The following is a 72,089-nucleotide window of genomic DNA, read 5'->3' as shown; positions in this document are numbered from 1 at the left end:
TTGCAAAAATTAATTTTAGGCTAACTGTCTGTTGAAAATTTTCTAGGTTCCATTCAAATTCTTCTAAATTATCTAATTCATAATTTTCTATGTCTAAATTTTTTAAAGAAGTATTTGCTATCTCATCAGGTATATATTTTTGGGCTGACTCGGGGAAAATATTTCTACTAGGAAATAAAAAACTTGCGGGAACTGAATCTACTCCTATGGTACCACCACGTTTCCCACGCAACTCTTATGAATGGGCTATGGTGCTAAGGGCATATGTTGTGGGTGCATGTACAGTTCGTTTGAAGAAACTAATGTTGTTCTGGCTGATAAATATGCCGCCTTGTAAACTAAGTATGAAATTAAGTCCTAAGATGAAAGGATGATTTTGTCGAGTATTTCCAATCCAAACTTGAGGTAATAGGAACCATTCTATGTGTTAAGTTTGAGAACCTAGGTAATGAAAACTAATCTGTGCTCCATTAATGCAATGTGTATATGTCTGTTTAAGGCCATCGGCTATACTGACTAAAGCTGGGGTTGTTAAAGCTGTGTTCCATCCTGGTGGAACTATGTGTTATTCAATATATGACTTACTAGCTCCGGTATTTATCATGGCATCTATATTAAGGGTTTTTCTACAAATTTAATTACACAAGAGATCTCAACTAAATTTGACTTGGGTATAACAGGGTAATTAAATGGTAAATAAGTATTATCTGACTTTGCTTGAGAGTATTGACTAAAGGGTTGAGAATCAACTAGGTTGACTAATTCTAAAGAGTTCATATGTTCTTCAACAAGTTTATCTTTTAAAGGGTATTTATTGTGAAATTGTTCTAACTACTGTTTAAGCTGTCTATTTTCTAGTTCTAAACATTCAAATAGCTAAACAAATAGAACAAATCAACCAAATTCAAGATAATTTAAAACAGAAATTAGAAATTTTAGAACAACTTGTAAGATCTTAGTTTATGAGTAGCGATAAAAAAAAGCTAATAGAGACTATCAGGTTATTTTAAAACAAGTAGAAGATTTTCATAATAACCCAGAAGGAATCAGTAGCTATCAAGGTATAAATCAATCAGATAAAATATCAGTAAGACAAAATAATATAGAAATTTTATTTCTAATCAGATTGTGTGAAAAATTTGAAGAATTATCAGAACAACTACACAGTGTAGAAAATCGTTTAGCTTCTTTAGAAAGAATAATACTTCAAAAAAGAAAAGAATTAGAAGGACAAGTAAACAAACTCCAATCTCAGGTAAACGAAGAAAATATAGCTAGATATTTTGAAAAGCTTAAATTAACAAAGAAACATGTTTGTAGAACTTACAGAAAATAAAGATGTTTAAACAGCTAGTAAAAGGAAGTAGCAGTAAAAAGCGTAATAAAGATGAAGATATTAAAATGGAATAATTTATAGATGTAGAACAACAAATAGAAAAATTTAAGAAAGAAAAGTTAGAATTAATTCCAGCTAAATATGTATATAAGCTAGGTAAGGTTCATAAAAAACAATATCTATTTAAACACTACGGTGAACAAATGATTAGTGTAACTCATGAAGATAAAAAAATAGAGCTAAATTTAATAGACAGAGAAAGCTATAAATATGCAGTAAATGAACACCTTAAAATGACCCACTTAGGATTAATTGTAGTAAGAGTTAAGGCTTCAACTAGAGAAAATTAAGGAACTAAAGTTTTTGTATGTCTTTATGATGATAGGTTTAATGATGTAGGACAAAGTATTTTAGGCAGCTATGAATTAGATATGAATTCAAAAGGAGGAATAGTTTATTTTACACCAGATTTCTTACTACCAACCTCTACCTTTCATAAAAAGATAAAAATAGGAATAAAAAGTAAGGGGATACAAAATGAAAAAGGGAGAAAATAATTTATTAGTTTGCACAGGATTTTTAGGCTTAGCAGTCTCAGAAAGTAATGCTCATTATAGACTTACAAATGATCAGATAGTTAAGTTATTAGGCGCAAAAGGAATAAAGGCACTACCAGCTACAAAATTTAATTTCGAAGATAATGCAGCACTAGATTGGAACTTAGGAGACTTTCTAAGATAAAAAAGGTTAGCCCCTCAAGATAACTTATTATACCAAAGAGAAGATGGAAATTATGTAGTAAGATTTACTCAATATACGTATGTAGCACCAGAAAAATCTGAAGATAATGAATTTAGTAGTATAGATAGAGAAGAAAATCAAGATAATCGTAGTGACATAAATCAGCTTTATGTAATGACTGAGGAAAAAACAATATCACAAAATAAGATATATAATATTGATGAGATAGATTTAAAAATTTTCACCCTAACTGATATGAATAAAATATTAGATACTAGATATTATGAATACTTAGCTAGAGGAGATACCCATGATGAAGCAGTGTCATTTTTAGACCAAGAATTTTATACTGAATATGTAGATGATATCATAGAAGATAAAATACATCCTAGCAAAATATTTAAAATACCAAAACAATCTAATTTAGAAGATACTTTTTACATGAACACAGAAAGCACAGGAACCAGTAACCCACAACCAACGGTAGAAGATCCTGTAGAACCAATGCATTATGCAGTAGGAGGAAGAAGACCATTAGCTAGTTCAAGACGCAGTAAAGCAGATCCAAATAAAAGCTATAGATTTCATGAAAAGCGTAGACAACCAGATATGAGTATACAATTACAACCAGTTAATAATCAAGGTATCCTTTTAGATTTAGCCAGATTCGACCCTCAGATATGGCAGGAAGTAATAGAAAAATGGGAAAAAGATGCGGTAAAGGCATGGATAAGTAATCCTTTTGAATCAACGGATATGTGGGAATATATGGAGACACTTTTAGGAGATTCAGCTTATAATATTTATTTAACTTTTAAAGGAAAATATGAGGAGATAATTAAACAGCTTAAAAAACTAGGAGATAACCCTTGGAATTTTACCAGTTTTATAAAAGAAATACTCATAGGATATGACCCTTCTAGAAGAAATGATCACACTCAAAGCATAACATTAACTGAGTTAGATCAGATAACATTAGGAAGTTGGAAATATATTGTACCCTTTAATAAAGAATACTTAGCCATAGCAGCTAGAACTGGAAAAAGTTTTGATGAAGAAATATGAAATAAATATTTTAGAAAATTACCTGGAGAACTAGGAAGAGAAATAGAAAATAAATGGTCAGTTATCATGCAAATTTACCAGCTAAAAAAGCCGCAGGAGAAGTAAAAATAAGAGGGACTTTAGGAATAGGACCTAGGATAGTTTATACATTTCTTAAGCTTAGAGAAACATGTATAGAAGTCAAAATACAGAAAGATTTGAAAAAACAAAATTATGATTTTTGTAGCAGTGTAATATATACTCCTCAGCAATATGAAGATAAATATTAGAGGAAAATATAGAAAAGAAAAATATTAGAAGAAAAAATATAGAAAACCATGGAAAAAACAAAAATTCATAAGAAAGAGTAGAACTTTTAATAGGATAAATTATAAGCAACTACTCGAAGAAGAAAAAGATAAAAGAAAACAAAGATATGTTGGAAAACCCAACAGTAAAAAATGCAATTGTTTTATATGTGGAGAACCCAATCATTTTGCAAAAGCTTGCCCAAAAAAACAAAGGCCTAATACTAATAAACAGATAGAAAGACTCCATATAATAGAAGACTTAGAAGAAGATATAGTTAGTATAAATAGTGATGATTTAGAAGTGTATAGCATAGTTAGTGATTATGAATATCAAATAGAAGCCATAAGTTCATATAGTAATTCAGAAAGTAATACAGATATAGATAATCTATTAGGATAACTCAACCAAGAAATAGGAATGACTCCTTCTCATGATACTTTCTTTATGATGGAATACAATGCAGATACTGAATGTCAGCATACTTTTCAAATAGGACTAGGATTTGATACCACTAGATGCAGTTATTGTAATTGGTTTCCAGCTAACGATAAGAGAGCTTAGTGTTTATTATGCAGTATAACCTATTGTATGTCTCGAAAAATTAAACATGACACATAAGATAACATTAGAAAATAACAGCGAAGATCAAAGTATAGAAAGCAGAGAATTACATCTAACAATTAGAGAATTAGAAGTACAAGTAAGAGAACTCAAGTTACAAATACAAGAGATAGAGGCTAAGACTAGTTTTGACATAGAATGTTTAGAACTAGAAAATAGACAGCTTAAATAGCAGCTAGAACAATTTCACAATAAATACCCTTTAAAACATAAACTTGTTGAAGAACATATGAACTCTTTAGAATTAGTCAACCTAGTTGATTCTCAACCCTTTAGTCAATACTCTCAAGCAAAGTCAGATAATACTTATTTACCATTTAATTACCCTGTTATACCCAAGCCAAATTTAGTTAAGATCTCTTATGTAATTAAATTTGTAGAAAAAACCCTTAGTATAGATGCCATGATAGATACCGGAACCAGTAAGTCATATATTGAACAACACATAGTTCCACCAGGATGGAGCACAGCTTTAATAACCCCAGCTTTAGTCAGTATAGCCGATGGCACTAAACAGACATATACACATTGCATTAATGGAGCATAGATTAGTTTTCATCACCTAGGTTCTCAAACTCAACACATAGAATGGTTCCCATTACCTCAAGCTTGGATTGGAAATACTCGACAAATCATCCTTTCATCTTAGGACTTAATTTCATACTTAGTTCACAAGGCAGCATGTTTATCAGCCAGAACAACATTAGTTTCTTCAAACGAACTGTACATACACCCACAGCATATGCCCTTAGCACCATAGCCCATTCATAAGAGTTGCGTGGGAAGCATGGTGGTACCATAGGAGTAGATTCATTTCCCGCTAGTTTTTTATTTCCTAGTAGAAATATTTTTCTCGAGTCAGCCCAAAAATATATACCTGATGAGATAGCAAATACTTCTTTAGAAAATTTAGACATAGAAAATTATGAATTAGATAATTTAGAAGAATTTGAATGGAACCTAGAAAATTTTCAACAGATAGTTAGCCTAGAATTAATTTTTGCAAAAATAAGAAAATTAAAGAAAAAATCAGTATACAGAAGAACATAAAATAATTTAGATGAAATAATAAGACTAGCTGAAACAACAGAGATTTTAGGTGAACAACCCATGAAATACTGGGAAAGAAATAAAGTTTTAGCCAGTTTAGATAAAAGAAATAAATATTATAGGATTACATCAGCACAAATAGATCATACGCCAACAAATATAGAAAGATTTAGAACACAGATTAAAGAGTTACTAGATTTAGGAGTAATTAGACCTAGTAATAGTCCGAATAGGAGTGTTGCATTCATGATTAGAAATCATGCAGAGATAAAAAGAGGAAAATCTAGAATGGTTATAAATTATAAAAGATTAAATGATAATACAGAAGACGATAAATATAATATACCAGATAAAGATCAGCTCATAAACAGAATACAGACAACAAAAATATTTAGTAAATTTGATTGCAAGTCGGGATTTTGGCAGATAAAAATGGAAAAAGAAAGTGTACCTTGGACATCCTTTCGTTGCCCACAAGGACATTACGAATGGCTAGTTATGCCTTTTAGATTAAAAAATGCACCTTCCATATTTCAACGTAAGATGGATAACATATTTAATAAATATATTTTTATACTGGTATATATAGATGACGTATTAGTATTTAGCCCAGATAGAAATAGTCACATAGATCATTTATATATAGAATTAGAAGAATTCATAAATGATGGAATAATAATTAGCAAGAAAAAGATGGTTCTAAATAAGCCTCATATAGAATTTTTAGGAATGGAGTTAGGAGATGAAAAAATAGGTTATAACCTCACATAGTCAAGAAAATTTTAGATTATCCAGATAAATTAGAAGATACAAAACAACTTCAATCATTTTTAGGAATTTTAAATTATACACGAATGTATATTCCCAATCTTAGTAAAATAATAGGACCTCTATATAGTAAGACCACACCCACATGATAAAAATATTTCAATCAACAGGATATAGCTCTAGTTAGAAAAATTAAAGACATTTGTAAAAATTTACCAGACCTACAACTTCCCTTGGAATCAGAATATATAATCGTAGAAACAGACGCAAGTCAATCAGGATGGGGAACAATATTATTAGCTAAACCTAGTAAGTATGATAGTAAAAATAAAGAACGCATTTGTAGATATAGTTCTGGAAAATTTAAAGAAAAAGACACGACCCATGGCCAGCCTAGATTTTAAAATACGAAGAGTAATATATGTAATAAACAAATTTAGATTATTTTTGCACAAACCTTTTACAATTAGAACAGACTGTGAAGCTATAGTTAGCTTTCATAATAAACTTAATGAGCACAAATTAAGTACCAGAAAATCGCAAAATTTTTAGACTGTGTAGTAGGACAAGGATATAAAGTAGAATTTGAACATATTAAGGGGAGTAATAATAGGTTAACAGATTGGCTAAGTAGAAAAATTTATTTAGAAAAAGAAAATAACCAGCTTCATTTTTTTTTGCAGATAATGAAGAACAGCAAAACCATGAATTTTGGGGGATTCGCTCTTCCCATTCATGAAGGCAGAAACAAGTTCAGACCATTAACAGGAATTGAGCTAGACCCAGTTCAACAGTGTCTCTTAGATAACCTTTGGAACAACCATAACCACCCAGCTAAACATCTGTCAGTCTTAAACTCTCTTAGTGTATATTTTTCAATAATCCAAAATAAACCTTTGTCTAAAAGTTTTTCTTTTTATGTAGTAGCTAAAGGAACCAAGCCTGGTATTTACCATGACTGGATAGAAGTTGAACCCATAGTTAAAAATTTTCCCACACCTCAGTATAAAGGATTTTATGACTTCGAGTTAGCCACTACCTATGCCCGAAGACAAATAAGAACTAGTTACTTTATCAGCCAGATAGCTAAAGATTACCTGGACACATTGGGTAAGATGCGGTCAACTATTCTTGCTACTAGTGGAGTTCCAGTTAGCCAGATAATTGGAAGCATTAGTACTGGAAGCAGTAGTTCTAATCCTCAGATGGATTCTCAAAATCCTTTCCAAATGTGCAGACATTGTGAAGGCCTTACCAGAAATTTCAAGAAAATTATGGATAAGGGCAAAAAGGTCAGTGAAGAGCTAGACCAGTTCCGAGACGAAGAAAAACAATTGAGAGCCACCATTCGAACCCTAACCAATCAGCTTAAAAAATTAGCTCTAGGAAAAACAACTGCCCCCTTTTCTAACCAAGAAATTAGACAACTCACCAGTGAGGAATTTGAACAATTGAGTGCTAGAATGTATTTCTTCAAGCATTCTATCATTCGATCTTTTGTGAGAAAAACCAAGTAATAGAGGACCTCAAACCCCATATATACACCTTAGCCGAAGAAAGCAGAAATAGTGAGTTAGTCACCATACAACAGTTCTTCAGGACCTCTCCATAGTAGGAGCTCACTGCCCCGGCATAGCCTATCAATGGACTTATCTTTACGAAGATGAAGAGCAGCCCTGCTTAGAAGAAGAAAAATGTAATAAAAGGTCAGAACATTTTGGCTGATGCTAGTGTAATTTAGATTTCAGCATCTGCCTTTGCCAGATAAATCTAGCAACATTCGAACCATTGGAGATAGAGCTTAGGGGCAAAACGCGTTATCTAACAGCCTCACAATTGTTAGATTACGGCTTTGTCTCTAGAATAATTTTCTCAGATCCTGATTAGACAGATAGCTTTGGGAATAAACTTGCTCATTCAGTACTTTGTGTAATGGAAGAACATCATCCATATGTAGAAGCATTAATTGATAGCAGACCACCAGAGTGGAAAGGAATATGGGGCAATCCAGCTAAACATAAAATGTACCTCAGAGGAACCTCGACATTTCCAGGATTCCCAGGACTTCTCAATCGGAGACCCTGGCCATGCAGAAAATTTTCACTCAGAGACTAGCTTAATAAATGGAGGAAGTTTGCTAATAATCCTCTATTAGTGTATAATGGAAATTATGGACGTCTAGTTTGCGAAGATAGAAATCAGAAGATATATTGTAACCTAGCTATCCCAGGATATCCCTTCAGCAAAGAGACATTTGTCGATGAAAGTCAGTATCCTAACTATCAACATAGCGTCTCTCATGAGTCACCAGTAATGGGAGAAGATGACCAAGATAATCAATGGGAAGATGAACTAGCCATGGGGATGATTTTTATGACCAACTCTCGGCGGCAGCCTTAGACGATCTCTCAGACAGAATGTATGGGTGAAAAAAAAAAAAAAAAAAAGCTAGCACACCATAAATAGACTATTGGAATATTTTGGAAGTATCCTAACAAGCCCCTGATTCAGAAATTTTCCTTGACTCTTTGCAAATCCACTTTGAAGATTCAATAACCAAGAGTCGACATCAATAATTGGTATTTCAGTAGAAGAAGACAAAATCTGTAGAAGATAAATACTCTCTTCAAATATCAGAGAAATGCACGTTAAGAAAGGACAAAAGATTTTGTAAATATTTGTGTCTGTAATTATTTGAGTCTATCAGTGATAAGGTTTTCCCTTCACTCACTACTTTAATAAAGCAGATGACCCCTACCCTGCTTTATTAAAGAAATGCTGTGAAAATCCTTACACGTGTTTTGTAATAAATTATAGTGTCAAAATTTTATCAAAAAAGAGAATTGAATGATATGCAATAGGGCCTAAAACAGTACCCGATATCATTATCCTAATCTTTTATTGATAAAATTTTATCTAGAATAGTAAGTCAAAATCCATGCATTTATGACATGGAAAATTTTGTAAAAGTCTATGACCTAGACTTTAGTAGCTTTATACTTTTGAGACCAAAACTTTTGACGTTTGGATTGTTTGCAATCTTCAGACTTCTATGTATCTATCAACCGTGTGTATAAATTGGCATTCATGCCAATGAAAGAAGCAGAATGAAAAATTCCCTTTCACTCTGCTTTGTAAAAATTTCCAACCCCTCTCAAAAAACCTCTAAGTGTACTAAGTCTTTCAGAATTTCAAAGTCTGTAATATAATTTTTGTAAGTATATTTCTTATTAATATGAAATGTGAGTAGTTTCTCTTTTTCCTTAAATATTTCAAAATGGTAACTCTTTTATTCTGAAAGTTTATTTTCTTTTTGGAAAAACTAAGTTTATGGAATGCTTGTTTGCTCATTAATATTACATGCTTTGCACCTTCGTAGTACTGTTGTTTTCTATTTTATTACTGAGTGACCTTAGCTGAAGAGCTCATGTGAGCCTTGGTTAGGCGTTGGAGGGCAAATTGTAAGCAGAAAGAGAAAGGTAAGGAATAGAAAATAAAAATATACTATGTTGAACGAGGCTTAGCTTCAAGGTGAGAGTACATGTAATGAAAACAAACATTGCCAAAAAATAATTTTGCCAAAGAAAAGAATTTTAGAATATAAAGAGAGCAACCCGAGAAGAAATATTAAGGAAATATTGTTCATAAAGAAGTTTAAAAATAAAAAATTTTATGCCTTTAGAAGAAAAAACTTTGGATTAAAATCAAAACCAATACTGAACTTATACAAGAATTAGAAGATCAAAAATTAAGATATCAATTTCTCTTATCATTAGCTTCTGGCAGATCCCTAAAAAATTACAATTTAAAAATTTCTCGAATAAATAGACTTATAACTGTAAAAATTTAGATCAATAGTTATTGATTTAAATTATTAAGACCATCTCCAACGGTTCAGCAAACCTGGCATCAGATTTGAAATTTGGTGAAAAAGACACTTTTTGGAGCTCCAACGATTTTACCAAAACTAGTATTATAATGAGAATTGAACAAAAAAATCATCAAACTGAGAACAGAATACAAGTTTCACCAAATTACTGTGCGTGACCGTTGGAGGAGACCAACCGGTCAACTAGCCGATCGACCGGTTCCCTCTCAAATAGGTAGGTTCAAACCGGTCAAAAAAATTCAAACATGTAAAAAAAAAAAATTTTGCTTTACTAGTCAACCAACCAATCGATCACTTCTCTTTTAATGCACAGTTAAAACAAATAGTATCAAATTGAAAAAATTAATTTTTTTTATTAAAATTTAATAAAAAATTCGATTCAGCTCTAACTGAATTTGGCAGGGAGTTCTCGTCCCCCGCGTCCGCATTCACACTTCATTCGCCTAGTTGCCAGCAACGTATCTCTCTCTCTCTCTCACACACGCTCACTCACTCACACAAGAGAGGGAGAGAGAGAGAGAGTCCCACTCGCCACACTCCCAGTACGAGAGCAGAGACTCTGGAAAAATGGTGAACACAACGCTTCGAAGCTCTCGCGGATCACTCTCTGATCGAAATAATGGCCTTTCCGGTGGATTCATTCGCTCCCCTGCTTCTTTCACCTTCAAGCTTTTCACCTCCGCCATAGCCTTTGCCGTCTTCCTCTTCTTCACTCTCTCTCTCCTTTTCACTTCCTCCACAAATCCTTCCGATCTTAATCTTGTAACTCCTCCTCCTGTCTCTCTCTCTCTGTCTCTATTATTATTATTTTTTCGAATTCGCATGTGTTGACTGAGACTGACTCTGTTTTGTTTTCGATTTAGGGTTTCAATTCTGGTTCTTATGGCGTTGGATCGATACGGAGATCGGTTCTCGCTCTCAAATCTGATCCTTTGAAGCCGCGATTGTATCAGATCACGAAACAAGCGAACGATCACCGTTCTCTTGTTCTCGCTTATGCTTCCTATGCTCGGAAGCTGAAGCTGGAGAATTCGAAGCTCGTTAGGGTTTTTGCTGATCTCTCACGGAACTACACGACTCTGATCTCCAAACCTGCGTATCGGACTCTGTTTGACTCCGATGCGAGTTCGATTGATGAATCATTGCTTCGGCAGTTCGAGAAGGAGGTGAAGGAACGGATCAAGGTTACTCGTCAATTGATTTCTGATGCCAAGGAATCTTTCGATAACCAGCTCAAGATTCAGAAGCTCAAGGACACGATTTTTGCAGTAAATGAGCAGTTAACGAAGGCCAAGAAGCAAGGTGCGTTCTCGAGCTTGATTGCTGCGAAATCGATCCCAAAGAGCTTGCACTGCCTCGCTATGAGATTGATGGAAGAGCGTATTGCGCATCCAGAAAAGTACTCGGACGAAGGGAAGCCGACGCCTCCTGAGTTAGAGGATCCAAGCCTTTTCCACTATGCAATTTTCTCTGACAATGTTATTGCAGCGTCGGTTGTGGTGAATTCTGCGGTGAAGAACCAGAAGGAGCCATGGAAGCACGTGTTTCATGTTGTGACTGATAAGATGAATCTTGGAGCAATGCAGGTTATGTTCAAGATGAGGGATTATAATGGAGCTCACATTGAGGTGAAGGCTGTGGAGGATTACACGTTTTTGAATTCTTCTTACGTTCCCGTGCTTCGACAACTTGAATCTGCAAACTTGCAGAAGTTTTACTTTGAGAATAAGCTTGAGAACGCAACGAAAGACACAAACAACTTGAAATTTAGGAACCCCAAGTATTTGTCGATGCTGAATCATCTGAGGTTTTATTTACCTGAAATGTACCCGAAATTGCACAGAATCTTGTTTTTGGATGATGATGTGGTTGTTCAGAGGGACCTGACAGGGTTGTGGAAGATAGATATGGAAGGAAAGGTGAATGGGGCTGTTGAGACTTGTTTCGGGTCATTCCATCGGTATGCACAGTACATGAATTTCTCACACCCTTTGATCAAAGAGAAGTTTAGTCCAAAAGCTTGTGGATGGGCTTATGGGATGAACTTCTTTGATTTGGATGCTTGGAGAAAGGAGAAGTGCACAGAACAGTATCACTACTGGCAGAATCTGGTGAGATTGGATTACTCTGGAAGCTAGTTTTTCATTTTTTGAATAATAGCTGACTTAAGCAGCAATAAGTAATAACCCTTCATTTGTTATACCATACGATTAGTCGACTCCGTTTGATGGGATTAAGGGTTGGTTTGGTTAGGTTAGGTTATACCATGCGATTCTTGGCTCCCTTGCTAGTTGTTAAGAATCTTTAATTCCTTGGGTTGATTCCAAGGCATCTGATTTTTTTTTGGCTGGTTACACAATTTTTTGATACTGTCATGAACCAATGAACTATTTGGTTATATTTTGCTCCTTCACAAGCACAAAACCCTTGCTCATCTCATGAGAAATTTTCATAAAATGGTATTTTAGTATGGTACTAGCTATGTATTGAAATTATGTTTCCACTGTGTGTCAGTTCTATTATGCATTATCTATAGGAATTTTAGTTGTTTCATTCCTAAATCAATTTTATGTTATCACTGACTAGAGATGCTGTGTTTGATGCAGAATGAGAACAGAACCTTGTGGAAATTGGGGACATTGCCCCCTGGCCTGATCACATATTACTCCACAACAAAGCCACTAGACAAATCTTGGCATGTTCTGGGGCTTGGCTATAATCCAAGCATAGGCATGGAAGAGATTCTCAATGCTGCAGTTGTGCACTTCAATGGGAATATGAAACCATGGCTTGATATTGCCATGAACCAATTTCGGCCACTTTGGACGAAGTATGTTGACTACGATAATGAGTACATCCAGGCCTGCAATTTCGGTCTTTAGACAGATGCTCTGAGCTGAAGCCTATGCTTGGAGGATCTGCCAATGCTAGTCCTGTTGCAAGCATCTTTTTCGTGAGGCTTATCTTTTTCCTTACACGTAATTTAGTGTTCTTATTTAGTGTCCTAGTAATTTTATGTCTACAAACGTATAGCTTTCTTCTTTTTCTATATTAGTTTGTAATTCTGCTTCAGTTCATGTGTTTACAATTAAATTATCTTGGCTAAATGTTAATAATTTTTTGGAAAATTATTGGATCATTACACTTTCTATTAAAAACACTTCTATACTGGTAATGAAAGGAGCTGATGATTCCAATATATTTCAATTTTGTGATTGCAGCAACTTTGATTGCTCCTCATATTGGTAGGCACCTTATTTTCTATTTTTTCATCTTGTGCACTTTTAGCATGTGGTAATTAGATTATTTACCCTTTGAATCTGTTTATATAGGGAAGTATTAATAATGCCAATTTAATGCTTTACAGTTTTCCACTACCCACCAGTCCATTGTGTAATCTGTGGAAGGAGATTCAGGCATTCATCCATATAAAAGCAGAACACATGTTATTATATGTTGTTGAGAACTCTCATGTCTGCCTAGAGATTGATTTGAACTATTTCAAATGAGCAAAGATCTCTGTTGGATGTGATATGTAAAGTGGCAAAATAAGAGAAACATTATCCTTTTAATGATGTACTTTAGTCAATCTACAGTAACCAGTTAGTCTGCTGACCATAAAATATCATATGTGACATGACCGTCTGTGTCAAGCTAATTCAATAATCAATTTTGTAGGTATTATTGACAATTTTGGCCATTGTTTAGATATCATTTTGAATAAATAGTTTCACTCAATTAAAGAAATATTTAAATCCCTTGAACGTAGTGCAGAAGTAGTTGATAATAGGGGTAATTTTACATTAGTGCATGTTTGAAAATTTAATTTTAAATTAATGGTAAACTTTATAAATATTAAAAAGTAAAATCATAAACTTTATCATGTTTGCACAAAAATGTGATTTTGGCTAACATAGAAGGATTTAGTGGATTGCGGGTGTGCTAAGGCAAAGTATGCGTACGTGAATGAAAATGTTTGCAAAAAAATCTAACTTTTAAAATAGGGGATTGTGTGAGGTCCAAGGGGATAAAAACCTCCTAATTCTTGTTTTGTCTCAATGAAGAGGACTTAAAATCTCCTAAGAGTTTGAAAAGTCAAGAAGACAGATAGGCATAAGGAAATAAACATGAAAAATACCAATTTTATATATTCAAGCGGATTGAACATACAAAAGTGCAAGAACAAGTTTGAAAAACATAAAATTGAGTTACAAATGGAATGTGAACACGATTTAAGCCTCAAAACAATGCCAATGATGGCCAAAAAACACTAACATGACACTGATGTCAAAAACTAGGGTTCAATTATGGCAAAGATGCTTTTCAAGAGCTAAACTACGCTAGACTAGGGCTAAAAAGCACTAATGTTGTTTAATGTAGTTGATTGATTGATTGGTTGGGTGGAGTTTGCTTCATCTTCAAATGGACTATTTATAGAGGCTTAGTTCTCCTGAAAATCGTGAGCTGCCTCTTGGAAATCAGCAACTTCCTCCTAGATGATCTCCACTAACTCTAGATAGTGAGCTGCTAGAGTGCCTCTTGTTCTGCCATCTGTCCCACCAGCCTCCTTCTCAGCAAGTTGTTGGAGTGATCCGCAATAATAGGGCTGACTAAATCCTCTTTCAATTTGGACCGATGGGTGGAGGATAGGGCTTTTGGATGAGTGACACTTGTCCCTTGCTTAGCCAAAGAGGCACCTTAAATGTAGGAGTCGTTGGGTGCCTTTGAATTCTAGGACACTTGCCAATTAGTCATATTAACTGGACTTATTTACTTACAAGCCCTGATTGATAAATTTATTATTGTAAATTTATTCATAAAAATAAGGGAGACTAATAAATTTATCACTATCAATAAGACTTAATGCGTAATAAGTTCCAAAAGTAGGACCTATTGGTAATTTACCCTTGAATTCTAGCTATTGGATCATTAAATAGTGGATGCCTCCTTTGGATTAATGCTATGTGGCTACTATCAGAAGCAATTAATTCAAGAATATATATATATATTGATGCTCCACGTAATCTTGTCCCTATTAACTAGGGATTTGATCAAATCAAATCATCACTATGATTGCAACCTATTTCCCAAATCTGCCACCATTTGGACTTTGCTATTATTATCCACTTTTAGTCACCAAAAGGACATGTGGCAGCCTCTCATTGGGCTATCATTTTCGGTACAAACACTGTCCCCCTTAAGCTTCCCTAAGTCTTTGGATAGTGGGAGCCATCATACCAAAACGAGAGTGGAAGAGTTCGTGGAGACTGACCAAAACTGACTCGCAGCAAGGAGGTGGCCTTTGTCTAGCTTCTATATGGAACGACTTAGCATAACCAGATCGTAAGTACCAGTTTTCTTCTAGAGATTGCCTTTGGCAGTGGCTAGGGATGGCAATTTGAACCCGTCCCGACAGAGACCCGATCCCTTGACCTCGATTAGAACGATTTTTTCCTGAAAAATACCCCCGTAGGGATGGGGATGGTATTCGAAATTAAATTCCCAATCAGTTTCGGGGCGGGGACGGTGATTAGTGTTCAAGCCCCGGCCTGTCTCCCTCCCCGTCCCCAAATTTCCCGAAGTAAAATTACCATTTTACCCCTCTATATATATATGTATAAATCAACCCTTTCACTCACAAGCACTGTGCACCTCACACTCACTCATCACCGCCTTTCATCTCTCTCTCTCTCTCTAAAACCCTCCGCTGATCTCCATCCTCCCATCACTGCCGATCTCCCTCCTCCCATCACCGCTGAGATCTGAGTTCACTTTCCTCGACCTCCATCACTATCTCCGACCGCCGATTGAGCCACCACAACTCCACTATCTCTTTTTCTTCTCCAACGGTGGTGAGGCCAAGCTTGTCGAATCACCGCCACCATCACCACTGTTTACGGCAGTTGCAGTGACACCATCTGACCAAGCTTCGTTGATTCGGCAGTGACACCATCCGATGGTGAGGCCAAGCTTCGCCGATCTCTGCCACAGCCTTCACCCTAGATTTGGAATTTTCCCTCTCTCTCGATTTATTATATATATATATATATTAGATTTGAGCATTAGATCTCTCTCTCTCTCTATGTTGTTGATGATGATGATGATGAACAGATCTCTCTTTCTATGTTGTTGATGATGAACAGATTTGTTAGATCTGATTTTTTTTTACTTCTTTTTTTTACATTTGAGCTCAACAAATCTGTTAATGGTGATGATGATGATGATGATGATGAACAAATTTGTATGATAATGATGAACATATCTCTCTCTCTACGCTGCTGTTGTTGTTGTCGATGATGAACAGATTTGTTGGATCTAATTTTTTTTTTGGCCGGGGAATTTTTGGAGTCGGGGAAACCTGATCCCCGTTAGGGGGCGAGGGTGGGGGCGGGGGCGGATATAGGTTCCTCGTCGGGGATCGGGACAGGGGCAGGGGACGGGGGAATTTCCACCGTCGGGGATTGGAGACGGGGAGTGTGATCCCTAGCCTGTCTTGCCCCGTTGCCATTCCTAGCAGTGGCACTACAGTTAAGCCATTCAACATATGGCAGCGTAACAAAAGGCCAGAGCAGCGTAACAGGCCAGAGCCTAATAGGGGTGTTGCTATGATATTTCTTCCACTCAGGCCTTTTGTTACGCTGCTCTGTCGGGGGCGGGGGCGGATATAGGTTCCTCGTCGGGGATCGGGGCAGGGGACGGGGGAATTTCCACCGTCGGGGATTGGAGACGGGGAGTGTGATCCCTGGCCTGTCCTGCCCCGTTGCCATTCCTAGCAGTGGCACTACAGTTAAGCCATTCAACATATGGCAGCGTAACAAAAGGCCAGAGCAGCGTAACAGGCCAGAGCCTAATAGGGGTGTTGCTATGATATTTCTCCCACTCAGGCACGATCTCAGAAGCAAAGGGAAGGTGTCTTTCAAGAGAAGGATAGTATACTTTCAGAAAAGGAGGATATGGAGCTTGGAGGGATGGCCCAAGGCCATGTTGTTGTTGGGCTAACGATGTGAGAAAAGAAGGAATTGAGATAGGGTAACCTAAGAATGAAGAAGATTTGTTGTCGGCAATGAGCTTTGTGATGGTGTTGCCCACACTGTTGGAGTCTTTGGAGGCGGAAGAGAACCTTTTTGTTGCCATGGATTCACAAGTCTTGGAATTTCAGAAACTTTAGAGAGGGAGAAGAGGACTGTGTAGAAAAAGAAAGTAGAAAAAATGGCAAGCCTTTGCGTACTTATAAGGGGTTGATAGGTTCAAGGAATTGAAGAATCAATTTTGAATTTTAAATTGTTCAGAATCTGCCACCAGAAATGATGAAGGATCCTAATTAATTAGTACAAATAAGGAGGAGATTTTGGCGGTAGGAAGATAGGCACAAATCCAATCAAGCCCCATCCTTTGTTCAAGAATAAAGCTTGAAGGGGGGGGGGGAATGTTTGTATCGAAAATGACAGCCCAATGACTGCCACGTGTCCTTTTGGTGACTAAAAGTGGGTACCATTAGCAAAATTCAAATGGTGGCAGATTTGGGGAGTAGGTTGCAATATGGTGATGATTTGATTTGATCAAATCCGTAGTTAATAGGGACAAGATCACGTGGATCATCAATATATATATTAATTATATATATTTTTTTGAGTTACTTGTTTCAGATAGTGGCAACAAGGTATTAATCCAAAGGAGGAGGCATTCACTATTTAATGACCTAACAGCTAGAATTCAAAGGCACCCAAAAGGGGATAAACTAGAAATATTTAAGAATACAATGGATGAAGAATGTACTTGGGACTTGGAAGATAATGCTAACATTGCGTGCAAATCAATGGCCAATTGTAAGAGGAAAATCTCAAGGGAAGTCCTTGGAGAGTTGAAAATAAAGGGCCCTAACTCTAAAGATACTTGGTGGTGGATGGATGAGGTTCAAGCTGTAGTAAAGATTAAAAAAAAGTGTTTTAAAAAGTGGCAGAAGGAGAGAACTGAGACAAACCTTGAGCTACAGATTGGTGAATAAGGAGATCAAAAAAGTAGTAAGAGAGGCTAAGTTGAAGCCTATGATGACCTATACACTAGATTAGATAATAAGGAGGGAGAGAAGAGTATATACAAACTTGCTAAGATAAGAGAGGAAAATAAGAGATTTTAATCAGATTAAGTGCATCAAGAGTGAGAACTTTAAGGTGTTGATGAAGGATGAAGAGATTAAAGAGAGGTCGAAGAACTATTTTGAGAAGTAGTGAATGAGAAACGTGGAGGAATGTCAAAAGGAAAGGAAGTAGCCAGTAATAAGGACAACTAAGACTACATATTCTATCGCAGGATTAGAAACTTTGAAGTGGAGATTACATTTAAGAAGATAAAATCGAATAAGGCTTTAGGATCCGATAATATCCCTATTGAAGCTTAGAAATGTTCGGGTGAGAAGGGGGTTACTTGGTTGATTAGGTTATTTAACAAGAAATTATTGACTAGAAAAATGCCAGAGAAGTGGAGGAAGAGTATTTTAGTGTCAATCTATAAGAATAAAGGAGATGTCCAGAATTGCTACAACTATAGAGGAATCAAGCTGATGTGTCATATAATGACAGCGTGGGAGAGAGTGATGGAACGTCAATTGCGAGATGTAACAAAGCTATCAAAGAATTAATTTAGATTTATGCTTGGTAAGTCAACAATAGAAGCGATTTATCTTTTGAAGAGAGCAATAGAAAAATATAGGGAGAAGAAAAGAGACATTCTTATGGTTTTTATTGATTTTGAGAAAACATATGATAGAGTATCTCGGGATATAATCAGGTAGGTGTTAGAGAAGAAAGGGGTGTCAAAAAGTTACATTGATGTGATAAAGGATATGTATGAAGGTGTAGTGACTACTATTAAATCACCGGCTAGAGAGACAATTGAATTTCTAATTATTGTGGGGTTATACTAAGGATCAACCTTAAATCCTTATCTTTCTGGTTTAGTTATGGATGAGTTAACGAGAAATATTCAGAATGATGTGCCGTGGTGTATCCTTTTTGTAGATGATATCATGTTAGTGGATGAGAATAGAGAAGGACTTGACACTAAGTTGGAGATTTAGAGAGAAGCACTTGAATTTAAAGGATTCAAGATAAACAGAATTAAGACAGAGTACATGGAGTGTAATTTTAGTAACAGTAACAATGGAGTGTAATTTTAGTAACAATAACAATGGAAACAGAGGAGAAGTGAAAATTGAGAACCAAGAATTACCTAAGAGTAAACATTTTTCGTTATTTAGGATCGATTATCATAATGGTTGGGGAGATTGGAGCAGATGTGGTCCATAGAATTAAGGTGGGGTGGCTTAAGTGGAGGAGGGCTTTTGAGGTACTGTACGATAAATGAGTACCTATTAGACTAAAATGAAATTTCTATAAAATGGCTATTAAATTAGCGATGTTGTATGGGACGGAATGTCGGGCAACTAAGAAACATGTAAATAAGATGAGTGTTGTTGAGATGAGGATGCTAATATGGATATGTGGCAAGATTAGAAAAAATAGAGTTATGAATAAGTATATTCGTGAATGGATGAGAGTAACACCAATAGAAGATAAGTTGAGAAAGAATTGATTGAGATGGTTTAGTCATATACAACGGAGACCAACAGAGGCGGTAGTGAAGAGACGCGATATAGTGACAACAGATGGAAATGTTAGGGGAAGGGGCAGACCTAGATTGACGTGGGCTAGTGTAGTAAATAGAGATACTCTTTAATTTGACTAACCAAATGAGATTTGATAGAGTCGAGTAGAGAAGAAGGATTCATGTATCCGAACTCATTTTGGGACTTAAGGCTTGGTTTGGTTAGTTGGTTGGTATTCTCTCAATTATACCCTTCAAAACCTTGTTGGTAGATTCTGTGTGGCCATTGCCTTGGGCACAATAAGGTGTAGAATGTTGGAGATAAGATTATATTGTCAAAAATATCAGAAGATATGGAAGATATTAAAATATATGGAGTGTCAACTTTCTAAATAAAACTGTATATTCAATTGTGTTTTAATACAATGTGTACATCTGATATATATAGCAATTCTAGACCTAATCCTAAATAGGAAACAAGAATAAACCTAAATTAATCCTAAATAGGAAACAAGAATAAACCTAAATTAATCCTAAATAGGAAATAAGAATAAACCTAAACCAATCCTAAATAGGAAACAAATAAACCTAAACCAATCATAAATAGGAAACAATATTCACATAATATAAACTATACTAATATTATTCTCACACCCCTGCTCAAACTCAAGGTGTTTTGACAGAAAACACTGAGAGTTTGCCAAGAAGAAATTGAACCGAGCAGTGGTGTGAGTCCTGCTAAAGAAGTCAGCAAGCTGCAGAGCCGAAGAGACGAAATGAAGCGAGATAGAGCTAGACTGCAAATGTTGACGAATAAGTGACAATCAATCTCAATGTGCTTGGTCCGCTCATGGAAGACAATGTTATGTGCAATCTGAATAGCACTGCGGTTGTCACAATAGAGGGAGGTCGGAGAAGACTGAGGGACACCCAAATCAGAGAGAAGACAACGAAGCCAGACAACTTTAGCAGTAGCATGAGCCATAGCACGATACTCGGCTTCGGCAGTAGAGCGAGCAACAACAGTTTGTTTCTTGCTTTTTCAAGAGATCAAGGAATCGCCAAGAAACATACAGAAACCAGACGTGGACTTGCGATTAGTAACATCACCAACCCAATCAGAATCAGCATAGGCCACCAAATCTAGAGAGGAAGTAGAGGACAATAGTAGGCTTCGTTTGGCAAGGAGGTTTGGGGCTATTTTAGCCACAAAAGATAAAATAGGCTATTTTAGCCACAACAAATAAAACATCACATCCAACCCATAATCATTACACTATTCTCTCACAAAAAAAGCAAAAAAGCCAAAAAATTCTTCCCAAACCAAGCTTTTTAGCCCAGGCTAAAATAGCTAAAAAAGTCAAAAAGCCAAAAAGCCAACCCACTTCCCAAACGGAGGCTAAATCCTGAAATATAGTATCTCAGAGATAGCGAAGAATCCGAACCAAGGCAGCCCAATGTGTGGAGCGAGGAGCAGAGACAAACTAGCTAACCACATGAACAACATAGGCAAGATCAGGATGAGTAACTGTTAGATAGACTAATCAACCCACGAGCTCTCGATATAGAGTAGGATCATCTAGAAGAACCATATCAGTAGTGTTGAGCTTTACATTAAGCTTAATAGGGGTATTAGAAATCTTAGTGTCAGTAAGACAGGCACGATGAATAACCTCATTGGCATACTTGGCCTGAGAGAGAAAGTAGCCATTGGGAGAAGAAACTACCTCAATACCAAGAAAATACCGCAGTGGGCCCAAATCCTTCATCTCAAAGGTGCGGAAAAGATGCTGCTTGACGTTAGATATAGCAGAAGAGTCAGAATCAGTCATGATCATATCATCCACATACAGTAATAACGCAACAAATCCAGTAGAGGTGTGCAGAAGAAATAAAGCAGAGTCTTGGACACAAGGATGAAACCCAAGCTCAGTAATAGCAGTTGAAAGCGATCATACCAAGCACGAGAAGATTGCTTCAAACGATACAGAGCACGCCGAAGGCAACAAACTTGTCTAGAGGAATGGTGAAGGCCAGAGGGAGGACGCATGTAAACCTCCTTAGTGAGATGGTCATTAAGAAAAGCATTTTTAACATCCATCTGATAAAGAGGTGAAAACCGAACAACAGTGGCAGGGATCAAAGTACAGACATTAGTCATCTTGGCAACAGGAGCAGAGGTCTGCTCATAATCGATACCATACTCCTGTAAGAAACCTTTGGCGACCAGACGAGCTTTGTAGTGCTCAAGAGAACCATCAGAATGAGTCTTGACTTTGTAGACTTATTTGCAACCAATCAAATTCTTATCAGTAGGCAAAGAAACCAACTCTCAAGTGCTAGTTTTATATGAAGTAGACAACTCATCTTTCATAGCTTGAACCTAATGAGGATCCTGACAGGCCTCCTTGTAAGATTGAGGTTCTAAAAAAGAGTGAATAACAGATAAAAAAGTACGATAAGAAGCAGGAAAATATGTATTAGATCAACCCAACTTGTTTGGAGGATGGCGCGCTCGAGTAAGATATCGGTGTGCAGTAGGATCAGAGTTGTCAGAAGCAGGAGGATCAGCAGCAGGGGTAGAGACAACCGGTGGAGTAGGAGCCTTGTGACGAAAATAAACTAACAACGGAGGAGAAGAAATTGAAGGAGGAGAAGCAACTGGAGAAGAAGATGGAACAAGCTCAGGAGGAACTGTGGAGATGTATTCATCAGATAGAACCTCAGAAGAAAACGGATCAATAGGAACCAAATCCTTTTTGGAAATTGGGGTGGTGAGAGGAGGAAGCTAAAAGTAAGGTAGACGTTCGAGAAAAGAAACATGACGGGAGACATAAAGACGACGGGAAACAGGATCGTAACATCAATAGTTATAACCCAAAAAGACACAGAGGACAGATCGGGCACTAAGTTTGGTCCTATCTTTGTGGGAAAAAAGGACAAATAGGCAGGCCCAAACACACGAAGGAGAGAATAGTTAGGAATTTGGGAAAACAAAGTCTCATAAGGAGACCGGTCAAAAAGAAAGGGAGTAGGCATGCGCTTGAGAAGAAAAACAGTAGTAAGAACTGCCTCCCCCCAAAATGGAGCCGAAACTGAGGCAGAGAGACTTAGCTATCTCAAGGAGATAACGGTGGTTACGCTAGGCTCGACCATTTTGGATAGGTGTATTTGTACAGGAAGTTTGGTGAATGGTACCGAAATTGGTCAAATACTCACAGAACTCATTTTTAAAATATTCCCCACCCAAGTCAGACCTTAACACTTTAAATGTAGACCCAAACTGAGTAGTAATCGTAGACTGAAAAGTACGGTATATTTGATAGAAATCAGACTTATGAGTTATAAGATAAACCCAAGTGTAACGGGTACAGTCATCAACAAATTACACATAGTATGCATAATCTCCTTTGGTGAGAACAGGAGAAAGGCTCCAAACATCAGTATGAATTAAAGAAAACGGTGTATCAGATATAGAAGTACTTTTACGAAAAGGTAAGGCTGTCATTTTGGCAAGTTTACACCCCCGACATTCAGTAAGTTCACTAGGAGAAACTTTGTCCAATATACCTGATTGAGCTAAAGATCGTAAGCGGTTAGCAGACAAATGCCTTAATCTAGAATGTCACAAGTAGAAAGGAGTGGACAGAGAATCTAACTGAAAAGAGGAAAAAATAGTTGGAGAAGTTGTTATAGGCCGATGCAAGCTCTTCACCACATAAAGGTCTCCAACTCTACTGCTTGTCCCAATCTGCTGCTTGGACATTCGATTCTGCGCAGAATAGATAGAAGAAGAAAAGATAACATCAAAACCGAAAGTATCAAACTGACTGATAGATAATAAACTGACAGATAACTGAGGAACATAAAGGATAGATGTAATAGAGACAGCAGACCTAGCAGATGGTAAGACAGACCCAACAGATATAGCAGACATACTAGACCTATTAGCAGTATTAATAGTAATAGGAAAGGGAGGGAGAGTACAATTTTGAAATAAGAAGAGATGGGGAGTCATATAATGAGAGGCACTAGAGTCAAAAATCTAGACAGACGAAGAGATACCTGAAGAAGACCCAAGCAAACATGAATGAAGAGAGGAAACAATGAAGGCAGACGGGGATTGCTAGGAGGTTAACAGTGTATAGCCCTGTTTGGTAGAGCTGTGAGAAAGTGCTTATAGCTTATGCCTTAACAGCTTATAGCTTATAACTATGAACATAAGTTGATTTCTGACTTATAAATTAAGCATCTCCCGCCCCACTCAAAGAATAAGTTGATTTCTGACTTACAAAAAACTATAAGCTGCATTGTTAAGTTAAACCAAACACATCAAAATAGCTTAAATTAAGCTGAAAGCTGAAATAAGCAGCTTTTAAGCTGCACCAAACAGGCACTATGTTGAAACTGTTTAATCTGAGCACTCAAGGAAGTCAAGTCAGGATTAGGAGCTAGAGCAGATGTAGTAGAACCAGCGGAAGCCTGAAAATTACTCTGAGAAGAAGGACAAAATTGGGTCTGAGACTGCTGAGAATACGAGCCAGATAGACTTCCCTTCTTGAAACAGTGATACTTCCAATGGCCCGTCTGATGGCAGAAGGCACACTTATCTGGAGCTAGAGACATCATAATAACCAGAAAGCTAAGGGGTTCAAGTGTAATAAACCCTAAATAGCCAAACCAGGGGTCAAAGGATAATAAACGAAAGTCTGATGGGGTAAAATTTAATAAACCAATGCTAGATGGGTCAAATATGACCTAACAGATATAGAAAAGGAGTTGCGTAATTCCCCAAAACAGATGTAGCGAACCAGAGAAGAGATGGGTCAACCAATCTAACCTAGAACTAGCGAGAGAGAGTAAGCAGACCGTCGCAAGAACTAGACGAAACGACCAGACGAAGTACCCAACTGAGATGGGTCGACTTCGTGAGACCAGAGATCAGAATCAAAGATGGCTGCTAGGGTTTCGAGTCTTTTAGGTTTTGAACCAAGCTCTGATCCCATGTTAGCTTTCTGAATAAAACTGTATATTCAATTGTTTTTTAATACAATGTGTACATCTGATATATATAGCAATTCTAGACCTAATCCTAAATAGGAAATAAGAATAAATCTAAACTAATCCTAAATAGGAAACAAGAATAAACCTAAACCAATCCTAAATAGGAAGCAAACAAACCTAATCCAATCCTAATAGGAAACAATATTCACATAATACATACTATACTAATATTATTCTCACATGGAGATCCCATAATTTGTGCTTATTATGATTTTTTGCTTATTATGGGATCTCCATATATTAGAATATTTTCCATATCTTCTGATATCTTTGACAATATAATTTTATCTCCAACATAGAATAGGACAACTCGAATCCAAACTCACTAGCAAATGCTTGTACTTGTTGTCGGCCACAATGTGTTGTGGCAAAGATGCATTTCAAGTGCTAAACTAAGCTAAACTAGGGCTAAAAAGCACTGATGCTGCTTAATGTAGTTGATTGATTGATTGGTTGAGTGGGGTTTGCCTCATCTTCAAATGGACTATTTATAGAGGCTGCCTCTGGGAAATCCGCAACTTCCTCCTGGATGATCTCCACTAACTCTAGATAGCGGGCTGCTAGAGTGCCTCCTGTTTTGCCATCTGTCCCACCAGCCACCTTCTTCGCAGCAAGCTGCTGGAGTGATCCTGAAGAATAGGGCTGCCTGAATCCTCTTTCAATCTAGACCATTGGATGAATGGTAGGGCTTCTAGATGAGTGACACTTGTCCCTTGCTTAGTCAAAGACGTGCCTTAAATGTAGGAGCCGTTGGGTACCTTTGATTTCTAGCTGTTGGATCATTAAATAGTGGATACCTCCTCCTTTGGATAGATGTTACATGGCCACTGTCTGAAACAATTTACTCAAGAAAACATACACACACACATATATATATAATTAATATATTTTTATTGATACCCCACGTGATCTTGTCCCTATTAACCAGGATTTGATCAAATTAAATCATCACCATGATTGCAACTTATTTCCCAAATCTGCCACCATTTGGACTTTGCTAATGTTATCCACTTTTAGTCACCAAAAGGACACGTGGCAACCCCTCATTGGGCTGTTATTTTCGATACAAACACGTGTTTGTAATTAATTTTTGAGGCTAACTCTGACAAGTAATTTCTACTTGATAATAAGATTACAAGACTACCTAGTGGTTGTCAAAATTTTTTGGTGCTAGTGGAAGAACTGCTCCACATTGGATAAAATCAGACCTTCAGCTCTTTCATGTAGATTTTCATGAGTAACGCTTCGTTTCTCATTTGGAGTCTAGCTCTTTCCAGGATTGAACTTTTATTCCATTTATATGATTTGTCTTTGTTTTGTGTATACTTTAGATAGAATATCCTTGAATCCATGGCCCACAAGTTGGTTTGGGATTAGTTGAGCGAACATTTTTCTTATGCGCGTTTAGAAGTTTGCATTTGATGTTATGCATCTTTTGGTTAATTGTAGCTCTAGCTATGTGAGAAAGGTTACTCTAAACCAGCTTCTGCCTTCTAATGCAGCAAGAAGATTTTTGGGTTTTTTTTTAGTTGAAGAGAGAAGGGGGGATCAGAATTGATTTGTTTGAGTAGACAATGAGTACCAACCCAAGTGGAAGAATACAACCACAAGAAAGAGAAAAATAATCCATGGTCTCAGTTCATATGGTCCTTTTATTTAAAAATATATGATGTATGGATTGCGAATAATGACAGTGCCTATACTTCATATATTTTTGAATGAAAGGCCCATGTGTGCTGCAACCATAGAATTTTTTCTCCCAAATATGTTGCATTGCCAATAAATGGAATGATGCCTTGGTTGAATTGTGAATATTCACCCTAACATGTCATTGATCAGCTGTAAGATAGATCTCCCTTCAAACTACAAATTTTGGTAAAGCACAATGAGTGTGACGTCTCCTTCATGACATTGTGCCGTGTCCAAATTTGTGGTTGGAATGGGCTTAGATGACAATAATATATTTATTAAGATATCAAGTTTCCCTACTTATTAAGAAAATTAAAAATTAAAAACCAAGTATCTCAATTCTGCTATAGATTGTATGGAAGGTCCTTGAATCAGCTATTATTGTATCTAGAGTGGGAGGAAGTTCTAAACTATATATTGAGTATTTGTGGGAGAAAAGAAAAATAAAGTAGCTTTTCTTCTAAGCAAAATTCTCTCCTACTTTTTTTTTTAATAAAAAAAAGGTGTCGATGAGATAAAAAATCTAAACTTGAAGCACCTTTCTCTTGAAAATGAAGAAAGAAAGAAAAAAAGAGGAGAATTTACCCAACTAGAAATTGGAGGCAAGTATATTTCCGCAAACGAAGGGCTGAAGAGAAGAAAAAGTAACCAAAGAATAAAGGATGGATTTTTTGGGTTTCGAAGAAAAATATGATGGACTTCGTTTGAGAGGCCCATCACACTGCAACCACCCTTAAGGGGAAGGTGGTATAGCTTGTTTCATGGATGTTTGGATTGCATGCTGAGATATTCCATGGGGAAGGTCATGGTTGTTACTGACCGGTTTACCTAGACAAGCTGAAGATCTTGTCTTTGGCTTCGTTATTTGTCACACTCTCAAAGGGGGGGGGGGGGGGAAGCCTTACTGAGCTCATTGCTATGATTTACAGAACTTATCAAAATTAGAAAAATAAAAAATTCCATGATTTGAAGAGTTTTCCCTGTAGAAAGATATATTGTAATAATAACTTGAATATTTTTCTTCCTTATTGCCTTGTAACAAAAAACTGTAGTGCAGTACTTGTTAGTTATGCTCATATGAAGGTTTATGTATGAGAAATGTAACATTGCAACCTAGGACTAATGAAAAGCAGTTATTTGGCATAATAGTTATTGAATTCTTTTTAGCACATTACGAAAAATTTGATGCGCACTTGGACTTGGGAAATATGGCTGCACAGGGAGAGATGTTACTGTCTCTAATGAATCTTCTCTCAGGATTCATTGTTGAAGTTATCCTATTGATCTAATAGTTCCTCATTCACTCTTAATGAGAATTGACAGGGTAGGGTCGATCATCAGTTTAGACATTTTTGGGGTTTTCATCCTAAAATGGAGAACAGTTGAAAATAGGGAAACTTCAGCAGCAGAATTGATCTGATGTGATTGAGACTCCCCTTCATCCCTAAAGGAAAAAGCAGGCCAACACTGTTGGGATGAGAGGCTTACAATTAGGATGTGAATGGTAGAACCCTTTTGTGTGAATGGTAGTACCTAGCATGAAACCGTTTTGAGTTTTCATGCTTCACAAGAAAAATGGATGGGCATGACCATTTACATCATCAACACTGCCACTATCTCATAACTTTGATGTACCTCGTATTCATCTCCAGGACCTATCAAGATTTTATTATCAGGAATTTTCCATTTATTGAGAAGCTCAGGCGTACATCACCACAAGGTATGTATTGTTGGATAGCTTTAGGTTTTTCAGTCAATTTATGTCATGTTTGATTCACAAAACTAATAGTGAAGTATTAATAATCCTATTAAATTAGTGTGGTGTTCACTATCCAATTGGATTAATATCCATTGGATTAATAATCCCACCCCACCCCTACCCCATTACTAATAATCCTACAAATTTGTTGGATTAATTATTCATTGGATTAATTATCCTAAACCAAAATGTTAAAACAAACATAGGATAATTGGTCCCACGGATAAATAATCCTAATCCCATGCTCTAATCCACCCAATCAAACATGCCCTTAGTATTTTAACATGATATTGGGGCTTTCAGCTTTGGTTTTAACCTTTTTGTTCCCTCATCATGTTCCCTGTTTTTGTTATCTATTATGTTTTTTATTGTGCACTTTATTGTGTTTGTGTATATTATTGTACACTCAGTTCTGTCTTTATGTTTGTTATTGCACACACTATTTTGATTGAGTAGAGATCCTTTCATTGCCTCCCTACTTGCGACAATAGAGATGCACCTCAAGATGATCCAACGGTCCAGATCTGATTATTTTAATTTTTTTTTGTTTTTGTTTTGAAATAGCCAGATCTGGACCATTGGATCATTTTGAAATGCATCTCCACCGTTGTAAGTAGGGAGACAAGGAGAGAGACCAAGGAGAGGATCTAAACTCATTGGGATTGTGCTTGTTCACCTCTCCATACAAGATGGGGAGTATTAATAAACATAATATACATTGTGGTCCTCATTTACTAACAGTTTCTTGGAACAATTGGTGTTCTAATGCATATAACCGACACTTGTTGCAAAACTTTGAATGCAGCACAGCAGCAATTAGGCTTTTGAAGAACTATATCTCAATGACATCTCAACCCGTGCCCAGAATATTATGTCTCAACAACTTCAAATTAAACCCATAAAATCATATAGACCACTTCAACTCCTCTGAATCTAGTTCAACTAAAAACCTTGAACTCAAGACTAGAGAATCTTTGGCATGCACTCTGTTAAAAAAAAATAAAAAAATTTTTGTTTTAATGTTTGTGACATATAATTGAACCTCAAGTAGAAATGTTGTTCGTGAACATGTTACCTTAGTAATTTCACCATAACTTTTAGGTTCTGTTTGAATGTATGGATTTCAATGATGGGATTTGTGATTAAATTTTACAGTAGTAAATGGGAGTTGGCTATTATGTTTTTAGGATCTTTGTATTCCTTAAGCATGCAGGATTTTTAAATTACTACTATTACATTGTTATTTCAATCCGTTATCGTAAAGCTTTCAAATTCAATATTGAACTCTAATCTAAATTTGAACTATCAAATGTTAATTTGAACTATTCTGTTAGTGTAAATCCTTTCATTTTAAATTCATAAATTTAAACACGACCTTGAAGTTATTTTATGTGAATTCTAAAGTTCGAAGAAGAGTCTTTTAGTGCATCTATTTTAATGCTTCTTCTGCCTTGTTTATTAATGCTTCCCTGATACATGGGGCTTAATTTGTTCATTCTTTTACTACTTATGTCAATTAGACAAATATTATACTATAAAGATTATTGTTATTATTTGTATATATTGTTAATTTACAGCATTAAGGTTGTGGTAAGGTTGCTCTTTTGGGCGTCATGGGTTCAATCACAAAAACAGTCTCTCCACGTGTGGTGAGGTTGCATACGTCTAATCCTCTCGAAATCCTGCAATGAGAGCTTGGGACTGCCCTCTTATAGTCAACTCTCGGCATAGGACTTGATTCTATATTTTTATTTACCATGATACTGGATGGTGGTTTACTTAAAGGTTTTAATTCCTATATGTTTCATATATTAGCAGAAAGTGATCAAATTGCTAGTGTTCTCATTAACCATGATTATGGGGTGGGGCAACTTTTTTTTTTTGCGTCTGGAGTAGGGTAATTTTCCAAGAAGTTTTAGATCTTTCATGATGAGTTAGAAAATGATCCACAAACAAAATTCTTATGCATAACACTCCCATTCTTCATTTAGAATGATGTGGTAAGTTATTTTTCAAATTATGTACAAAATAAAAGGAGTGGGTGGTGCATATTTTGTCTCTTAGTTTGAAATAAAAGGAGTTTTGTACAAAAGTTTCCGTCTATAAATTATTTTTGAGGCTAAATGTGGTGGTGCATATGTCTGGTGGGTGGTGCACCCAACTGGTAAAATACCATTGTAAGACAGCCCAATTTTCGTAGATACTGATACCCTCTTTTACCCAAATAACCTGCCCCCTTTCTTCCCCCCATCTCTCTGCATATTCCATCAACAGTCTCCTCACATTTTCTATAGAGGAAACTGTTACCCTCTGTTACCTAAACCATGTCCATTTGATATACTCGACTAGTCCTCATCATTTCTGTCTTTATTATTGTATTATACTCTATTGGGGGATTAAAAGAATAATCATTTCATTCATTTTGTTCCACCTCATGCTAATGGGAAGGCGCTTTTTTGGTTTTTTGGGTTAAGATAGCGCTTAAAGACAAAATATGTTAAAATAGTTAATAAAACAAAATATTATATCAAATTTATAATTATTTTGCTTTTTTTTTTACAAAAATCACATCTAACTATAAAAAAAATTCAAACCTCTTTCTAAATATAGTTATTTTAGTCAGATTAAAATAATTAAAAGGTTAAAAAGTCTATTAAAATAGCAAACTCCCCAAACGGGGTTACAGTAGATGATGTTGGGGCTTGAGAATGTGTTATTTCTAAATCTCAAGTTCAGCTCTTATTAAGTGTTATCAACTCTTTGGGGTCACGTTAGTGGGCTTTGTCCAAGATTTGTTCGATCCACGTGGCGAGGGTGCATGGGTCTTGGGATTAGTTGAGGTGTGCGTAAATTGATCCAGACACCCAATTATAAAAATAAATAAAAAAAATGTTTGGTTGACTATGATGGAATGAATTAATCATTCCATCAAGATATCTATTTTCATGTTTGGTTTATTTCAATAATATTAAAAATATATATATTATAAATGAATCACCAATTGCTATTGTAAAAGCATCTCTAATGGTTTGTCATTAGAGCTGCTATTGTTATAATTTGGCAGTTGGAGAAGAAAATGGTGCTCCAATGGTGTCATATTGCCAAATCTTGTGTCAAATTTGACACAAGTTTTGGCAGCTGCCATATGTGCCAAATTAGGCAAAGCATCCCTCTTTTCCTCCTAGTAAAACAAATAAATTTTTACAAAATTGCCATTTTTACAGAACCAAACAAAGAAACTGGTGTGTTCGGATGGCCGTCAATTTGTGTTTGGTTATGCTAAAATGACATCTTACCATTGGAGCATCATTGCTATAATTTTATCATTTTTTACTATTTGTTGTCAAATTATAGTAATGACAATGCTATTATAGTATTTGTCATTAGAGATGCTCTAAGAAATAGTGATTCTATAGAGACCAATGAATAACCATTTTACTTTTATTCCACATTTATTTGAGTGAATTAAACACTACTTTAAGATTATAAATAAATAAATAATTAAAAAAAAACTTCTTACAAATTTGACAATTACACCAATTTCTCTCGCAGTATAAACAAAGAACATAATCAAGAGGATAATATTCAGCCGAGTAAAAAGAATGAAAATAATATAATTTTATTTATATGGCTAATAAATTATTGAATTATTATTATTATTATTATTATTTTGAACAGTAACGAATTATTGATGTTAAAGAGTGATAAATGATGTATTATTGATTGATATCTAATTACAAGATTGTTGTATATATTGATATTTTTATCTGTATATTACAAGTCCTATATATAGAGAGGTTTTGGGAGTAGTAGGTGTAGAGTGGGTGGTGGTAGTAGGTAAAGTGGAGGTGGTAGGTGGAGTGGGTGAGGAGTAGTGGAGGTGTGTAGTGGTAGTGGTAGGTTTTAGTGGTGTAGGAGGTGTACATTAACAGCCCCCCTCAAACTCAAGGAGGTTAAACACAAACCAACTTGAGTTTGGAGAGAGTGACAAAACAGAAAAATAAACTGATAAATAAAATAAAACAGGATAGGAGACACAGTATGGTCGTGTCAGACCGTTGTAGAAGACAGTTTACGGGGTCATGTCGGACCGATGTAGCAGACACTGTGTGGTCGTGTCAGACCGTTGTAGAAGACAGTTTATGGGGTCATGTCGGACCGATGTAGCAGGACAGTTTACGGGGTCATGTCGGACCGTTGTAGCAGGACACTGTGTGGTCGTGTCAGACTGATGTAGAAGACAGTTTATGGGGTCGTGTCGGACCGTTGTAGAAGACAGTTTATGGGGTCATGTTGGACCATTGTAGAAGCTGACCGGAATCAATGTCGGGACAGTTTATGGGGTCATGTCGGACCGTTGTAGAATGTTGTGGTGGTGTACCAAGGGGGCGACTTAGGGAGTGCGCCATGAGTGACTTATACATGATACTGTGTATAACCCCCCCTCAAACTCAAATAGGTGTGAAGATAGAAACCTATTTGAGGTTGAAACAAAGGGATTGATAAAGCTGGCTGGTGTAGAAGACACTGTATGAGTGTGTATATAGGCTGCCCAAAAGATATACATGGATGTAGATATCGAGCCCTCAAAAGTCGTGCCCTCAAAAGGTGTGTCATCAAAAGGCGTGTCATCAAAAGACGTGCCCGAGTCATGAAAAGGTGTGCCATGAAAAGGCGTGCCAGGCTGTCGGTGTCAAAAGGCGCGCGATGCGCGTGGCTGTCTCTGTGTCATGGGCGTTATAAACCGAAGCGGAGGAGGCAGAAACTGAGACAGAAAAACTGAGAGAAACCGCTGAAAAATTCTTCATTTTGCTGAGAAAGAGAGGTCGTTTTGCTGAGAGAGATAGTCTGTAACACTCTGTTGCTGTTGCCCAGAAAATGGCTTCGTCGTCCCGCGGGCTGCTCACCCTCTTTCCCGACCTCAACGAGTCCACAGGAGAGAGAACTGGTGCGGTGGCCAGTGAACCTCAACCAAACACTGCTGGGTTTGCTCCGCTGAACTTTCCGATGCAGTCGGTGGAGCAAAAAATGGCAGTGCAAACGGATGTGGAAGCGAATCAGTATACTTTGAAGGCATGTGTGGAGTCCATGACGGCGGTTACAAACTTGTCGCACAGGCTGCAGAGTAGGACAAATGAGGTGCAGCAGTTAAACTCCCAGCTGGCTCTGCTCCAACGCATGTATAAGGATGCGCGAGCAGAGATAAGCGTGCTAAGGGCAGAAAACAAGGAGCTGAAGCGGAAGGCCACCGTGATGTTCCGATTTGGAGGGCCGCCATATGCTGCAGTGGAGGAGCAGGGAGTAGTGATCGTGCCCAGTGGAGTGGGAAACACGGAGGCAACACCGGCAAGGACTGCCCAGGACGGAGGCAAAAAGAAAAGACCGGTGGCAGAGTAGAGAAGAATGGAGGTCGATGTATGGCCGCTGCAGAAAAGAAAACAAAGCTTGTGTTGTTGTTGTTGTTTGTTTGTTTGGTTTTTGTTTTTTTTTTTTTTGTTTTTTTTGTTTTTTTTTTTTTTTTTTTGTGTAAAATTATGAGCGGGGTTGATCCCGGAGATGAATAAAAGATGGTTGTTGTGCAAATTGAAAAAGGGTTGTGGTTTGTTTGTTTGTTTTTTTTTTTTTTTTTTTTTGTGGTGTAGAATGGTGAGCGGGGTGAATCCCTGATATGAATAAAATAAGTGTGTTTTGCAAATTCGAATGGGAGGTGTGGTAAGGCAGAAAAATTAACTGGAATGAATATTTTTTTTTTTTTTTTGTTTTTTTTTGTTTTTTTTTTGTTTTTTTTTGTTTTTGTTTTTTTTTTTTTTTTTGTTATAAAAAAAAATGGAACGAAAAATGATTTGAAAAGGGCTGGCTCACTTTCCGTGAAAAAGTGTGTAAAATAAAGAAAGAAAAGAGGAAAGTGAGTGCTGGTGTGGTTAATGATGAAAGTGGGGATAAGATATATTATTGGGAGTCGGTTGGCATGTGGTGGATTGGGAGAGTGGGTGCAAAGTGAGAGAGAGAGAGAGAGAGAATGGGTGGAGGGACGGGTCAAGGACGGGATTCCACATTTGACGAAAGTTGGATCTTTTGAAGTTGATGTGAGCTGGGAAGGTAGTATTATTCTCTGCAGGCAGGTTGATCAGCCGGGTATGATTGGCAAGGTGGGAACCACCAGCGATGATGATGATACAGTGGAGGGAACATGGAAAGCAAATATGGCGGAAGGAGGAGGGAGGCCACGACAGAGCAGTCCACGACTCATCAGGAAGAGCGAGCACCGCGACTTTGATGACGGTCGTCCACGACCACAACGTTGACGGCTTGGAAGAAGGAGCTGAGGAAGTCCGAGACGTTCAATGATGCAGGGGTGTCGTCGGTGTCAGCGCCTGACGAGAGACCACCACCTTAATTTGCTGAGTCATGACGAGTTGAACAGCCGAGTGGAAGCGTTTATCCAGAATTTCAACCACCAGATCCGATTACAGAGACAGGAATCGGACCAGCGTTTCTTAGATATGATTAATCGCGGAGTGGTACATGACGTCGTGGAATGACGACGTTTCCTTAGTCATCAGCCGGAGCTGCCTGGCTTTCTCGTCTGTGAAGCAACCCGGCGAGAACCGAGATCTGGCAGACTTCTGGTCCAGATCGGAGGACGACTTGCTATCCGACTTCGCCGAAAGATCGGTGTTGGTGCTGTTGGCGGAGTCAATGTAGTCGGGTTCGGAGGACCAGTCGAAGAGTGGGGTCCATCAGTTGGAAGACGTGCTTTTCCGGCTGTGTGTGTGCCCGGTTTCCGGTGACCTCCGGTGGCGCATGCGCGGACTCCTATCGGCCGGAAAGCTACGAGAGTGGAAGGTATGTGTTAGAAAATTCCAGCGGGCAGCAAAGGCAAAGTTGTCGGCCGGCTGCCCGCCGGTGACAAAGAAATACAGGCTTAAATCTTATAGCTCTGATACCATGATAAATGATGTATTATTGATTGATATCTAATTACAAGATTGTTGTATATATTGATATTTTTATCTGTATATTACAAGTCCTATATATAGAGAGGTTTTGGGAGTAGTAGGTGTAGAGTGGGTGGTGGTAGTAGGTAAAGTGGAGGTGGTAGGTGGAGTGGGTGAGGAGTAGTGGAGGTGTGTAGTGGTAGTGGTAGGTTTTAGTGGTGTAGGAGGTGTACATTAACAAAGAGGATGCCTTTAAATTTTAAAGAAACACAATTAATTATGTTAAATTTATGAAATTAAATGTATTTTTTGGATTATTTACGTAGAGACTTTTTAAATTATTATCAAATACCACTTTGACCCTTGAATTATAAATGTATAAACTGATCCCCTAAACTATCAAAATACATGACGTACACCCTCTCGGTCTTTCAGCTAAGAGTGAATCGTCAAATTGAAAGTCACGCATCAAGATTTTAATTATTTTATGACTAAAGTATCTTTCAGCAGTGGGTCAATTACATAGTGACTCTCAAACTATCATACAGATCACTTTATCTCTCTGAACTCTTATGAAGTGTCACACTCCATCACCTTTGAAATATAAAAACGTACAATTTAACTTTTTAACTATCAAAATGTCACTTACACACTGATGCCGTTAACAAAAATGGTGAAATCATCTAATTGTCTAATCTTTCTATATCTTACATGTTCTCTCTTTGTAGTCCATCAAAAACCATTACCACCTTTTTTTAAAAAAAATAAAATAAAATAAAAGGATTTTTTTAAATGAAATCTGGAGGTGAGGAGGTAGGCTAGGGTTTATTATCAATCTTTTTTTAGAATAATGTTATACGAATAAAAAATTTATATATAATGATGTGGTTCATTGTGAACCTTTTCACTTTAAAACAAAACACTATTAAAAATGTATTTATTTACAATAATGGTAATGTTACATCAGTCTTGTCAAGTTTTTTCTATGAATTTTAGGTATGTTTAGAATTCTTCTTTAGAAAAAATATACATCTTGATAGTTTTTTGTTTTTTGTTTTTCTGAAAAGTGACATTTTGATAGTTATATAATCTAATTGTATGCTACTATAATTCAAGGTGATGAAGTGATACTTCATAAAAGTTTAGGGGTAAAATAATACAAGGAGTGGAATATTCTAATAATTCAACATGTTTTGTTAATGTTGTCAAGGGTTTTACAATGGGACTGGCTTCACTGTTCAAGTTCATGAGGTCCATTACGAGTCTTATTTTGATGATCCAAATAATTCATTTTATCAAGCCTTGCCTGTATATCATCTATAAAAAAAAATTTAAATCGATCTAATATCCGTAACCCCTTCATTTTATATAATTTGTCTCCATAAAAGTAGCGGTCAACGTGTTTTAAAAATAAATCATTCATTTTTTTAGATACAAATGTGATAAATAAAGAGGTTACGAATATTAGATTGACCTAAATTTTTTTTATAGATAATATACATGCAAGGTTCGATAATGAATGATTTGAATTATCGAAACGAGACTCATAATGTCCTTATGAGCCAGAACAGTTCTCTCCAATCCTCTAGACTAAAAAGAAACCTCTCCCTCTTACAATATCTATAATTTAGGAAGTCAGTTTTTATGTTTTCTTAATTTAAAAGGTCAAAAGGATCCTTAACTATAGTTTAAGGGATGCTTAACCAGGGTTCGAAAACGTAAACTTACCAAATAGAATCTTGAGAATTTTTCTTGGTACCATTTTTTCTTTTAAACTGTATAGTGATCAACTACCAAGCATACAACCATTAGCTTCCCACCATGACTATCGTTGAAACACTTGGCCAAAAAGTTTACAATACCTCTTATTATGCCACTATACACTACCAGTCGAAGAAACTCGTTGCCCTGCACCAAAACAAATATACACACAGTGGCCTGGCATAAAATTCAGTGGAGAGGAGGTATAAATTAATGGCAACATTAACTTCTTTTTTTTCATAATAAACAATAATGAGATATTACTAAACTTAAATATTAAGAGTTCATTTGGATAAATGTAAATTTTAAATTAAAGGATTTGAGATTAAATTTTATACAAATATTGGGGAGTAACTATTTTATAAGTGGATTGTAAATTTAAAAAAGAAGATAAGCTGAGATAAAAATAATATATTTTAGTAGAGAAATTTTATAAAACATACCGCAAAAAAAATGTCTATCATATGTCGCAATTATGATTTTCGTGATCTTCAGTTATAACACATTATAGTGTTAGATATAATTTTGTTATATTTTCTTGTTATTGTTATTTTGGTTATGACTATATATCTAGTAATAGTTAGTTATGACTTATTCTGATATTAATTATAACCTATTGTAATTATTTTTTTTATTATTTTTTTTATTTTTTTTATAATTGAAGATGTGTTGCTTGATTATAATTTACATAATTTATATAGTGTTCATTCTTGTTATGAATGGAAAGAAACACATGGAAGATATAAATTTCATATCTTCATTGAAATTAATTATGTTAGTATGTCAATAATGATAGACATTACCATTATATTGAAATTTTCATAAATAATAATATGACTTATCATAGTCTATTTATTTTCAATCAAAATAATCATTATTATTCTCATAATTTTAAAATGTCATTGACATTTCACTTTAAATAATATTTTTATAAATTTTCTTATTTAAAACATTTTCTTTATGTGTAAAAAAAGAAAAAAAAAATTCCAAAATGCAGGGTGGTGAGCCTGATGTACCGCTGCCACTGTATACACATACGAAAATTCTATACCGTATGCATATATATATATATATATATATACATATATACTGAAAACAACCAAATGACAGTTTCCATCCATTCAATCATAACCATGTCATCAAACATCCAAATGCCAAAACATACCCACAGCCATTGCAAAATCAATCAAACAAATTCACAGCGAAAAGCATACAAAGCATTTCCGGACTAAAATCAATCAAGTCCCATTGAGACCTACATGCATATAGACTATACCTCTGCACAATCATTTCAATCAAGTACCCAACAAAAGTTGGTAGTATGCAAATACATCTTTAATCATTAAAATAAAAATAAAAAAATACACCCAAAAAAAAGTAAAAAATATTTGTATTCATCTACCATCGAATTGAACCTACCCACCCCAGAAGAAAGAAAAAGAAACAAGAAGAGAGTAAAAGTTAGGATATCAACTGGAAAATTCCCGACATCTCATCCTCTTCAAAAAAATGAAGGATCTGTCCAACCACTAAGTTGCTAGATTTTTTAAAAACAAAATCTATTTCAATCTCTCAGTGATCAATCTCTAAGCTATGCTTCATCAAGCAGGTAACAGATAACCAGGGTGCCACAGTTTTGGCTGTTTCATTGACAGCAATCCCACCACCACGGTTTGTGCGCCCACAATCATTGCTTCCCATGTTATCATCCCTCTAATATCCGCCATCAGCTCCATGGTTTGAAAATCCTCCTCTATTGTTACCACCCCTATTACCAAACTCAGTCCTCCCATTGAAATCACCACGAGAATAGCCTCTGCTGCTTCCATAGATTCCACATCCTCGGTTGCCCTCATTCCTGAATCCATATCCTCTTCTGCTGAAAACCACACCCTGTTCACTGCAGAGAAAGAACAGCTGTAGGTACAGAGAAGAAAGTCGCATGCATAGATTAAACCTTAGAAGCCATCATAAAAAAAAAAAAAAAAAAAAAAAAAAATTATATTCATAAATAAAATTCATACAAAATAGGGAGTGTATTCCTGTTTCATACGAGGACAGGTTGCATCGTAAACATGTTCTTTCTACCCATGTTATGGATATATATTTCCCTGTTCTCTAGTTCCATTTTTTGAACAAAACATAAGCCACAAAATTCGAGGTTAATTCCCTTTCTTAGAAGATTGAACTAGCATTATAAAACCCAACTTGCCTCTAGAATTAGTAGACCTCTTTTCCTCCACAACCACTTGGAGTATATTAATTGTAAGAGGTGAAGCCTGAAAGAAAAAAGGAAATATATTTCAAACCGCAAAACAGGATATAGTTTGTGCCAAAAAACCGGCAGGTAGCAAGGAATGATAAAAGCAACATTCATTAACATTAAACAATAGAATTGAACATCCAAAATTCAGAGAAGCATGATAGAGAACTCAGCACTCACACCAATATGCTACGTTGACTTTGGCTCATGTAAAGGTATCAGTATAACCGTATCAGTTAAATGTTTGTTTGCACTCAAACAGCTGATTTGGCTAACAGAAAATCGGGCGACCAATAGCTCAGCTCAAATAGAAATTGCTATCGAGGGGAAATGATTTGGTTCAACTTTGAAAATCTCGAAAGGAACTATATAAAGAACAGTATATCTCCAGTTATTCTGAAGAAGTACAATGACATTAGAAGACATAAACCTACTACAAAAGAAAAATTAGCCAAATTTGCTACCAAGATGGTACAAGGGCAATAGTGAGGATGCCAGGTTGAAAATAGTGTTACTCATAATAGTAAGGTTGCCATGTTGAAAGTAGTGTTACATGGTCTCTTTAAATCCCCCTAGTGTACCAATATCCACTGGATATTACTTGGGTAAAGATATGGATATGTATCAAACCCTGCACTCGAATCAAACATTTGAATCCTCTAATATTTAATTTCAAGAATATTCATAAATATTGTTGCTGATAAATGAAAAAGTACATTAATAAATAATAGCATCTGCCATAATATTATATTATATATTATACAATATATTTAAATGTTCATGACATGTACACGTACCCATACCTAATTCTTGGACACATCCTTTGGATAGAGTTTAGGGAGATCCGACACGTAGACACATCCACACCCAATACTCATACTCAAGGTCATGTAACATAGGCTGGGAAGCAACAAGAAGGCAACTACAATCATGCAATAGTATGGTTGCTTCAAAAAGGTGACAGTTGCCACAACAATGGCAGTGAGAAAACCAACAAAGTGCCACAAGTGACTGATGTCGGAAGTGTGGTGGTTGTGAGACAGTCAGAGGTCACCAATATACTGGTGCTAGCAATTGTGAAAAATGTGTCACTCCTAGTAATAGTGGTGGCTAGAGGTAGGAATTGCAAAGGTAAAAGTTGTGGAGCCCCATCAACCACACTATTCCCGCTAATTCCTGCCTAGTAGTCATCTTTAAAAAATTCAGCTATCCCTCTCATGTCCACTAACAAAAATGCACTGACAAACCCATAAGCAACCAACCTTATTCAATTTCCTGTGAACTCGTGAAGAAAGGCAAATTTCTTCCACAAATAACAAATAGAGCATATAAACCATACTTCACAATAGAATCTGATCGGAAACCAAATAAATTTAGAAATTGGGTTAAAACTAAAAGGAGAATTGCAACCTATAAATCTACTAATCCAAAAAAAAAAAAATAAAAAATAAAGAGTGGAATTGCAGGGAGACATAAAGTTGCAATACAGAATAAATCAAAGAAAATTAAAAGACAAACAAATCTTCAATGGCTTTGATATTAAAGAGAGTATGAAATCTTAACAGACGAGGTCACAGGTCCATAAACCAGCCATCACTGCAGGACAAAAAAGCAGCAGCTAAACAAAACAGGACAGTAATCAGCTGGAAAAGGAAACACAAGTCATCTGCTGACTTTTCCAGTAGGTTTTATACACATATGGGTTCCACTCTAGCGCAGCCATTTATAACATCTAAAAATCAAAACTCAAAATACGATGGAACATGGATCCAATGTGAAACACCCTAAAATCTGAGTCAAATTTTCTCTTTTTCCGCAAAACCTGCTCCAAATCATTTGCTGAGCTGACCAAACTAGTGTTGCTAAAAAAACGTTAATACCCCAACAAATTACATTTTGGAATGCACGTTCCAAAATATGGCACACTTTTGTTCCAAAACGATAAATTTGGCAAATCAAAAAGTTTTTTACAATATATTTCCTAAACATTTTCTTAAGAGTAAAAACTCAAATACAATAAACTAAAATCTAAGGTGAGTGAAGTTTTGACAGAACAAAACATAAAAAATGGGTTATAAGCTCATATAAATGTGTTGCTATATGATTGATTCGGAAAATGACCTACATTTTATTGGATGTTTAATTATTAAAAGAATATTACTCTAGAAATATCTCAAATTCTTTTAGTGCAATCTATACAAGTATACTCCTAACCAAACCAAACAAAGTCTTGCATCCCAATCAACTGGAATTGGCTACATGAATTTTTTTTGCTATTCAGCTCTATCAAGGGCAATGTGTTTAGTTAAATTAAATAAATTCATACTTTTTTAGAATACCGCGTCCCATGTCAATTGAGATCTTCCCAAAGTCTGCTTGAGGCAATGTGTGACCTAAAGAAACAAATTTATATGAAGTTTTTGCATTTATTTTATTTATTGTAAAATTACTTATTTAAAATATATTTGTTTCACTTTTTGAGATGAAAATTTACTAATTATATCTTTATATTCAAGTTTTGGTAATATATAATGTTCAATTAATAGCTGAGTTAATCCACTCTTCTACCATGATTAATCTAAGGAAAGATTTTATCAATTTCATTTTTTATTTTTGTAAAACAACTATCAGAGGTATTATCAATAATATTATATTAGCAATTAATACAATATAGTTTTTTCAATATAAATTATTATGCTAATTGGAGTGCTTTCTTCAATTTTTAATTTTAATTTTATTTTATGCACATGTAGTTGCCCAATACTCTCGTAAAACATTGGTTTTATAGCGGTTCTATAAAATTTTCCTCTCAATTTTGTTGGCATACATCGGATCACATAACTTGCCAGACAGACGGACTTCTCGACTTGAGTCAACCTACTGAGTCCCCCTACTGAGTCCCCCTCACCATACTTGTTAATAATCAAACCTAAACAACAAAAATGTTGACCATTTGTTATCATGGTTTTCAATCCTTGTCCGTTATTCCCACTTCTGCCATTGCTAAAGTTATACTCTCTATATATTCAGAAAACTGAAATGGAGAAAGAACACGATCACACCCTATAAACTAGGTAGCAAGACCAAAAATCTACATGCATGGCTGAAAAAAAAAATGCCAGAATAGCAAACAGTGGCACAATAGCTGAAATAATATGATTAAAAAATCAACATGAAAAAAAGCACAAGAATGCCACTAGCTTCATTGCTATTTTATCTCATCAAATTGAAAACACTTTGCTTGGTTACACTTTTCCAAAATCACTCTTTAGAAAATTCTACTTTCTTATTTTAAGTGTTTTTTTGTTTTTACTAAATTTTTTTTTAATATTTTAAGTAATTTTTTTTTAACTTTTTAGGCATACCTAACATAAATATACCTAAAAAGTAAAAAATTTGTGAAAAAAACCTTTTAAAAATTCACTAAATACCAAAAATACAAAAAAAAAAAAAAAAAAACGAGAATTCAGTACATTTTTTGTATTTTCATGTATTTATTAATTTTTTAAAATATTTTTTCACAATTTTTTTACTTTTTAGATACATGCAAGTAAGGTGTATCTAAAAAAGTAAAAAAAATGTTTAAAATTTTAAAAATATTCACTAAAAACAAAAAAATACGAAAACAAAAAAACTCAGTTTTCACTTAATCCAAAATTTAAAACCAGACACATTGATAAAACTTAAACTAAGAAAAAGATTATGACTCATCCATCTTCTCATTCATATAATGATATAAGTATACAAATGGGAGAAGACAGATCATTTCCAAAAGGCATAGATTAATGTATACCTCAATTGCTGTTTGCACAGCACTTGCCACCTCAAATTCCACAAAGCCAAAACAAAATCCCTGCTACTGTAATATAAAGGCCAAAAATAACTAAGAATAATAAAACCAAAAGTAATTAAGTATGGCAAAATAACTTGACCTGATACATACTTCGTTACTCTTAATTTGAATACCGCCTGTCTTTATTGGTCCAAACCGCTTGAACTCATTCTCAAGTAGGGCATGTGCGTTCAAAAGAAGACCCTTTGGTCATGTTTGTTTGGGCGGATGGGATTAACATTCCCATGACTAATAGTCCTAGGATTACAAATCCGTTGGACTATGTATCCTATCTTAACTAATAGTGAAGTTTAAAATAATTAGTCCATACTTCAATTGTTTAACCAAACATCGGATTAATAATTTTATTGGACTATTAGTCCAATCCCACGCTCATGTCCACCCAAACAAACATGACCTATATGTAAATCGAATAACCATCAGCTGCCCAAAAAAATAGTAGATAAATACATGACTAAAATAACTAGATACATCAAATATTCACCAAATGTTGGTTGTGAAGTGAACTGATATTCAGCAATAAGCAGCACCAACACTAAGATGAAACATGGCTGCAAGCCGGCGCACCTTCACCCTCTTGGTTATTCCCATTCTGTATGGCATCTGAACCAGAAACTGGTGGCTCAGCTGCTGAGGCTGATGCCTGAGCAAGGTTCACTTGTTGCTCTTGGCTCTTTGCTGCAGATCTCCGAGGAGCAGGTGATACAGGAGATGATGTTAGAATTTACCATCACCTACCACACACTTACCATCACCTACCACACACTCACCTACTACACTCACCTACTCCTCACCTACCACCACCTAACCTACATCTATATAATCAATCCATTGTAACAGAACATCAATGTATAATATCAATCAATAAATACATCAATTTTAACATGGTATCAGAGCCATAAGATTTAGGCCTGTATTTCTTTCTCACCGGCGGGCAGCCGGCCGACAACTCTGCCTTTGCTGCCCGCTGGAATTTTCTACACATACCTTCCCCTCTCCTCTCCACCTTCCGTTTCTCAACCGCCCACTCGACATTTCTTCTTCACTTTAGCACAACAACAACGCCCCCCCCCCCCCACTTCAGATATTTTTCTCTCTCAATATCTCTTTCAATTTTTGTAGTGAAGAATACATACATACATCCCTACATACATACACAGAGAGAGAGCCGTACGGCGCTAGCAGATGGCGTCGGAGAACACTCACCCAGATGGGGAAGAGACCCCAAGAACAATCTCCGTCGTAGACCAAACCCTCCTCCTCATCCATTCCGACGACCCTTCTTTCCCAATCCTCTCCTATATAATTAGTACCTCATTTTTTTTTAAACTCATCTTTTATTTTATTTTAATATATATATATACATTAAAATAATGAATCCTCAAATCACAACTCTGTGCTGGTTCCCCGTTATTTCCCACTACTCTTTTATTTTAATATATCTATATATTTTTATTATACTATATTTTCTCTTCTTTTCTTTTATTTTATTTTCTTTTATTGTTTTCTATCTTTCTTTTCCCAACACAAAAAAAAAACCAAACAAACCAACCAAAACCCTTTATCAATTTGCACAACAAACCATGTTTTATTCATCTCAGGGGTTCACCCCGATCCACATTTTACACCAGAACCACAAAAAAAAAAAAAAAAAACAAAAAAAAAAAAAACCACACACAAGATCACCATCACAACAACAACAGATTTGTTTTCTTTTCTGCAGACGGCCACCCACCGCCCTACTCTGCCGCCGGTCTCTTCTTTTTGCCTCCGTCTTGGGCGGTCCTTGACGGTACTGCCTCCGTGTTTCCTTGTCCACCGAGCACGTTCACTCCCCCATACTCCTCCACTGCAGCATATGGCGGACCTCCGAATCGGAACATCACGGTGGCCTTCCGCTTCAGTTCCTTGTTTTCCGCCTTTAGCACACTTATCTCTGCTCGCGCATCCTTATACATGCGTTGGAGCAGAGCCAGCTGGGAGTTTAAATGCTGCACCTCATTTGTCCTACTCTGCAGCCGATTCGACAAATTTGTGACCGCCGTCATGGTTTCCACACATGACTTCAGCGTATACTGATTGGCCTCAATATCACTTTGCACCGCCATTTTTTGCTCTACCGACCGCATCGGAAAGTTCAATGGAGCAAAACCAGAGGTGTTTGGTTGAGGTTCACTGGCCACCGCACCAGTTATTTCTCTTGTGGGCTCGTTCAGTTCTGGAAAGAGCGTGAGCAGGTTCTGGGTAGCTGGACGGGAAGAAGAGGCCATGTTCTGGGTTGCTGAGTATTTCAGCTGTTACAGAGAACGAAGAGGTTTTCAATTGGTTTGTTATGCTTCCAAGCCTCAGACTTCGCTTTGGTTTATAAAGACAACACAACGACGCGGCCGACACGCCGCTCTGTCACTCACGTGCCTCACCGCGTCTCTGGCTCACCTTTTGATGGCTCGACGCTTTCTGTCGGGCACGACTTTTGATGCAGTGGGCGCGCCTTTTGAGGGCGCGTCTTTTGAGGGCCTCTTTTGGGTAGCCTATATACACCATCATACAGTTTCTTTTACAACGGTCCGACATGACCCTATAAACTGTCCCGACATTTGATTCCGGTTAGCATCTCCAACGGTCCGACATGACCCTATAAACTGTCCCGACATTGATTCCGGTTAGCATACAGTGTCCTCTACAACGTTATGACACCCCCATACAGTGTCCTCTACCACGTTATGACACCCCCATTCAGTATCCTCTACACCGTTATGACACCCCCTTCAGTGTCCTCTACACCGTTATGGCACCACCATACAGTGTCCTCTACAACGTTATGACACCACCATCCAGTGTCCTCTACCACGTTATGACACCACCTTTCAGTGTCTTCACCAACGGTCTGACACGACCATACAGTGTCTCCTATCTTTTTTTATTTTTATGTATTTTCTTGTTTTGTTCCTCTCTTCAAACTCAAGTTGGTTAGTTTCTATCCTCCTTGAGTTTGCGGGGGGCTGTTAGAATTTACCATCACCTACCACACACTTACCATCACCTACCACACACTCACCTACTACACTCACCTACTCCTCACCTACCACCACCTAACCTACATCTATATAATCAATCCATTGTAACAGAACATCAATGTATAATATCAATCAATAAATACATCAATTTTAACAGATGACAATGGCACAGCACTCTCCTTCATGTCCATCACCTGAAAACACCAATATGAAGTTACTGATTATTTGTCCTCTCAAAGCATCCACAGGCAGACAGCACCAAAACAGACTTGGTCAACATTGTCATTTATACAAAACCTCATTACCAATTTACCACACTATGTAATCCTACATACACGTACAAATTACCAGCAACATGTCCCTACTGAGGGAAATAGCAATCATAGGAGATTAGTGGCCTTTACCTACTTAATATATGATATGGGCCGGCTTTTTGCGCAACTGTCCCTTGCCTCGGTAAGTCTGTTCTAGGAACTCTTTATTTCCAACTGGTTGGTGTATCCGGCTCTTGATCCTAAGGTAATTTAACTCTCACAAGCGATCAATTAATGCCAACAAAAGCATACTTACAATAGCAGCATAAGACTTATTCGGCATTTCGTCAATTTGGGAGTTGGATTCAACCACCATCTGTAAATCATCTGGTACTTCATCAACAATGTCAGCCACTGGCACCTCCTCTTCCACAATTGACACTTCTCCATCGTCAGAGGGACTGAGTGCTTCTTCCCCATTGAACTCTATGGAAACCATTGTTTGCTCAAAAACATCTCTCCCGCACAGGAGAAGGATCTGCCAACCAAAGAAAAAAAGGTCTTGATCTAAATAGTTTATACAGTATGATTTGTCACACTTGAATTAGGTAACTCTTTTTTCTTCTTCAGTTTTTTTCCCCTCTTTCTCTTTCTAAAAACCTCCTCCCCGGGCCTCTCTTTGGGCCGGCCGGCCGCCGCCTTTGGCTATGGCGGTCGGCTGGGCTAGCTTCTTTCGTGTTTGTTTGTTGTCTTCCCGTTAATAAACTTGAGTCCCCCATTATTTTCCCACCTAGGAGTGTTTGGTGTGCTGCGGTGTTTTTGTTGGTGTTTCCAGGCCGTTCTAGCAGATCTCTTCGGGGTATTGGTGTGTTGTTTTCAGTTGGGGACGTCCAGAACTTCACTCGAGCGCTCTTTTGTGAGGTGGAGCTTGAGGGGTGAACTCTTGTTCAGATTTTTGGAGAAGGTTTGATGCTTGGTTTGGGCGGAACTTGGGTGTCGGAGGTGTTCCAGATCTGTCTGGTTTTCACTCGAGCACTTCGCTTCGTGTGAGAGTTTGAGGGGTGTTAGGAGAAGACCTGGAGAAGGAAGATGATTTGTTGGTTGGTCGGTGTTTGGATTCCCAGTGGGTTCGGTGTGCTACGGTTCGGGTGTTCCAGCAACTGTGGCGTGGGGTGGCTTGTTTGGCAGTGAGCAAGAACTGTTGGGTGATGTTCAGTGGGTGAGTTGATTGTTGGGTATTGTGTGGGTGGTGTTCTGCAATGACTGGAGCTGCAATGTGGGTGATGATCTGCATTGGTGGAGCTGCAATGTTGGGGCTGAAATCTCAGGGTCTAGCAGGGGAGTTTGCCGGTGGTGAATGTGGTTTAGCAGCTTAGGAGTGGTTGGCCGGATTAGCAGCAGGTCTGGCGGAGTGGACTTCGGGAGATGGGAGTTGGCAGCAGTAGGCGTGGGCTAGGGTGGCAGCAGGCGTGGGCAGCAGGCGTGGGCAGATTGAGGTGTGGTCTTGGAGAGTGGGTGGTGATTTGACTTTAGTTTGGGTGGTTCGGCAGCTTGGGAGTTGGGTTTGTTTAGTTTAGTTTAGTTTAGTTTGTTTTGGGTGTTTTGGTGGGTAGATTATGTGGGGATTCGTGTCTTTATTTTCTTGTTAAGTCCTTCTTAACTTTTTTATGTATTTATTTAAAAAAAAATTGAGAGGCTAAGGGGTTGGTTGTATGGATGCGAGTAGCAGTAGTAGGGGTATTTCGTACTTTCCGAATCTCTCTCGATGCATGTCATCTTCCTGTACTCTTAATTTCATGCTGTTAAATGAAATTTTTCTTTGCTGATCAAAAAAAAAAAAAAAAAAAAAAAGGTCTTCACCATCAACAACAAAAGGGAACTGTGCTCAGCATGGGAGTTGGATCTTATACATTACCTTTCTCTGGAGCGAGAGGAGCCTCCACATCATTAGCAGAACTCTGGTTTCCATTGTGATGTTTGATGTCCTTCATGTATCGAAACATGTCATTCAAAACAAAGTAGCTTCTCTCTTGTGGAGCAAGGAAGAAAGTTTGAGTGAATTTCTGAATCGTGTTATCCTTCGCTGCCAAATACCCAGTTACAAGGACATGGAATCCCCCATTACAAGATTCTTGTGCATCCACTCTGTCCTGTATTCACCACAGTTAAGTGACAGTATCTTCTCGTTGATAGCCTGTGAATTGAGATCCAGGCAAACAAGAAAAGAGACTTAGAATTACATAATTCCCAATCACTTCCATCAAAACTCCCGAAATCTATTTGGTTGCTTCATGCTTTATGTAGAACTCTGAAAGTAAGAATGAAAGTAGAAATGAAATTAAAAGGCTGTATTTGGTTATGTTTGCCAAACACATTTCCACCCACTTTCATGAGTGTGGTGTTTGTTTTGAGTTTTCAAATTATAATTCTATACCTACTTTTAAAAACTCCTTTCCAGGTAGGAAAATTTGGCTAACCTGGTCGTTCTCCTGGACATCCCCCGAACGTCCGGCCGGTTGACCGAAACGGTGTTGTTTTTTTTTTTTTTTTTTGCATATTTTTATATTGTAAATAAAAAATATTTCCGATTTTTTTTTTTTAATTTTTATTTAAGCTTTGAATAGAATTTTAAGTTTTGTGTTTGGTTATGAGTCGTAAGTTTTTGAATCAAATAACTTTTTTAATTTCAAAAACTCAAAACTCTCCCCAAAATTCAATTCAAAACTCATAACCAAACAAATTTTCCATACTCAAATCATAATTTCAAAACTCACAAACTCAAAATACAACTCTACTCTCAAAACATATTTAGAAAACTCTTATCAAACGCTACCAAAGAGAATTCACTTTGTTTATTTAGCTGCATTTGAAAACCGAGAGGATAACAAAATATGAAGACAAAAACCCAGTTTTTTTACAATCTAAGAAAAACCCCAATTTTCCTTGTGAAAAACAGCAAGGCAACATTTGCAAATTTGTAAGAGAAGCCAAATTTTCCATTAATAAATTCTTCTTCTTTCATTTCCACTTTGTTTGCCCTCTTCTTTTCCTTTTCCTTTTCCTTTCCCTTTCCCTTTCCCTTTCCCTTTCTTTCCTTCCTTTTCCTTCATTGTTTCCAATAACCAACTAGAGCCCAAAACAAGTAGCAAAACAAACAAACAAACAAATAAACACTAACATTTTATTAATAGTATCCAGTAGAAGAAACATATGTTGGAAATGGTAGAAAAATTTTGAGTAAAATCAAAATTTTTTCTCAAGTTTGGTCTATTTTTTAGGTGGGTCCCGAGTGTCGATTTACTCGAGTCAAAGTGGTAACGCGTTCTATGCCGCGTTGTGATTCACGTGGTATATTTGGTTGCTCAAAACCATTACCGAGTGAATGGGAAATTGAAGCCAAAGTGTGCTCCATGAAAATGGAGTTTTGGTGGAAATTCTTTAAGGTTGTAAATTGGCTTGTCCCACATTGATTTGGTGGGAAGTTTTGAAAGGGTTTATAAGGCTTGGGTGAGATACTTGGTGTGTGCCCCAAGGGGTACCCAAGTGTTTTAGAGGGAGAGGTTATGGGTAAAATGGGCTAGACCCATTGGATCCAAAAATCACCACACACGCGTGCGGGTGCGTTGGGTTGGGCTTCTAATTTTTTTGAGCAAAAAACATTTGAATTTAATTTTCTTTTTTGATAAAACAAAATTCAGAATTAAAATTAAACTGATTTGGATTTTCTGTACATCCAAACATGGCCCTTCCCGTTTTCAAACAGAAATAAACTAGTTTGGAATTAGTGCACACCCAAACAGGGCCCTTCCCCTGTTCAATTTAAAACCAAGAGCCACATTTACATCTATAAATAGGACCACCCTCATTTGATGTTATTCATTCAGAAATTTCGTATTTCACCTCTGCTAATTATATTCTTCATCTTGCTGCATTTTATTTCTGAAAGAAAGAGTGTAAACACTTAGTGTGTTCGTAAGGCAAACAATTTGTAGTGCTGCTATTGTTTGTGGTAAGATCATTTCATCCTGGGAGATAGACGTCCAAATCTGAAAGCATCGTGGAGAGGACGAATCTGTCTTAAGGACACAGTGTCAAACACTGGACTTGATCAGAAAATAATTCGAACAAATTAAATCAAGTAAGTTATTTAATTTATTTTCAGTGTTATTTTTATTTATTAAAATCAGATTTAAATTTTGTTTTTGTAACAAAATAAAATCTGTTTTTATTTATTTATTTTTATTTCGAGTTTGATTTTTGTAATCAAACAAATTCTCTCTTTTTCTTTATTTCTTTAAATTCTAGTTGTTGTTTTGTACACAATAGAATTAAATATTTTAAATACAGTGAAGATTGTCCAACAACATATGCACTACTACTACTTATATTTCCAATACAACCAAATAACTAAGAGGTAAAGTTGAACATATTTTAAGTGAAATTCATTCTCTAAGCTTCCCAGCAAACAAATGGAGAGTAAAGTCAGACCACAACTACATGGCGCTACCAAATCACCCGCATGGTTGTAGTGATGATCATAGTCCCATTACCATCAGGACGACCTAACTTACTCATATCCTGATAAAACCGATGAACAAGCTCCGGCGATTGCTGCTGAATGTGATAGTGTTGTTGAACAAAAGCATTACCAACCTAACACAGAGCATGAAATTCATTCAAAAACCAACTCAACTCACAGCAAGCTATACATCCAATGAAAAAGTCCAGCATATAATTTCACAAAAATAAGCCAATAATGGACTTGTTTGGCAAATATATATATATATTTTTTTGGGGATTAAAACCCACAAAAAAAAAAAAAAAGACAAAACAGATCACATTCAACTAAAAAAAATCCAACCATCTTTCAAACACAAATATTTTACGTTATTAAAATAATCAAAAATTAAAAAAAAAAGCCTAAAATAACAAACCTCCCAAACGAGGCCGATAAGTACACACAACTTGAGCAGAAACTGGTTGTTCAGTTTCCGTTGCCACAGCTGCCATTACAGATGGAATCCTAACCCTATTGAACACACCATTAACTATTACGCCAGCAAATAAAAATGCATATAAAACCTTGTGTTTGGTTAGGGAATTTGAAGAGAGATTTTGAAAGGGAAAGGTGTATGAAACTAGGTAAAATATAAACATATTTTATTCACATTTTCCTTACCTTTTCTATTTTTTTTTTTCAAATCTCACCCTGAATCTCTCAATCAAACACATAAGGGCTTCTTCTTCTACTTTCTCTCTCCTCCCGTTACGCTATCTTGTTTGGGGAATTTGGGAGTGATTTAAAAAAGAAAAGAGAAAAGTTACATAAAATTAGATGAAATGTAAGTATATGTTATTCATATTTTATTTATTTATTTTTTAAATTTATTCTCAAATTTCTTAATCAAAAACCTTAGGCTCCGTTTGGTGTAACTCTCAAATTATAGTTTCATCATTGATTTGAGTGTGTTGTTTGTTTTGAGCTTTCAAATCATAATTCTACATTTATTTCTCAAAACTCAATTCAAAACATAATCATTATTTTTCAAAACTTATAACCAAACACATAATTCAAAATTCTTTTCAAAACTCAATTCAAATCAATATTTTAATTTTTTAAATATTTAAATATTTTTAAAATATTTTAATTTTGTTAAGATTTTAAATATTTTAATATTTAAATATGTAACTATTTTTTTTATTTTTTAATTTTTTGAATATTTTTAAATATTTTAATTTCAAAATATTACGATTTTAATTTTTAAAATTTTAAAATATTTTATAAAAATAAATTCGAACACTATTTTCTAAAAATATTTTTAAATATTTTAATTTTTTTATTATGTATTTGGTTACGATTTGAGTATAGAGTTGTGAAAGTAGTATGGAGTTTCGAATTATGTGTTTGGTTATGAATTTTAAAAATAATTTTTTAATTGAGTTTTGTTTTATGTGTTTGGTTACGATTTGAGTGTCGAGTTGTTTTTAATTTAAAAAAATTAACATTTTAAATTATTTAAATTTTTATAATTTAAATTTTTTGAATATTTATTTTAATTTTTTACTTATTAAATTTTTTAGATTATTTAATTTTTTTGAATATTTATTTTGAAAAAAAAATTATTTCCTTTGTAGTATTTTCAATTAAAAAATTGATTAATGTTATTTTCTGTTAATAATAATTTTTTTTAATTGAATTTTAAAAAGAGTTTGGTTATGAGTGTTGATCAGAATTTTCAATAGTGTGAAAGTAGTGTGTTTTGTTATGAGTTATAACAATTTGAGTTAAGTTTTGAAAACCCATTCCAAAACTCATAACCAAACAAATTTTCTTACTTTATATGTCAAATCAAATTGTCAAAACTTAATTTCACACTCAATTCAAAACTCAATTCAACACTCTATTAAAAAACCATAACCAAACAAATTTTCTACACTCAAATCATAATTCCACAACTTACAAACTCAAAATACAATTCATACTTTCAAATCATATTTACAAAACTCTACTAAATGTAACCTTAGTATATCTTCAGCGGAAAGGGAAGGAGGAGAGAGAAATGTGGGTTTCTGAGATTTTATGGACACACCTCGTATGATATGATGGAGTTCTGGTTTTGGGTTGTTTTGGAAAGATGGTAAAAAGTGATTTTTTGGCTTTTAACTAAGCTTTTGGCTTTTTCAGACAAATGATTTGGAAAGACGGTAAAAAGTGATTTTTTGGCTTTTAACTAAGCTTTTGGCTTTTTTAGACAAATGATTTGAGAAGTTGGTAAAAAGTGAATTTTGACTTTTTTGATTAATATTTGTTTATGATATCAAATCATAATAAAATGACCAAATTATCCCTATTTATTTAAAATATTTACAACTTCACCTATGTAACACATTTTGATCAATGAGGGTAAAATTGTAATTTCACCGTTGGCTAAAAACCAACTTCCCAAATGAAAAAAAAAGACAAAAAATCCAACTTTTAACTTTTACTACAAACCAAAAAAAGTGACTAAAAGCCAACTTCCTAAAATAGCCCTTTGTACTCGCCTTTAACGATCCGTTTTGTTGAGGATTTAGAAAAGGCAAAAAGGAAAAATGTATGTTTTTTTTTTTGGCATGGGAGAGTTTTAAGTTATTAAAAAAATTAAAAATTCTATAATTTATATTAAAAAGTTAAAAAGAATTCTATTTTTTATATACTTTTTATAAAAAATTAGAAAATCATGTCAAATATATTAATTTTTTTATTTCATATTTTAATTAAAAAGTTAAAAAATTATTAAAATAACTTGTTCTTAAATGAGACTTTAAAAAAGAAAAGTAAAATGTACGTGAAATTAAGTGAATATAATATATTTTATCTATAAATATTTTTAAAATATCTTTTTAAATCTCTCAATCTATCTATTTATATATTATATAAGGAAAAAAGAGTTTTTAATAAGAAGTATTGTGAGAGTTTTAATATCTCATACTAATTTTCTTGATTTTCTTAATTTTAAACGATTAAAAAAATCTCTATTAGCTAGCTAATTAGTTTATGATTTATTTGATAATCTTATATCGGAAGAAGAAGGAAAAATTGAATTATTTTATTCATATAAAGTCAATCTTATACTCTTATTTAATATTATAACGTTGTACATCTTCGAACTTAATATAATTCAAAATTTAAAATAAAATTAGTGAGGAGTATTGTGAGAGTTTTAATGTCTCATAGTAATTTCCCTGATTCTCTTAATTTTAAATAATTAAAAAAATCTCCATTAGCTAACTAATTAGTCTATGATTTATTTAATAATCTTACATCGGGAAAAAAAAGAAAAAAGTGAATTATTTTATTCATATAAAATCAATCTTATACTCCAATTTAATATTATAGTGTTGTACATGTTCCAATTTAATATAATTTAAATTTTCAAATAAAATTTAAAAGTTTAATTAATTAACTTTTCTATAAGTTGGTGGGTCTTTTGACCTAACTGATTAGGCTAAATTATTTTTGATTTGACTGATTCGTTGGTTTAATCGTGATTTTAACAGTTTTGTCAAAATATATTGATTAGATTTGTTTAATTTGAAATAAAGATTTGTTTGATTCAAAATAAATTAAAGATTGATCTGATTAAAGATTGAACGACTAAGATTGTTTGATTAAAAATAAGCTTCCTATCCAATAAATTATTAACTTTTATTTTATAATCTCCTATAGAAAAAAGAATAAAAAATGAGTTGTTTTACCTATATAAAGTGAACCTTAATATTGTGGTGTTGTGCATGCTTCAATTCAAATCAGTTTAAATTTTAAAATTTAAATATTATTTAAAAGTTTTAATTAATTAATTTTTGTATAAGTTGGTTGGTTATTTGACCTAACCGATTAGGTTGAACCATTTTTAGTTTGGAACATTGTGAGAGTTTTAATATCTTATACTAATTTTCTTGATTTTCTTAATTTTAAACAATTAAGAAAATCTCCATTAAACTAGCCCATTAGTCTCTATGATTTATTTGATAATTCTACATCGAGAGAAGAAGGAAAGTGAATTATTTTACTCTTATAAAGTAAATCGTATGCTCTCATTTAATATTGTAATGTTGCGCATGTTTCAATTTAATATAATTTAAAATTTAAAATATAATTTAAAATTTTAATTAATTAATTTTTGTGTAAGTTGGTTGGTCTTTTGACCTAACTGATTAGGCTAAATCATTTTTTATTTGACTGATTCATTGGTTTAACCACAATTTTAGCAGTTTTATTAAAATACATTGATTAGATTTGTTTGGTTCGAAATAAACTAAAGAATGATTTGATTAAAGATTGAACGATTGAGATTGCTTGATTAAAAAAAAAAATCTCATGTCTAAATAATTGTAAACTTTTATTTTATAATCTCACATCGAAAAACGAAGGAAAACGTGGGTTGTTTTACTTATATGAAGTGAGCCTTAATATTGTAGTTTTGTGCATATTTCAATTCAAGTCAATTTAAATTTTAAAATTAAAATATCATTTAAAAGTTTTGATTAATTAATTTTTGTATAAGTTGGTTGGCTGAACCGTTTTTAGTTTGACTGATTAGCCGGTTTAACCGCGATTTCTTATACTGATTTTCTCAATTTTAAACAATTAAAAAAATTTCCATTAGCTAACTTTCATTTAATCATATAAAAATAAAATTCTAATTAGTTTATAATTTATTTTATAATCACATGTCGGGAGAAGAAGAAAAAAAGTGAGTTGTTTCATTTATATAAAGTAAATCTTATACTCTCATTTAATATTGTAGTGCTGTGCATAATTTAGTTCAAGACAGTTTAAATTTTAAAATAAAAATTCTAATTAGTCTATGATATGATTTATTTTATAATTCCACATTGGGAAAAGAAAGAAAAAGTGAGTTGTTTCACTTATATAAAGTGAATCTTATACTCCCATTAATATTGTAGTGTTGTGCATGTTTCAATTTAAGACAGTTTAAATTTTAAAATAAAATTTAAAAGTTTTAATTAATTAATTTTTGTGTAAGTTGGTTGGTCAGTTGGTCTTTTGACCCAATCGATTAGGCTAAATCATTTTTTATTTGACTGATTCGTTGGTTTAACTGTGATTTTAGCAATTTTATTAAAATATATTGGTTAGACTTGTTTGATTCAAAATAAACTAAAAATTGACCTAATTAAAGATTAAATGACTGATATTGTTTGATTCAAAATAAACTTCCTGTCCGAATAATCCTGCATCGGGAAAAAAAGAGAGTTGTTTCATCAGTTATATAAATATATGCTCTCATTTAATATTGTAGTTTTCTATATGTTTTAATTGAAAACAAATTAAATTTTAAATAAAATAAAATTTAAAAATTTTAATTTATTAATTTTTGTGTAAGACTTTTGAGCGATTTTAACGATTTTATCAATATATATATTGTTTTATTTCTAAAAAGTATGTGTCAGTTTTATAACAAGCTTTAATATAGAATAAACTAAAACTAAAAGAATTTATAAAATGAAATTTATTTTTATTTTATCATTAATACATATATATATATATATTTGTAATTTATGCTATTTTTTTCATCTTTACCAATTATTTTTATTTTATGACATCTATTTCTTATTGTGAATTTAAAATATACAATTAATAACATAATAATTGTAATATATATATTATAATAAATTGATTAAAATTTAAATAATTCTAAATTATTTTTCTATACTTTTAAATAAGTTTTATATTATTATTTAATTTTAAAATTATTTTTAATTATTTATTTAATCCGTGCATCGCACTGGTTCATATGCTAGTTAAATATAATGTAAAGCAGTAACTCCAAAATCCAACAGTTTGGAAATTTTGCAAATATACTCCAAACAAAAAAGGAGAATTCTACCTTATTTTTCTTTTTAATTATAATTAATTTTTTTAATTGTGTTATTACTTTGATGTATTTACTTATGATTTTTTTTTTTTTTTTGGTATGTTTACTTATATAGAGTTATACACACTCCTACCATAGTCTTTCTTCCAAAAAAAAAAAAAAAGTGAATTCACTGTATTTGGATAATTTAATTACAAACCAATGAAAGAAATTTTAATTCGCATTAAACCTAATAGTTTTTTTCATATTTAAAAAAATCAAATTGTTTATCAAATTAATCTACTTTTTTAAAAAATACAAATTCAAAATGCAACTTTATCATGAAATTTTATGTTTAAAATGTGATTACATATTGATATCACTCACTAGTGTATAGATGTGGATCATGTCAATACGAAATTGTATGTTTAAGATGCAATTTCATATTGATATAATTTACTGGTGTATAGATGCAGATCATGTCATGTCAATCACATGTTTAATATATGATTTCATCATAAAATTGTATTTTGAACATGCGCTTTTAAAAAGAGAGTTAATTTGATAAATAATTTGAAAAGTTGATTATCTATCTAAATAATTTAATTTTTTTGAAACATTAAAAAAAAAAAAAAAAACTCTTAAAACTAGGATAACTGAAAGCATTGTTATTTGTACATGATTTTTTTCCAAGCGTAGTCATTAAAAGTTAAATTTTTATTACAATTCATACCCTTAAATATAATTAATATTAAAGACAAAATCACAACCACCACAAAAAAAAAAAAAAAAACTTTATTGAAAAAATTACTAAAAATAAAATAAAATAAATCTAAGGTTTGACCTTGTCAACAAATTAAACATTCACATCCCTACCACTTCCCATGGCCTCCTTTTCAATCACCCTATTGCCTCTTCTCTCCATTCTGCATCCTTTTCGATATTACTCATTGATTTTCTTTTTCTTTCAGTCAAAATTTCTCTCTATCTTTTATATGAGGTTGGGATCAGCGACTATTGGAAAGCAAAGTCAAGGAAAATGAAAAAGGAATTGGCGTAAAAAAATAAGAATGGTGAGATTGAAGGAAATGGAAGAGTTTCAGGGACGAGGGGTTGCAAGGAAGGAAGAAGTGGGAAAGAATGAATGAAGGTATGTAGTAAGAGAAGAGATAGTGCTAGGTGGAAGGAAAATGGGTAGGGGAGGTAGTGAGAGATGCTGGTATAGTGGATGTGGGGTTAGAATTTGAGACGTTAAGAATTGAAATAATTCAGTATGATATTAGTTATGACATTATTTTGATTATGATTTAAATTTTTTTTTTATTAGATCTTATGTGGTATTTGGTTATAATTTTATTTTATTTTATTTTATTTTATTTTTAAGTTAACATTTATGGTGATAAACCATACAAATATCATAATTTGAATATGGAACTGACCCTTTACAACATTACCGATGTGCATAACAAATGATGGGGATTTGTGAAGTGTCAAACATTACTCCAACCGCTACTAGCCTATATATGTCAATTCAAAGTCCTAAATAACCATGGCACACCATTAAACCAATGGAAAATGATTGGTGGCCCTAAAAAATTTGCCCCTAATGCCCCTAATTTCTAATTTTGGAAACTATTTTCTTTTTTTCTTTCTTTTTTCCTTTTTTTTTTTTTTTTTTTTTACCTAAAGTGGAAATACGGGGCAATCGAGCCCCCTGTTTTCGGGCCCTGAATCACGGTTGTAAACCAATATTCACTCTTCTAATTATAAATATAAAATGCATATCCTTATAAGTTCAAAGTCATTACAAAAACTTGATTTCGTGTACCACTAAAATTAATTATTCCTCCCTTCTCCTACATTTATAGTTTGTTTTTTTTTATCCTTGGCCAAGGAATTTTTTATTTTTTTAAACACTCGTAATTATCGAATCATATGAGAATTTTAAAATATAGAAATATAAAAATATGATATAATAATTGATGGATAAAAAAAGTATCTCCGATACACAAAAGCATAAACATTTTAGGTGGCATTTGGCTTCACTTTTCAAAATTCTTCCCAGTCAATGGGAATCCATTTGAATTTTGTTTTCTAGTTTGGTGAGATTAACACAAAACCCTCTTACCAAAACTCACGAAGATAGAAAGCTCATTCAAAAGAATCCAATAACACCGACTTTCAAAATTTGATCAAAATTTTTTTCTCACGAAGTCGTACAGTAATTAAGTGACATATAAACCAATGTAATAGTGTTCAAAATACTATAGTTTAACATTTATACTCTAATCTAACAATAGTAAATTTTGACTTCATTCCTTCCCTTCCTTTCAGTTACTATCATTTCAACTTTGTCTGAGTTGGTGTGAATTCAAAGGGAAAATACGTTTTGATCACCGAAGTCATAGATGTGAGATAAAATATTTACATCTATACATCACATCAATGACTTTGGAGATAAAAAATTTTAGTATTTGTATCTATACATCACGTCAATGACTTTGTGCCTGTTTAGCAGAAATTACTTACAGCTTATTTCAGCTTTCAGCTTAATTTAAGCTATTTTGATGTGTTTGGTTTAGCTTATAGCTTATAGCTTATAGCTTTGTGGAAGTCAGAAATCAGCTTATTCTTTGAGTGGGGCAGGAGATGCTTTAAGAATAAGCTGAAAGTTATAAGCTATAAGCTGTTTAGGCTAAAGTTATAAGCACTTTCCTACAGCTCTACCAAACAGGGCTTTTGGAGATAATTTTTTTTAATATTCATAGCATTACTCTTTTTAATGATGTGGTAAAGCATAGAAATATATATATATATATATATATAAAAGGTAATATCAATGACATGATATCACCATTTAATAATTATTTTTTCTCCTATGTATATGTGGTAAGGTGGTTACATTGTGAAAGTGTGGTTCTCCCCTCTCGTATATGTTTACAATTAGTTAATGATATCACATATCATTAATGTCGTGGTATCACCGTTACACTAATTTTTTAATCAAAAGTATGACATTTGCCAAATATAACCATAAATTTGTTATCAAATTTCAACCACTCATTTTTTTTTTAGTTCAACAGTAAGGGATGTTCAGGCCAACTTATGCTCAACTCGACTAATTCCCTTCATGATTTGGTCAAAGGCGACGCCGAGACAAGGGAATTTACAAGAAATTTCTTTCGTGTGATCTGACCCCAAGAGCTGAACCTTTAACAATTATGTGGGAAGCATACCCACCAATCATTCAAGACAACATGCAAGGTTTTAACCACTCATTTAGCCATACGTTAGGAGACAAACAAACAGAAAGAATAAAAAATCGACTAGAAATTATGTTTGGCTTGAAATTTTCAAAAATAATTTTCGAGTTTTTAATTTGTATATATATTTTTAGTAATTTTTTTTAATATTTAATTTATTTTTTTGCATTTTTAATTTGTGTTTTTTTAATGAGTATTTTATGTTTATTTTTTAGATGCACCTAAATCTATATGTATTTAAGAAATAAAAATATTTGTGAAGATATGGAAAACAGTTGAGTTTTAGATGATTTATTTTTAAATTAATCAATAATTGACATAGAATAGTTCATATTACTATAATTAAGGTTCATTTTTTAAGGGTCTCAATCATTTCTATGGTGATGTGTTGATGTAAATTTATAAGTTCTTATTGTTATCAATTCTTCCTCCACAACAACACCACCACACCCCCCTCCCCCCCCCCCCCCCCCATTTTAAAGGTATCCTTCTCTAACAGCTTAAATATTTAATTGAGATATCTGATAAAAATATATATATACATATTTAAATGAGATAGTAAGGATAAAATTGTCCTCCTTAATATGCAGGATAATCAATTTGGGGGTAAAAAATTGGCTTATTGAGGACCTTAAACATAAAAATAATTGATTAAATTTGTAAAAGATCTAAATAAGGTGAAATGAAGCCGATTTTGGGGGCAAAAGTTGGCTTATTGAGGACCCTAAATCTAAATTACAAATTCATTTAAATTTGAAAAAGATCAAATAAGATGAGTAAGAAATTTTTCCTATACAACGTAATCAAACCAGAACTATGCCTGAACATACTAGGATGCTCAGGACTAGAACATGCTGAGATGGCAAAGACATGAAAAATTACTACTGGAATCAGAAAAGGAAAAATGAGCACGTCAATTTCGCATTAAACCTCATCTTAAGTTTTTAAAGTAGTAATCACAATATATTATGGAATCAAAAGGGGTTTACAGAAAAACCTACAAGTCTCCTCTGCCCATTTTTGACAGAGAGAGCTGATGCATTTACCGAGCATACATTTTTACTCACAATTTGTTGAGACTTCACCAGTCTCAATTTCTGGAGCTCATAAAAGGTACAAAACAAGACCCAAAAAAAAAAAAAAAGGATTCAAACGTCTTCAGGTATAGTTTCTATCACCCAAAAGCAGAACGAATCACTGTAATGTGCCTCAGCGGATGTGTTATATCCTTGCCTCCAGCATGCTCCACGAATTCAGCTGGAGAAAATGAGCTTCCATGGCACACACAAACGATGCTGACCTCTGTTTTGGTATATCTGTACAAAAACCCCGTAATGGTTTTCCCATTTGGACCATTTCCTGTAGTTGAAACACAAGGCATTTGTGAGAAGGAAGGGACACTCTGAGTTTTGGGCTTTGGAGGCTTGCTGAAATCCCTATCGGCCACCTTCGATGGACCAGGGTTTGGATTTTGAGATTTATTAATGTTATTCTCGACCGGATCAGGTTGGCTTACTGAGTGAGTTTGTTCGCTATGTTTAGTCAGGTGGGCTTGGATGATGCCTGGTGAAACTGTCTTCTCAGTACAGTTTGTTGCTTTAGCATTGGCTTCGGCAGAGTCCATATAGTTAGAGGAAACACTGTGCTCTGACTGTCCCAGTTGTTTGCTTGCTGTGTTCAGCTGGGATTGTTCTGGTTTGCAGTGACTTGAATGGCTTCTTCCAGTATCGCTGCTGCTGCTGCCACCTGCAAAGAAAAAAGGAACCAAAATGTATTCTTAATCTCAGGGTGGAAGATATATGTATAGTGAAGTTAGTCCAGATTCTATTAGCAATCAAATGTGTGGTGAATTTTTTATTATTTAATTGATCCATTGACTTTAAATGGTGTTTTCTAATTTTATCAACATGAATGAGGCCAATGCTGAAGCCACAACTATCACAAATTACATTAAAAACAATGAATTAGACTGCATTATATTGATGCTATTCCATTAGTTGTTCCCATTTTTCTTTAATGCTTTATTTGGTGTACTTGAATGAGGTGGAATGGAATGCTCATTCCATCAAAATGTCTGTCCTCACGTTTAATTTACTAAAAAATAATAAAAATAGCATTGCAAATGAAATCATCATTTACTATTGTAAAGGAATGACCACTTCATAGAAAAAAAGTTAAGGAATGATAATTCCATTCGATTCTACCTCATTCCAATGACATAAGCACTACCTAAGAGCTCCACCTTTGGTGATGGTTTTCCACTTTAGATGCTCATGAAATATCCTTCAATGTCCATGCAGCCTAAATGAACTAACTTATCTAAAAGCTATTCAAGAAGCCCTTTTATAGACAATGACCAATTCTTTCATCTAGCAAATAAAATGATTCAAGAAGTGTAGGTTGAGGTTGTTCATGCTATTAATGTGACAAGGAAATTTAGTCAACAAATTCCAGAAAAGAATAAAACTCCAATATGTTGGATCAAGAGAAAACACTTTCAGACTGTCAATGCAAATTGCTGCAGAACAGGAAAATTCCAAAAATATCGACGTTGTCATCTGAAGTTGCACAAGTTACATGAGAAGCTTAAAGTTTGAAACACTTCAAATGACAACAGTTTTGTGCTTGATCATGTATGAGCTATGGAGGTGCAAGTTGCCTATCAGGTAAGGTATCTTGGTGTTTGTAGCAGAAACCAAATGATAGTAAATGAGAAGGCATCAAATGAAGAAAAAGTGTTTTGATACCATACACTGCAATTGATTGAACTATATACTGTGGGGATTTTCTCATTTAGTGACTACAGTGATTCGTCAATCAAATAATATCGAAATTTAAGTCATATTCTACTTGCCTCACCAAACCAAAACTGTCTCTCTGACTCACCCACAGAGAATTTAAGGGCGCCTTTGTATGGATGCGGGAGTTCAAATCAAAGCATTTGGAGTTAAATGGATAGAAAAACAATGGAAGATTTAAGACAAGTTGAGATAGAAGATGTAAGTGCTTTTGTAACTAAAAAGAGAATTCTTAGCATGGTTATTTCAAATCCATCATGATAAAGCTATTTAACTAAATCTTGAAATTCATTGGTAAACTACCATATCTAAATTTGAATTATGATCTTTGAATGATTAAGGTCAAATCCTTTGATTTAAAATCCAATTCACCCAAACGGACCCTACGATTGTGTTTAGAAGCTAATTTTCTTCTCCATTTCTCTTGCTTCTCCTTTGCCTACCTAAATCCATCATCCAAACACAGCCCAATTGTTATTTAAGCAATGTAATGGAATATAGCTAACCAAGGTTTTACATAATGAACCACGGCTAACCCCACCAACCCTTTAGATCTCTCTCTTAATAATTTGACTGGAAAAAAAAAAACCCTATGATCTCTACAACCATGGCAAGCAGCTACCTTTTCTCAGTTGGGATGCCACCATCAATAAACAAGAGGCTCAATCTAAATTGCATTCGACATATACTTGAGAAATACATCATGCTGAAACCACAATGATATCTATAGATCTGACTTGGCATCATGAAACCTGTAATGCTCCCAAATTCACCCATCCTGGAACCAAATATTTTGATCAAGAAATGGAAAAACTACACTCAACAATTCCTAGTGCAAGTCATTCACTTTGCTGCAGTGAGTTTCTTTCTCAATCAAATTTTGTATTACAATCCAAAATGGCATAGTACTTGCTTGCAATCAATTTTGACACAACTTTTAAAGTGGAAGAAATCTCCATGTCAGACTAAACCATGTGATGAAAGAATCTAATCTTAAAAAAGAGAATTGGAACTTTGGCTAAAAACATGAAAATCAACAACTGCCAATGCGAACTAATTATCTAGGATGAATAGAGAACTTAAAAACTCTAAGAAAACAGTCCCAAAATTCCAAGAGTTAAACTAAAAATCATCTACTAGTTTGGTTTTCTGCTAAACACGCCTTCAATCTTGTTGTTTAACTAAAAATCGAAAGAGGGCATATAAACTACAGGTGAATTTGCAAGCAAGAAAGAAATGTTAAAAGAGAAAGAGAAACAGAGATATACCTTGGCGAGAGGTGCTGCCATGTTCCGAAACGACAGAAGAACTGCAGACTGGAGACCCATTCGACACCGCATTCCGATTTCCACCGTCTTTGCCGCTGTTATTATGCTCTGAATCGGACCCAATCAATGGATTACACCCAGAATTCAGATTCCCCTGATATGGCTGTAAACTCCGCCAACCCACAACATTTGGACCCCAACACGGCGTCACACAAGGGTACGCCAACGGCACATACTGCACCGGAATCGAACCCCCCTGACTTAGATTTGGGGCTTCATTGTGTTGTTTCATCTCTTCCTCATTCACGACAACGCATTTGTTGCCGATTCCCTTTTTATCTCTCTTACATGTTCGCTCTGCAACGTTTGCTTCCTTCTCTCTCATCTCTCTGTCTCTGACCCAATTTTGAAGGCGTTGAGTCTCCAGCAACATTTTATCGTCAGACAAAACAACGCCCGTCCTCAGCTTCTCTTCTCTCTTCTTTCGCGCCTCTTGCCTTCTCAGCGCTTGAATCTCGCGTTTTCTATGCGGATCTAAATTCTCCGGCTCAGAATCTCCAACAACCGGATCGATCTTCGAAGATCTCGAGAGGCATTGATTTTCCTGGCTGATCAGATCTGCGTCTGAATTGATTGTTTTCTCAACTTGAGGATTTAATTTCGTGGAGTTTCTGAAACTTCCACCAACAGACAACGCCAAACTCAGCTCAATCTCTTCATCATCTTCTCCAACTCGAGAAACCTCCAACATTGCACGATTGCTCGCCATCCAAGTCTACAACTTCATCAACAATAACCACAAAAATATTTTTCTAGGGTTTGCTTCTTCTTCTTCAATTTGGTTTTGAATTGATTACTTAGTAGAGAGAGAGAGAGAGAGAGAGAGATCTACCCAAAAATCACACAAAAAGAGAGATGGCGAAGACGGAATGCCACCTGGCGAGGCGTGAGGGACGGTTGGGTTGACACGTAGGAAGATTGTGTCAAGTTAAATTTAGCGGGAAGGCATTATTTCATGGTTGTTTCTGTGTTTTAATTGCATGCGTTGGGATTGACACGTGGTGGACATCGAGCGGGGCAGTGCTAACATGAATGAGAGCCAGACACATGTTCGATTTGGAGTTTTTCACCCAATAGCTGTGAATCCGGTCCACCGGAAATACGGCCACGTGGGTTGAGATCTTGGTTGTCTCCTCGAATCTCAGCCGTCACTTTCAGTTGTGTAGTCTACGCACCCCCTAGAAGGATGAACCACGTAGCTTCTTGAGGGTCCGACACGTGGTTGTGTTGTTTGTTTCAGTGGGCCTCGTTCCGTACGAGGTGAGCGGCAGTTGAGACGGTAGGGAGACGCGTGTCGTGTTATAATAACATGACAGCTGCCAGATCAACCTGTATTGCAGCTTTTATTGGATTTGGGATTGTGATGTGACGAGTCTAGTGGCCTATGCGGTTGGTGATGACACGCGGCGAAAGCTGTTTGCATAAATTCACACACAAGATTCATATCTATGTTAGAACAATTATTTACATGGTGACCCTTATATTACAAAGAAATTATTATTTTAACCCAAGGGGTTGTGGCATTGTGGTAAGGCCTTGGGGTTTATGCCCCAAGGTCACAAGTTCAATTCTCCTTTGGGTCAATCTCCTAGGCGAAGTATTATTAGTTAGGAGGTTGGACCTCAAGGATGTCTAATTAGCTACTTGGTGTGGGTTTAATGTTCCCCCGCTGTGCGAGTCCTGACTTAATCGAAACTTGCCTTGGGAGGTCGGGACAAGCTTTTAGGTTATACTTGGGAGGTCGGGACAAGCTTCCAAGTTATAGTCTCTTACTCGGAACAGACAACAGGACACCCTAGTGATCTCCTCATGGGCGGCCTTGGACCTGGAGAAGTGTAGAAGGATTTCCCTGTAACAAAAAAAAAAAAAAAATGTACCAATAAATCTTTTAAATTATTGAGAATAGGGATGGTCAAGGATAGATTTTTGTTGGATTTGTTAATACCCGCCCCTGTCCCTGCCACCACTCCTTCATTTCCCAATCTCGTTACGAGATAAAGTTTTTTATTCCTTACCCCTACACCTCCAACATTCGAACCTGCACCGATTATCTAATTAAGGTTAAGTTTGACATCTTAAAAAAAAGTTAAAAAGTTAAAAAGTCACTCTCCTATTAAAGTTACATCATCTTATTTAAGTCACATCACTTCTCTACCACATCACTTCAAACCCAACACATATTTTATAAAAAATCAAAAAGTGCACTTATTTAGAACATCTCAAACAACTCCTAAATAAAGCAAACTTCATGTTTCAATAAGAAGTGGAGAAGATTAGTGGTTTAAGAAACAAATAACATCTATGAAACAGAATTATGAATTACAAATCAAAGAATACAATTATTGTACAAATTAAATTTAAAAAAATATCATTAATAGAAAAAATTACATTACATATAATGTTTATTTCTCCTCCGATAGCTGTTGGTTTTGCAGAGGCTTCAATTAGACACTTAAGAAGGACAACTAGCTAGACAACCTACATGTCAACCGAGTTTTGAGATGAATTAGGAATTTTGTAAAAAGATTTTATAAAAATTTACTCTAGGTAGGTCGACGGGCTAATTTAATCAAACTTTTAAGGCCAAGTTTGGCAACTCTAAAATAATTCATCTTTTTATTTTTTTTTCATCACATCACCTCTCTACTTTTCTGCACATCTTTTCATAAAAAAGCAAAAAATACACTTATTTAGGTCATCCTAAACAACCCCTAAATTTACCATTCAAGTGCATCATATTAGATCAAATTTTTCATTAAATTTTTACTCAAATTTTCACTCAAATTTAATAAAGCATTGGATATGCTCCGAGATAGATAAATAGATCAAAACAAGTATGATATATATTAAAAGTGAAAAGTCTCATACAATGGTCGAAGAGTAACTGAAAATTTTTGAGAAAATAAAAATTTGAAATAGCTACCAACGTAGCTTATATTATGGGATTTTGAGACTTGTTTTTATCATAAATAGATTAAAAGCCCTTAGTATAAAAGCAAGTCTGATATATATTAAGAGTGAAAAGTCTGATACAATGGTTGAAGAGTATAGAGGGTCATAAATTAAAGTCAAAATTAAGTATGGACCTAAGTATGGAGGTCACCCCTATTAGGTGACTAGGAATGATTAAAGGAGCATAGGCCAAAGCTTAAGAGAAGTGGGTCAACAGTGGGCCGGAACAAGTCTGACCCACCAAAGGTCCGAACCAACTCCATAAAGAAAAATGTCTAAGTTAAGATGCGAAGGCAACACTTGCGGTAGTCAAGTTGCTGAGGCATTTTGCCTCAGTGCTGCTATTTCCAATATTGTCGGTTCTATCGCCATTTGAAATTGCTGAGGTAAAGAGAAAATCGAAGCAATTAAGTTGCAGAGACAACATTTGCAGTGACCAAGTTACGGAGGTACTTTGTCGACGCCGCCATCTCTAGTATTATCTGTGCCGCCAGTTGAACTTGCCACGGGAGATAGCTACCGCAGCAACTACAGTCGCCGTAGCTAACTTGCGGAGGGAACACCTCGCTAAATTGATACAAGCCTTTAAGAGAGGCTTTTGAGGCACTTTGCCTTAACGCCGCCATTCCTAGTATTGCCGATATAGCGATCCCGGTTTTGCCCTGACTTTCTTTGTGTCCCGGACTTGGGTTTCGTGGTTGAATATTGTATCCCTGTCTTATTTTTCCCATTTGACTCTTTGTATTTGAGTTTTGGAACGTGTTGGGCGAGTTGGAAACAAGTTGGTTATTGTATGGTTTAGATTGTTGTCGCCTAGATTTCTACTTCTTCACTCGAACGAGACTTCTTGCGCTCGAGCGAGCCTTGTTGAATTTGTTCCTTCGCTTGAGTGACGCTTCTTGCGCTCGAGCGAGGATTGAGAGTCCTCAGGTTTTCTTCTAGACGCATCTTTTTTGGGAAAGGTGAAGTTCTTCGCTCGAGCGAGATTTCTTCCGCTCAAGTGAGCTATGTGTTACTTATTCCTTTGATCGAGTGAGACTTCTTATGCTCGAGCGTGCGTCTGCATCTGTGGCAGACCTGAAACTTTGCATTCTGCACTCAAGCGATGCTTCTTGTGCTTGAGCGAGGTTACTTGTTGTGTCTGGTCGCTTGAGTGACAACTCATTCACTCGAGCGAAGGTTGCGTATATCAGTTCACAGCAGAGTGATTTTACTTCACTTTTTGATCTCTTTTCTCCTAAAAACCCTAGATTGGCTGCCTTTCTCTCTAAAAGTCCAACTTCTCTCTACAAATCCCTTAGAACCTAAGAGTTTCTACCTTAGTCCCTTTGCTAAAGAGGTAGAGTATTGTGTGAGCTTCCATTTGATCCGAAAAATGTGGAGTTTGGTCATCTTCAAAGTTTCTCCCTTTTTCTCCTTTGAGCTTCCACACTTGAGGTAGGTATATTCTACTCTTTAATAAGAGTTTTAACCTAGATATTTGTCATTTTGTATAAATGGTGAGATTTGGGAAGATTTGGGTAAAAGTTAAGGTTTGGCCTCTAAACTAAAGGGGGGTTTTCATGTTGATTTACAAGGTAATCTTGGGGGTTTGTGTATGAGGTTCTTTATTGTTGAAATTGTGAGATTTGGACCTATGGGTTGATGATTTGGAATAGGGAGAAAATTGCTCTAAGTTGAGTTGAAATAACTATTTGTGTAAATAATGAAATTGGTTTGGGAATTATGAAATTGGGGGGATATGTGATTGAATGGTGTAGTTTGGTTTGATAAACCACATACCTATGAAAAGCTCATAATTTATCTGTTGATGGAATTGTTTATCTATTTAGAAAATATCTGTTTTGGGCTATCGGTAGAGGATAGCTATGATTGTTGCAGCAACTGCATGAAGACTAGGTAAATTGGAACTAGTCATATGAATATTGTCATTGAATATGACGGATTGATTAAATTGTTGAATATGTGAATTTTGGTGGTCATTGTATATAACATGCTTTTAAATACATTGTATATGTATTGTTGTTTAGGAGGAGATAGGGGATGCATTCCATTGTTTGGTAGGAGATAGGGGATGGACTTCATTGATAATTAAGTTGGCCGGAGTGTCCAGGGTGAAAGTCTTGAAATTACACATATACGGGTACCGGTTTCCTCGAATATGATTCCGTAAAATGGCAAGAAAATGGAAGTGTTGAATAATGTTTGTTATTGAAGTGTTGATAAATGAGTTGTAGTCTCGTTTTGAATTGTTTAGATAATAATGAATTATGTCAATAAATTGATTTGGATAAATGAATAGAAATGGATTGAAATACGGATGTCGATATTGATTGGTCATGAAAAATGAGTAAGTTGATTTACTAGTATTGAACATTTATCTGATGCTTATATCTTAGTTAATTCTCATATATTGTTTAGTATATCTTTACTGGGTTTTGGCTCACTCTACTTGGGAAATCATTTTCAGGTACATATGACATACCACCTCTAAGGACATAGCTTGGGAGGTTTAGGGGCTGAAGGCTCTACTTTTGTGATTTCGTTTTGTGTTGAATGTTTATTCAAGTCGAGGGCTTTACTTGTATAGAGACTAGACTCTTCTTTTGTTGTAACCAAACGAAGTCTTGGAAAGATGTAAGCCCTTAGGGCATTTATTTTGTTATTATCAATTAGGGTTACATGTTATAGTTTCAAGATGAACATTTATGAAAGTGTAATGCATGTGGTATTTTTTGTAATATTAACTCTGATGAATGAAAATATAACATTTCTGTTATATCTATAGATCTTGTGAGTGATTGATTATATCATATTTTGAGGGCGTTACAGCCGATGCTGCCACTTGAAGTTGTTGGGGGTAAAGAGAAAACTAGAGCAACTAAGTTACAAAGGCAACACTTGCAGCGACCAAGTTGCAGAGGTACTTTGTCGGCGCCGCCATCTCCAGTATTATCTGCGCCGCCATTTGAACTTGCCACAGAAAATAGCCACCGCATCAACTACAGCCACCACAACTAACTTAAGGAGGGAACACCCCGCCAAGGTGATAACAGTCTTCGGGAGAAGCTTTCCCTCTACAAGTAGAGGTTAATGCTTGGTGCTGATAGCAAGCCCTAAGGCATTACTAGCCTAGGGCTGATAGTAGGCCTCAAAAGTCATTTTTAGCTCGGCGCTGATAACAGGCCCCGAAGACCATTAGTTCGGCACTGACAGCAGGCCCCGAAGCTCACTAGCTTGGCGCTGATAGCAGGCTCCAAGGCTTACTGGTTGGAACATAGCAGGCCCAGAGATACCAGTATACCTTGGTAATCTTGCAAAGATGGGAGTAGGGCAACTCGAGTGTAAGGGACTCCCTTTTTATTACCCAAGTCATGGACCTGCCTTAATCGCATAGGCAGGACTAAGGAAACCCCCTTAGGCTTGGTACTAAGGCACAACATGGCTGATAATAGGCTTGGTTGTGGCTTTCATCTTAGGAAGCTAGAAGTTTGTGGTTAGGCGGCTAAGAGTGGAGGCTTCACTGAGGTGAACACGAAAACACGACTGATATCAAGCTATAAAGTCTTGAGAATGTATGTACTGGCTAAATAGAACTGAGAAGGCAAGTGCAGCAGCAATGTTTACCGCTGCAAGTGCATTTGCTAAGGTTCGAGCTGAGAAGACAAGTGTAGCAGTAAATATTACCGCTGCAAGTGCACTTGCTGAGGCTCAAAAGGTAGTTGCAGTGCCAAACACTTCTGCCTCAAGTGCACTTGCTGAGGCATTTGTGCCAAACAAATAGTACACATGCAGATGAACGCATGGCACCTTCAGCCTGGTAGCTCAAGGCAAAATATTCCATATGATCCTTAGGGACACCTGTATTCTCTCCATTTGGGCACTTGGTGTTCTCTTGGTACCAAGGAAAAGCCTATAAATAGGACCCAATTTCCCAATGTCTAAGAGAGGATAATTGGGAATTTGGGGAAGATGCTAGCCATTTGTACGCTGCTATTCATTTCTTCTTGAGCTACTTTTCGCCCTCACCTAGCTATTCATCCTCCAGTCATATGACCATTGTTGGACCATTAACATAGTTTTGCCTTTTTAATCATTGTTCACATCGGTCCCCTTACAAAGAGTAGCTGAAATTTTTTGAGAAAATAAAAAGTTTGAAACAGCTACCAACGTAGCTTATATTATGGGATTTTGAGACTTGTTTTTATCATAAATAGATTAAAAGCCCTTAGTCTTTTAGACTCCCAATAGGACATGAAAAGTCTCAGAATATATTAATTTATATATGGTTAGGATTGGATTGGATAGTGCATCCCCGCCCCGATCCCGCTTCGGGTGGAGAAAAAAATACACACTCCCGACCTATCTCTTTAATGGATCGAGTAAAATATGTCCCATTTGCATCGAGTAGGGGTGGGTTTTTGCGGGGTAGGTCAAAATGACCATCCCTAATTTAGAAATATCATTTTACCTCCTAAATTATAAAAGTATATAAATGGATTTCATAAATTATTGGCATGTTTCACTTTGACCTCTTTCATTAGCGCCGTCAAATTTGTACGTTTTTATAGATCAAGGAGTCCATTTGTATGTTTTTATAGTTTAGGAGGTAAAATAATACTTCTCAATAATTTATGGGATCTATTTGTACATTTTTATAGTTTAAGTGGTCAAAATAATATTTCTTAATAATTTAGGAGATCTTCGTATAAATAACCCTAAAACAAGTAGAATTTTGAAAACGTTTAATTGTGAATTAATGATTAACTCAATCCAATGATTGAAATTGTTCTACCTAGTATAGAAATGTAACACTTGTAACTATTTAATAGATAGGTTGTGCGGAGATTTTTTGTTGGGCTTTTTTTATTATTATTTTTTTTATGCAAGTATTTTTTAAGAAAAAGATTAGAGATACTAGGGTTGGGTATAGGGTTATCTGAACTGTACAACCCGCCCAACCCGAACCGATTCGTATATAAATGAGCGGTTTTGCAGACACAATGCGGGCGGATGTGATTTGAAATATGACATTATTGTTGGTTGCGGGCGGGTTACGGGTTTTACCCACACTTGCAAGAACCCGCCCGTACTTAGATTCTTTTTTTTTATTATTTATTTTTAAAAACTTGGAATATATCCATTTGTTCATTGGTAAATTTTTTATATATTCAACATATTTTCCTACTATATTGAGATGCAATATATACACATTTGTTTATCTTTTCATTCCTTTATTCTTTTACACTTTTTTCTTTTCAAAGGAATTATGAAGATCGAAGATTAAATTATATATTTTTCAGTTTATTTTTGTGTAGGGTTCATCAAATATATGCATGGAATTGGAATTTTTGAAAGTTGTATGTGATTCATGATGGAATTTGTGAGTTTTTAATGGGTTTGAATTGGATGAAATTTGACAACA

At 35.3% G+C, this 72,089-nt stretch overlaps 3 protein-coding genes and 1 long non-coding RNA gene across 5 annotated transcripts; 1 reads left to right on the top strand and 3 right to left on the bottom strand.

The window, feature by feature from the left end:
* The first annotated feature begins 10,157 nt into the window (after window positions 1-10,157).
* LOC114283048 (galacturonosyltransferase 8-like) lies at window positions 10,158-12,960 on the top strand. The gene is made up of 3 exons (XM_028225875.2): window positions 10,158-10,523; window positions 10,625-11,872; window positions 12,368-12,960. Exons 1-3 carry the CDS (start codon window positions 10,329-10,331, stop codon window positions 12,641-12,643), a joined length of 1,719 nt encoding a protein of 572 aa, XP_028081676.2. The 5' UTR covers window positions 10,158-10,328; the 3' UTR covers window positions 12,644-12,960.
* Window positions 12,961-37,805: 24,845 nt separating this feature from the next.
* Window positions 37,806-43,409, bottom strand: LOC114283023 (uncharacterized). 2 transcript variants are annotated; one of them, XR_014364234.1, is made up of 5 exons: window positions 43,259-43,409; window positions 43,089-43,114; window positions 42,782-42,874; window positions 42,632-42,697; window positions 37,806-38,854 (listed from the first exon to the last, which is right to left on the bottom strand). It is a non-coding gene; the product is annotated as an uncharacterized LOC114283023 (long non-coding RNA). The 2 variants fall into 2 exon arrangements; XR_014364233.1 differs by having other exon boundaries at window positions 38,562-38,854; window positions 43,089-43,409.
* A 2,460-nt stretch (window positions 43,410-45,869) lies between these two features.
* On the bottom strand, window positions 45,870-48,426 carry LOC145822642 (uncharacterized). The gene is made up of 2 exons (XM_082920194.1): window positions 47,878-48,426; window positions 45,870-46,500 (listed from the first exon to the last, which is right to left on the bottom strand). The coding sequence occupies exons 1-2, from the start codon at window positions 47,929-47,931 to the stop codon at window positions 46,240-46,242; spliced, it is 315 nt and encodes a 104-aa protein (XP_082776320.1). The 5' UTR covers window positions 47,932-48,426; the 3' UTR covers window positions 45,870-46,239.
* Window positions 48,427-60,522: 12,096 nt separating this feature from the next.
* On the bottom strand, window positions 60,523-64,904 carry LOC114283015 (uncharacterized). The gene is made up of 2 exons (XM_028225814.2): window positions 63,653-64,904; window positions 60,523-61,332 (listed from the first exon to the last, which is right to left on the bottom strand). The coding sequence occupies exons 1-2, from the start codon at window positions 64,419-64,421 to the stop codon at window positions 60,761-60,763; spliced, it is 1,341 nt and encodes a 446-aa protein (XP_028081615.1). The 5' UTR covers window positions 64,422-64,904; the 3' UTR covers window positions 60,523-60,760.
* Window positions 64,905-72,089: the final 7,185 nt, after the last annotated feature.

Source organism: Camellia sinensis, chromosome 3, assembly GCF_055761805.1.
Source record: "Camellia sinensis isolate YWXY chromosome 3, ASM5576180v1, whole genome shotgun sequence".
NCBI lineage: Eukaryota > Viridiplantae > Streptophyta > Magnoliopsida > Ericales > Theaceae > Camellia > Camellia sinensis.
Note: the sequence above shows the minus strand (reverse complement) of the source record. Positions and strands in the feature narration are given on the sequence as shown.

What these genes read in the sequence shown, in the direction of transcription:
- LOC114283048 (XM_028225875.2), top strand. Translation starts at nt 10,329, where the DNA reads ATGGTGAACACAACGCTTCGAAGCTCTCGCGGATCACTCTCTGATCGA. An exon ending in ATCCTTCCGATCTTAATCTT is followed by an intron (nt 10,524 to 10,624) that starts GTAACTCCTCCT and finishes TTTTCGATTTAG; the next exon opens with GGTTTCAATTCTGGTTCTTA. An exon ending in ATCACTACTGGCAGAATCTG is followed by an intron (nt 11,873 to 12,367) that starts GTGAGATTGGAT and finishes TGTTTGATGCAG; the next exon opens with AATGAGAACAGAACCTTGTG.
- LOC145822642 (XM_082920194.1), bottom strand. Translation starts at nt 47,931, where the DNA reads ATGGAAACCAGAGTTCTGCTAATGATGTGGAGGCTCCTCTCGCTCCAG. An exon ending in TCCTCTCGCTCCAGAGAAAG is followed by an intron (nt 46,501 to 47,877) that starts GTAATGTATAAG and finishes TTTGGTTGGCAG; the next exon opens with ATCCTTCTCCTGTGCGGGAG.
- LOC114283015 (XM_028225814.2), bottom strand. Translation starts at nt 64,421, where the DNA reads ATGGCGAGCAATCGTGCAATGTTGGAGGTTTCTCGAGTTGGAGAAGAT. An exon ending in TGGCAGCACCTCTCGCCAAG is followed by an intron (nt 61,333 to 63,652) that starts GTATATCTCTGT and finishes TTTTCTTTGCAG; the next exon opens with GTGGCAGCAGCAGCAGCGAT.